This window comes from Girardinichthys multiradiatus, chromosome 12 (assembly GCF_021462225.1).
Source record: "Girardinichthys multiradiatus isolate DD_20200921_A chromosome 12, DD_fGirMul_XY1, whole genome shotgun sequence".
Lineage (NCBI taxonomy): Eukaryota > Metazoa > Chordata > Actinopteri > Cyprinodontiformes > Goodeidae > Girardinichthys > Girardinichthys multiradiatus.
The window spans coordinates 16,825,099-16,886,046 of NC_061805.1; the positions used below are offsets into that span (position 1 = coordinate 16,825,099).

The following is a 60,948-nucleotide window of genomic DNA, read 5'->3' on the forward strand; positions in this document are numbered from 1 at the left end:
AACATTGATATCCCGAACTATTCCTTTAAAGGTAGTTTTAGCAGAACAAGCACATAAAACTACTAAAAATCAATAAGATTCAAAAGAAACAAAATCAAATGTAACGGTAATCTGTCATAAAAAAGCTTCAGCTAAACACAGCGCAACATGCTCATTAGAGACGCCGGAGCCACCGAGCCTCTGATGACTCGCCGTGTAAATGGAGTCAGCTCTTAAAAGGCAGCCTCCTTGATAGGGCTCTGGGTTGCACTGAGACTGTTTGTGATGTGCAATCCATAAGAGACAGAGCAGATAGGCAAGCAGTCATTATTTTCTCCACAATTACCTGAAGTCCTTGATAACGAGCAAAATAGAAAAAAAAAGCCATATAATTAGAAAAACACCAGCAACACCATTATTGTCAGGAGAACACAACAGTATAATGAAGCAATTATAAATGAGCAGCTTTGTGCTTGTCATTAATTTCTGCTTTTAAGGATGTGGAGATGAAGTGCGGTTAAACATCAGAATGAGTAGAGAGTCTGTTTAGAATGTGAGCTCAAAGTACGTGTGTGTGTGTGTGTGTGTGTGTGGGTGTGTGTGGGTGTGTGTGTGTGTGTGTGTGTGTGTGTGTGACCACACACTGGTCAGGCCTGCAGAACTGCCAGTGATGAGTTCACAGAGTCTTAGTCTCGGGCAGAATGTCCTCTGGGGGACACTATAAACACATTATAATAACCTCCTTTATGTCTGCGGGTCTGACGCTTTAAGGTGGAAACCTGTGAGTTTACGCACAGATGAGGACGTGCAGGTTCCACTATGGCCAGACATTGCTTAATATCCCCATGTTGTGCTCATGTTGAGCTTTTTTCTGGATTAAGTGTTAATTGCTCAGCTGCTAAATGAAAAGTAATGAGGAAAAGTACATGCTGGGTCAGGAACTTGCATTTTTCAGACATCACCAAAAAGATTGAGCTATCTTTCACTTGATTCCAGTCTCACTCGAGAGATACTACATTTGAAATTCAGGTATGGTTTTACTTTGAAATGCACGTCTTGCCTTTAATGCACCCACGCAATTAGTTAACGTGTTGCATTTAATTTTAAAATGTCCCCCTCTAAAATCTGAGTGGATTAGACATGCGTCTTTTCTTAATGAATCTTTTCCTCCCTTTGATTTCTTTACATTTTGAGATGAGCAGAGACAAGCCAGAATTCTGCTTTTCCTACTGATTTCTCAGGACTGGATCAGCTCTCTGCCTCCCTCAAGTTATCAAAAAGAATAAAAAAAGAAAAACATAAACAAATGAGACAGTCACTGAGTGAGTGAGAAAAGTTATCCCACAATCTCCTCTGATAGTAGAACTCCAAAGCATTTTCCTCCTCAGTTAGAAATGCCAGCTTATTAACACATAGCAAGGCACACTTCATCATGTTGTCTTGAGGAGGCAATAGTATGGAAGGGGCAATTAGGACGGAGAAGCTGTGAGGTTGCCATTATTTTAGAATTTAATGACCACGCAATACGGCGCTAGATGTAGAAATGAGGGCTACAATACTACAATTATGCATAATCTGGCAGATCTTAGCAGCACCCCCCACACTCCTCTTCATTGTGCAGTGAATAAATTTACATGGAAAATGCACCTCTGCCTAATTTATTCAGAAAAATTAGAATATACATTACAAATATTTCCATGGACGACATGGGCAACATGCAGTTCGGAATTTAATGACTTTTATTCTATCCATGCTTATGGATTAGGTCAGGCAGAGAACCCCCTCCCCCGTCTGCCCCAGGTTTCTGAGGGAACAGGTAAGTCCTTAAGCACAGACATAGCAGGGGAAATAAGTCTTGAACACATCAATGTTTTCTTTTTCAGTAAATATATCTCTAACGAGGGTACTGTCAAGAAATTCACACCAGATGTCAACGATAACCTAGGAAATATGCACATACAAATAAATCAAAACCCATTCCTCCATAAATTAAGCTATTTAAAATTATGTTTAAATATCTCAAGAAAAAGCACTCAACACAGGAAGAAGAAAAGTTGCAAAAAATACAAAACGCCAAGAAAATACCATTTAGAAAGAAATCCTGCTCCCTATCAGCGCAATTTAATATCAGCTGTTTTAGGCCCAATTTAATGGCCAATATAAAGGTTTCTCATCACCAGGCTATCACACAAGAAGCATCTTGTGATGGGTGAAAGCAAAAAGCTTTGCGGCTTAAAGGGACAAAATCATTGAAAAAAACAGGCCATGCATTAAGAACCTTAGCCTCTATGCATGCTCACTGTGCACAACTCCACTGTAGAAGAAAAAGCATATTGAATATTTTTTAAGGTTTTCTGCAGAACATTTATACACCTCAGTGAGAGAATAAAGTCTGGTCAGATGAGAACACTTTTTGTGTAAGTCACCACAAATAAACCATTCCCTACAGTGAAGTTTGAGGGTGTGTACATCATGGTTTGGGACTGTTTATCAGTATGTGGGACTGGCAGGCTTGATATATTTAAAAAAAATATCAATGGAGAAATGTACCAAGATATTTTTAAAAAGAATCTGAAGATGAAACAAAGCTGGATTTGTTTTTAAGGAAGACAATAATGCTGAACGCAAAGCAAAAGAAACTCTGAAATGGTCTCAGAGAAGGTAAATGAATATTATAGAGGGGCCCAGACAATCATCCAACATTAATCCAATTGAAAAGCTATGAAAATAAACGAAGATTAGAGTACATAGAGAAGCCTCCAAAACCTTCAAGATTAGAGGACAGTTTGTGTGCAAAAATGGACCAAAATCAAACCTGAGCAATGTCCAACTGTAATGACAGTTCCAACAGTTATAACAAAAATAGGGTTTTCTGCTAAGTGTTGCGTACATTTTAGTAAGCATGTATTTTATGGCCTATGCTACTTTATTACACCTAATTTATAAACAGATTAGTTTGGATTTCTTTGTATATGTGGATTACTTCGGTTGTTGCCATCATGTGGTGTGAATTTGCCAACACCCCTAATTTAAACATATTTTTAGAGAAAACCAATGACGTCATCAAGACTTATTTTCACTGCTTCAAAGTGTATTTTGATATTTATATTCAACTATCTTTATTTTTCTTTCCTCTAGCGACTGTTTAATGAGGAAAAAATTGTTCTGGCCCATAACTTCAGGGACACTAAAGGGGAAATGTGAGCTCTATGTGTGTGTGTGTGTGTGTGTGTGTGTGTGTATCAGTATGCGCGCTTATAGACTGTAATAACCCAAGTGTGTGTGCCACTTAGTAGTTTCAAGATGCATGACACTGGACGCAACCCAAAAGCAGGGATTATTGACATAGATGCTCCACCATTAATAAGCCCGCCGTATCCTTTGTGTTCGGGGTCGCCAATGCTGCAGTTAACTATAACTTGTCAAGGCTGCTCCAGCCACACAATGCGCACCTCATGCATCTCCTGTCAGCAGGCATAATTCCTGCATGCCGGTGCGCCGCTGATTTCTGCATAAGTGATGCGAGCCTTCGAGTAGAGTTAGGAGCACGAGTCTTTTGCCATTGAGAGATGTTCATCATTCTTGATCTAGCTCTGTCAAGACCTGGTGTTTTAGTGCCTCTCACGATTAGGCAGAATTGACAGGCCAAGAAGGAGAGTGAATAGCAAAAATGCGAGGAACCAAGGGGGTGTGGTGTAGGCTTGAGGGTGAAGTGAAGTGTGGCCGCCATTTAATCTGCAATTTATCAGTTTAGGCTGCACCATGTAACATCAGGGAGATTACATTCCAGAGGGAAGGAGCTCTATCTCTCCATCCCCTCCTCCTTCTCGCCTATCTCCTCTCCCATGCCTCCTAATGTTGTCTGACGGCAGAATGCAGAGCACAAAGGGAGGACTGTCTTTATCCTCACCATTATTGTTTCTGAGTCCCCTAATTAATATATAGCATTGTGGGCCACTCCTTGAGTACGCAATGAGGTGCCACTGAAAGAAAGATGGCACAGAGAAGCCTTGCTGAAGTTAGACTAGCTGCATCTTTTTTTTTACGGATGTCATAAAGAAAAGTTGAACCATCTTGAACAAGCACGGGAAAAAAAACCACACATACTCTGCCAGTGAAGCACATGACCTCTGACAGCACCAATCACTTTGGGCCAATAAATGCTTAATTGCCATTTTTCCGTTGGAGTGCTTTATCGATGTAATCTCAGTAGTGATTAATATGAACGGTTAACTAGCTGTTGCATTTAGCACTGAGTAAAAGTGAGCCGGCGTGTAAGACATTGATAATTTCTTTGATTTTTCTTGCAATAAACTCTGACAGAATTTACAAACATAAACAGTTTGTTTTAGATTTCATTTTTAGTTATTTAAAACCTCTCTAAGATTCAGACATATTTTTGATGGAATTATATTCTTCTTTGTATGTATGCAAATACTAGTGTATTCCAATAAATAGAATATCATAGAGAAGACAGACAGTGTGTTTTAGTAAATCAATTGAAACGGTGAAACTAATAAACTATATAGATGTACTATATAGATTCAGTACAGGTAAAGAGATTTATTTGATGCATTATTTCTGTTAAGTTTGATTAACATAGCTGACAGCTAATGAAAACCCTGAAAATCTGAAAATTTTCAATTAACACAGAAATGTTTTACTAAAAAGTATGACCCTACACTGTACAGCATATGCACGTGAAACTTGACTATGCCTCCTTTTGTAAGAATAACTGCATTAGTGCACCATGCACCATTTCATCAAAGAAAAGGACTTTGGACCACTGAACAACAGTCCAGTGCTTTTTCTTCTTAGCTCAGATAAGATGCTTCTGATGTCTCTGTTTCAGGAGTGGCTTATCACATTCATTGTGATAAGCCACATTCCTGGATATATCTGTGTGTGGTGGCTCTTGAAGTTTTGACTCTATCCACACCTTGTAAATCTCCATCAAACTCTTAAGTGGACTTTGCCGCACGAACCAGTCAGGGCTTCAATTAGCTCTGTTGCGTGAGTACCATTTTTACCACAGCTTTTCCTTCCACTAAACCTTGCATAAATACACCACTCTGTGAACAGCCAGATTTTTAAGCAATGGCATACTGTGGCTTGACCTCATTGAGTAGTTTTTCAATGACTGTCTGCTGGACAACCATCAAATCAGCAGCCTTTCCTGTGATTGTGTAGGCATAACACCATAACATTACATTTTTGTATTACAACTCTCTTTTTACTGGTCTAGTATACAATTAGAATTTATAAACCAATAAAATGTTTAAATAGATCACACTGTGTTTTAGTTTTTGAACTTCATTACTGAAAAATATTTATTAAGATGAACACATAAATGCCCACCTCCACACACAGATACCTCTTTGTTATAGTTAAAAAAGCATTTGAACAGGATCACTATCCTTTTTATTAAACATTGTTGGGAAGACACCAGCAGGAGCACGCAGTGCACCGTCTTTTTATCTCTTGGTCTGGAAGGGCAGAAACAGAAATATGAAGACGTGGCTTACAGGAAGGAAGCCTGTGGCAGCATGATATTAAAATGGTTCAGGAGTCAAGTAGAACAAGTCAAGCAGCTCGAGGGCAAACAAAGGAGAAGATAGAAGAAAGAGGAAAAAGAACAGGTCATTCTTAAAAGCTAATGGACTGTCAATGGTCAAATTATATTACAGAAAATAATGTAAAACATGTTTGCTTCATAGTCAGATTGTGCTGTCAGTCTTAAATAATCATTATTCAAATAAAAGTACTGATGTGGAATAACAAAAAAGTCTTGACAAAACTGGAATTCCACAGATAATTACTATATTTTCTGGTATGAATGTTGCAGTAATGTCCAGAAGAGGAGCTTAACCATATATGTAGTATGTATATAGTTGATCTGCGCCTACTGACATTTGTTCTGTTTGCAGAACACACTAATATTCTTTGTTGTAAGAACAATATTCAAAGAGTGCTACAGCATATTACATAGGAAACATATAAGTCTTTATAAACTGCCATTTAACATAAGAAAGACAAAATATGGTAATTTGTTATTATAAAACTAACATTAAAACACAGCTGGATAAATACTGGGAAGGTAACTGAAAACAAATTCCTAATTGTTTGTGGTCGACCACAAACTCAACTGGAAGTCTCAATTTGGTGAGAAACTAAATGTTCTGTTTTCATAAGCCTTAAGCCATGATGATCAAAATTAACAGAATAAAATGCTTGACATATACCACACTGTGTGGACTATGATTCCTTCTATATTCTATACTGTTTGTTAATTTAAAAATATTTAGGCCTGGGGCAGTCATTTAAAAATATTTATCCGAGGTTTAATTTTAAAATGCAAAGAGTGAGGACTGTCAGGAGGTTTATTGTATTCTCATTTCTGTGTTTCAACTCAGGAAAGGTTTAAATGAGCACATTAAAACATGTCCAAGCATGCAGCAGTTTAAATCACAGTACCCAGAGGTTGTGTTCATGAAGTACAATTTGCAGAGGACATAGTGATACTCATGGGAGTTTGCACCAAACTGTGTATTTAGTTATTATGGTAAAATGTATTTCATTTATTTTCCTTGTTTATTACAATTATTGATTTTTTTTACACTGATTATGTTATATTATGTTATATTATATTAAATTATATTATGTCTTTATATATGTGTATGTAGAATGAGTTGAGAGGGGATGGGTGACTATATCCTTTTTGATCATGTAACAGACTCAACTATATCTATTAATTTTCAGTCTTTAAATGTTATTTTGCTTTCTGGAACTTGATAAATATATTTATGTTATTTAAATGTGTATGCTCAAAGTCTACTAACCTTACGTTGCTAATCTAAATATCATGCCATCTATTGCTTACACGATTGCAAATTCCTGTTCTTGGACCTGCAGAAAAATTGCACTAACATGTGCATTTTGAATCTTCTCTTTAAGTTGCTGGTTTTTGTATGTTTGTATTTTATCATGTAAGGTTAGGATATAAACAAGTTAGTGCCATAGATTAATTGATTAAAAGTCTTTGCAAACTACGTGTGCATCCAAGGGAAGATTTTCTAGACGTATCCAGAAGGACGTTTGACCGGCTATAGCCATCTGCACAGCCTCTCTGCAACGACAGAGAGTTTGATCCACTCTGAAAAGGGAATTGAACTCTCACAAGATGAAGACATGACATCTTCAGCTTATTTGATGTCAATGATAGGACAGCTCACTTGCAGATCGGGCATGTTGCCAACCAGCCAGCCCTCCCTGGGTCCTTAATGCTGTCTCTCAACAGAGGCCAGCGACACAGATGACATCTGGGGGAAGCCCTATCACCTGTTGCTTAAGGACAGAACAATCAAAATGGGTCATTGAGGGATGCTGGCCTTACAGTGTGCAGGGCTATCTAATGCATGTGCATGCATGTCTCTGTGTGTTTTCTAGAATATGCCAGGGCCACAGAGCTCAGCCCTGAAATCCACCCTATAGTGACAGAGATGATCAGCATCAGCAGCACATCTTCAGCCTAGATCATACTCACAATGTGGACCATGCCAAACAGAAACACCACAGCAATCTGAAGATGGAGAGAAAAATCTCCGGCTGTCAACACATTTCTGACACCTTTTTTGAAAATATGCAAATAAGTGTAACAGTGTAGGGATGTCTGAAAGCAATAACAACAACGGACATTATGATGTAAACAAATAACAGCTTTATTGATTTACATGAATCTAGCAAAAAGTGCATGCATTGTTGCTCTGCTGGGATATTTTTTCCTTTTTTCCCTCTCCTGATCAACACTTGACACTTCAATATAACAATATTGCCTAATTGCAACCTCGTCACAACGCGCAGGCACAATCACAGAGGCCAGTAAACGGTGGAATTTATGAAAACGTACAAAAGGGGCTCATGTTAGTCGTAGGGTACACCTGCGCTTGTCAAGGTACTCAAGAACGCCTGGTAATTGGCTGTTGATTGCTGCCATTAACATGTGATGGCTAAGTGCATCTAATTCCTGTTCCATTTCCACGGTTCAGTTTAATGTCACCACCCACTCTTTCCCCTCGGAGGTGATTAGCAGGGACTGTGAAAATTGTTCTTTTTCTAATGATATAAGCAAAATAAGAGAAAGGAAACGCAGTACTGTAATTGACACTTTTACCTAATTGATAATTATTTAGGGCGAATAGAAATGGAAAGGAGGAATATAAATGCATTCCTTTGTTTGCCTTTTTTTTTAAAAGCTGTGCTTTGGTGCAGCTAACAGTCATTGTTTGCATTTGTTTTTTTCATTTTTTTCTTTCTGTTGACTCAATACAGCAACCTTATGATAAAGCCAAGCCTTTTCGTAACAAGGCACAAATCCCCTTTTCAAAGCCTTTGTCTCTATAGTTTTAAGATGAAATTATTAGACTGAGTGAGAGTGGGGCTCTCTTTTACTATTTGCATCTCTTTCAATATCACCACCTCTGGGCACAGAGACTTGGTATCCCTTTGAGTTTTAATCTTCTCGTCTGCCTGCATCCTCGCGGCTGTTTCATTTAAGTTTTAATATGTGTATTTGACATTTTGTTCATTTAGGCACCCCCCCTCCATCCTCCCCCACTTCCTCTCGTTCCCCCACATTTAATTTAATTGACGTGCTGCTGCCTTGTGCTGTGTTGTCCTGAGCGGTCTAGCCACTGCAGCAGCTGGATGTGTACCGTCTCGCGCTCAAAACAGTGTGTGTACGTGCAGGCTTGCAGCGCGCGAGGGGTGAAGAGAGGGCGCGCGCGCGGCGTGTCTTCTGAAGGTGCTTGAGCTGACCTGTAGCAGAAAATGACACACAGACTTTTGCATAAGTATCATTAGCTTCAGGTACATTTCTATTGGGAAATAAACCCTTCCTTACTTACTATACTACTACTACTTCAAATAATAACATCAATAATAATAATAAAAATAATATTTAATAACAATAACCATAAAACAACAAGGCAGGTTTCCATGTTGTTGTTTTTACTAGACAGGTTCAAATGGTTTTAAATGTCAAGTCAAGGTCCGTGGACTTCTTTGTCTGAGCGCCCCTTTAGAGCAGGACCGCAAAGCGTCATCAGGAATGGTGCGTCTGCCATCTGCAGGCCGCCGAGGGTAAGACACATTCTGGTGCGCACAGTTGTACATACAGGCGTTTCTCAAAATCCTGTTATCATTAAAAGGTAAAGTTTATTCGATAATTCAATTAAAAAGTAAAATATATATATATGGATTCAACAATTAAAATCGAGGAGAAGAGTCTAGAGGAAGAGTGGAGCTTTGAAGTTGTTTTTGTGTGGCAACTGCTTAGTAACATTCTTTGGTACAGTTACATTAAGCCTACGTGTTTTACTATCCTGGCCACTTGTTTTAGGAGTAGTTCAATAAAGACAGGTCACAGTGTTGTAATGCACAGTCGGATATCTCTGGTTTTATTTTAATCGGTGCATTGTTGAATTGCTAAGGTTTGTTCACTTTGTTATACATTTTATGGACACTTTTTTTATCCACCTGTCGATTATACCCACTTATTCTTGCAGGGCCGTTGGATGGCAGGCGCCTATCTCCAACGGCTGTTGAGCGTCCATCACCACGCATGCACACACTTGTCTCTAAGGGCAGTTAACCCAACATTCATGTTTTTGGACTGTAGAATGAAGCCTGAGTACCGGGAGAGAACCCACGCATGCACGACGAGAACATGCAAACTACATGTAGAAAGACCCCAGGCCAGGTTTTGACACTTGTAAATATAATTTTGTAAATTGAGGCGACTTTGGTTCAGTAGGAAGAGTAGTTGTCTTGCAATCAGAAAGTTGTGGGTTTGATTCCAGCTTCTTCCTGCCATATGTTGATGTGCCCCTGGGCAAGGCACTTACCCTCAAATTGCCTACCGATCTGCGTATCGGTGTGTGAGGGTTAGTGAGTGCGAATGTGGCTCTAGTGTAAAGTGCTTTGAGTAGTCTGTATGACTGGAAAGGTGCTATATAAGTTCAGTCCAGTTACCATTTAAATTAAAAGTTACTAGGAACAAGCAATAAATGTTATGTAGATAAGAGGGAAACTTTGGGCACCCCAAATAGTATTACTCAGTCCCCAAAGGGCAAGGTTTGTCATGTTGCAAATTTATTTCATATAAATATGCTCACTTCTTTTGTCCTTCATAGTTCCCCTAGTTGTTTGTATTTAAAAACACACATTTTGCTTCAAAAATGCTGAAAAAGCATGTTCAAATATTGTCAAATCAGCTAATTGTTGACATATAGGTTCTTGACATTACCCTACAGAGTATTTTGCTGTTTAGACCCACTCTTGTTTTATCTGACTTAAATTACTAGTTCTACGTAGCAAAATTCCTTAAAGTCCCAAATTTCTGTTATAGCTTTTGATTTTGCTGTTGCAAATTTAGTGGCTCCCAACTAGTCACCCCTTACAAAAAATACTTGGATGTCCCTGAACAATTAGATGTCACTTAATCTAATTTTTTTGGAGGAAATCTAGGTGAACACATTGCCCTTCCACACAACACGGAGAGAGAAAGTAGTTTATGGATTCCATGAGATCATTGTCTGCCAGTAAGGTGGGAGGCCGCTGTTCCCCTAGTCTGGAAGCACCACACGAACATGTGAAGTCATGCATGAGCCCCGCTGGACTGATCATCTGTTATCCCAAAGCCATCTGGGTGAGACCTCCGGCCTGCCTATGTCTTCAGAGAGCAGAATGACGTCAATATAAAACAAAGATAAGACTAAAAAAAAATGATACCTAAAAAATTCCTGTGATCCATCTGTCATCACCTGTAGGAATTAACGTCCAGCTCAACCCAATGAAAGATACAGTGCTTTGTAAATATGTTCAAAGCCCTGGAACTGTTCCACATTTTATCACATTTCACCTACAAACTTCAATGTGTTTTATTGAGATTTTAGGTTAAATACAAGCAAAGAGTACTGCACAATTGTTTAGTGGAATGAAAATGACAAATGGTTTTCAACAATCTTTACAAATAAGAACCCGAGGTTTGGTGTGCATTTGTATTCTGTCCCCCTGAATAAAACCTTCATAGAATCACTTTTTGCTGCAATTACAGATGCAAGTCTTGCAAGGACTCCATCCTCCTTGCAAAATAGCTCAAGATGAGTCAGAGTGGATAAACAGTCTCCATGTTTCTTTCAACTCTGACCAGCTTCCTGCACGTGCTGAAGAAAAGCATCGTCACAGCATGATGCTGCCACGTTTATCCTTGGGGATGGTGGGATCTGTTAGTTTTTCATCCCACATTATTTCTTAGAGCCTTAAACAGTTGAACTTTGGTTGTCTTAAGACTTGCAGACACAACTAACCGTGGCTTTCTGTTGTGACTTCATTCTTTTCACTCTTCCATTAAAGCCACATTTGTGACGGGCACAGGTATTTGGATGGATTATTTAACAGTGCTCTGTGATATGTGCAAAGCTTAAGATATTGTTTTATAATTTAATCCTGTTTTAGACTTCTCCACAACTTCCTCTATGACCTGTCTGCAGTGTTTCTTGGTCTTCGTGGTGCCGTTTGTTCTCTAACAAAACTTGAGAGGCCTTCACAGAGCAGAAGAAATTATGCTGACATGTAATTACAAACAGCTAGACTCTGTTGGCTGCACTGGACTTCATTTAGCCGTATCAGCGTAAAGGGGGTTGAATATAAAGGGACCTTCAGAGATTTCAGAACTTTGTGAAAAACCTCAAAAATCAGTTTTTTCTTTTAAACAGCAGGTTCAGCAATTTAAATTTAAGACAAACCTGAGTCTCTGTGCAGCTCAGGTCTGCTAAGCATCAAGTCTAAAGATCCAATCTAGCCACCGGCTTACGCTGCTAATTAACTTTACTCACCAATATTTGAATTTAAATGAACAATTAAGATATCATCAGGGGACACAAGGCACTCCACGAACATGTTTATGATGAAGAAAAGATGGGTATTAGAGCAGGCAGTCGGTGAAGTAAAGAGCGCCTTTAGACGAGGGGATATCTCCAGTTACAATGCGCTGAAACTAGTCAGCAGTAATGAAATGTTTGCAGATACATTGCCATTTGTGGATAACGCTCCTCTGTTGCTCCCACTGACAATTATATTCTATGCACTGTTTTAATGACTTAATCCAGCCATGACTATCCAAGAAGCTCCAGAGTGATTAAACATTACTTTTCTTCTATACTGCCTGTTTCTTTTCATTGTTGTTGGAGGAAAGGAGAAAAAGGGGAGAAAATGTCTGCATCTTTTAATAGTTTTTTTTAAAAATTATATAGTGCATTAATCACAGTAAAGACAAACCGGCTTTCCACGCAGGTCAGTTGTGCAAGTTTCCAAATCATTTCAAAATTTCAAACTTTTTACTTTCTCTGTTGTACAGGGAGCAGAACAGTAAAGCTCTGACACAAACTCTAGCCTGTTTGGTCACTTACAATGAAGGCTCAAATTTCATTTTCTGAAACAATGGCATAGTTTTTTTTTTAGTACGATAATTTGTTTTCTTTGTGAGCACTGTTGCTGTGATTGGTTGTCTGAGGACACACTGACACACAGGGCCAGGTCCGAGTAATTTGATCCCATTTGTGGAGTATGCATTCCCCAATTAAAGTGACATCACATAAAGCTAAGTAGTATAGATGCAACCTGCAACTTGATTTTCCAGTGCGTGGTTTTCTCATCAGATTCATTACTCTGACTGCAAGGAAGTGCACTGCACATATACAGAAAACCTGTTAGTGTGCTGTTGCAGATGGGTATTAAGGAAAAAAAAAAAAAAAAAGCTAGGTTGTGAAGTTGTCCATTATTTGTTCATCAGCTGGAAAGAGAAACACAGTGAGCTGCATAACTTTGCAATTCATTTTAATCACATTAGTTACGTTGACAGTTAAAAGGCAAAAATGCACTGCTCCCTGTCAAATCTTCCAGGAAAACACGTTTGTTTTGTGCAAAATATACCAATTTTTGATATGCATGTATCACGGACAAGAAAAAAAAAAGCTTTGCATCCTCTTGCAGGTTCAGCTGCAGGTCTGTGGCACGCAATAATCCTATTCCACAGTTTATGATGACAGACTGCACAGACCATTCAATGACTTCATGCAAGAGGAGGCAGAGGGTCAACAGGTCGCACAAGCCTCTCACACAGCTTCATTCATTCTACACCAATCACTTTAGCATCAACTGCAAGTCAGTAACAAGTCAATAGTGTTTTTTTTTTTTTTCCTTTTTGTTGTTTTTGGACCTTTATCCTACTGTGTATTGTGCTGTCAGATCAATAATTGTGAAAAATAAAGGAACATGTGGCACAACCGTGCAGAAAAATTAAGATTTAAAGGGGTAGAAGAGAGTTCCAGTGATTTTTGGATAGTTAACGGCATGCTTGAACCAGAGCTAGAAAAATACAATGATACTGAGTCATCACACCACAGCTGAGGAGGACAGAAAAAATGAAATAAGTGCACATAAATACAAGTCCCTTTTGTTGAACTCATGAGGAGGTAGAGAGCCAATATAGTTTACACTGGGGAAACGTGGGAATCTCAGGTATAATATTACAAAACTTAGTATAATGCAATCAACAAAGGCTGCTTTGATAAAAAGGGATGACGGCATAACAAACATCACAGTAGTTCAATTAAATACTCAACTTTTTATTCTATTTTGTTTTTTAAACCAGTGTTAAGGTGATCCAGCACTCTGCTGTCAATTAATGCAGGACAACTGATCTGATTTTACGCTCATTGGGTGCAACTCTGAGGTAGGTTGGGATTGTTTTTCTTTTTTGTTCCAGCTCAGGTGCTTTCAAAAAGGACCGAGCCATGACGGTAAGAGGTGTGGCGATGCCTGTGTTCCTGCAAAGGGTCGAAAAGGGTTTTCAGTGGCCCAATGGGGTGTGCGTGTGAATGGGGGGGGGGGACAGTGACTTTTGAGATTCACAAATGAAAAACCTTTAAAGAGCACCCCACATCAAAGGCACTATTTCAATGCATCCATAAATGCCACTGTTGCTCTGTGCACGAGTTGACCCTGTACATCTTAACCACTCTGCGCTTCTCGATGCTAAGGTGCCTTCCTGACTCAAGCATTTCAAACAAGTTTATTTATAACCTCGGACAAGATATGCATCCTCTTTTTTTCTCCTTAAAGTTAGACAAAGCATTAAATAAAGCAACACATATAAATACCTTGAATTTATTACATATATGTTGGCCCTTACGTTCAAATTAGTGAAAGTCTGGGAAAAAAAATTGAAGTAAACAGTTGATGAAATAAGCTGCCCAACTGGTGGATACCTTATGAGAGTAGGGTTAGATGTGAATTGATCTCAGTGTGTAAGTCACTAAATCCTATCAGCAGCTATAACTGTGAATCCCTGCAACAAAATGCAATTAATAAACATTATGCTGTAATTATGTTTGGAGGCCCATCCCTCAACCAGGGTGAAAAACAAGAAATACAGTGATCATCACCAAGGAAGTCTGGTCCCTTTAGATAAGATTATATTTTACATTGATTTAACCTCACATTATCAATTGTGAAGACATAAAGTTCCTAACAGATCCAAAGGAAAAAGAATACAAGGAAAATTTTAAATCAGATTCAAAGTTACCGTTGCCAATGTTCCCCCCACCATGGCTAAAGTCTGGATTTGTCCACATACGTACAGTAATATATATTTTTTGTAATCTCTCAATGTCTCTGGCTATGTACAACCTATACAAATTCTGAGCAGGGCTGAGAGCCAGGTTTTCTGAAGCTGTGCAGAGGGAGCAGTTGGTTGGGAAGTCTCCCAGTCTCCCGGCTCCTTCCCCCGCAGTCTGCCCGTACAGGTGGCTGTTCTGCTTCACTTGCGATCGTCGATGGTCTTAATGAATTCCACTGCAGCGGTGAACTGCATCCACCAATAGCACTCCTCCCCACTCAGCCGGCTGGCGTAGAAATTATTGATGTACTGAACGGTGGACAGCAGGTGGGGCGGGTTTGCCTGGAGGGGAGGAGACGCGAGGATGGGCCCACATTAAGAGCGCGAAAATGGCTCGAGTAACAGCATGCAGATTATAATCAGAAATGTGTCAAAAAAAAAAAAAAAAAAAGTAATATATGCTCGCAGGTTTTTATGGTGTGCTGCAATTACAGTCAAACTGAGGAAGAGTTTTTCAGATGATCCTTCTTAGTTGTCACTGACAGGAAATCAAGTAAATTTGGACAGAAAGTTTAAGAAATAACTGCTAACTAAGCCCAATGTCAGACAGAACAGTGGAAGAATAAAAACTTACTCTTATGAGGACGAAGACGAGGACTGGGACGAAGTCATCTGCTCCCGGCACTGAGTCTTCATTGGCTAGACTCAGCAGATTCATGATGGTGGAGCACATACGCAGTATACACTGGACTTTGTCTCGTGGTGTCTTGTATGCATTGATGGTCTTGATCTCAGCCTGCGCTGAAGGCCAGGGAGCCTCTTTAAGGTAAACCTACAGCCAGAATGGATTATTGTAACCTTGAACTCTAGGTAAACATGTGCATCTCAATAAATAGAATATCATCAAAAAAAAAATATCAATGCAAAAAGTGAAACTCATTAAATCACGTAGCTGCAGCATTACACACAGTGACATTTGTCAAGACTTCATTTTAAATCATTTTGAAGCTAACGAAAAGCACAAAAATCAAGGTCAAAATGAAATATTACATGAGGCCAATATTTTTTTTAAATACAGAAATGTTGGTTTACCAAAAAGTATGTCCATGTATTGTAACCTTTTAAAACACGTTTTCCTTCCTCCCAACCTTCTAATAAGCCTGGATAAAGCACCCGGCTGTGTTCCACACCCTGAATAGGCTTCCTCTCAAGGCTGGGGTTTCCCAGTTGCTTGTGCACTTCATCTTCTACACTTTTTTCTTATACTCAACTTTCCATTTAAACACTCTGAACAGTGAACTTATTTAATGATGACCTTTTCTGCCCTGCCCTCCTTGTGCAACATGTCAGTGCTTGTATGCTGGAGAGCAGTCAGGTCGGCAGTATTCTTTATGAGTGTGTAGGTCATACTACAACATTTCTGTATTAGAAATCCTTCTTTGTTGCCGTTACGTAATATTGTGATTTTTCTGGGAAACTGAGTTTTTGCTCTTAATTAACTGGAAGCTTTTAATTTTAAAATTACTGGAATTAAACACTTGAGTTAAATCGCTATGCATGTCTTGAATCTTTATGAGTTTCACTAAAATTAATGAAATTACATTTTCAGTGATATTCTAATTTATTGAACTACAGCTGTAGTTTCTTTTTCTCGTGAATTGGCCAAAGAGAAAAAGGTTGTCAGGACTATACCTCTGGGATCTGCAGAGCTTTATGATTTGCCGTCACAACTTTTGTAAGCCGCTGGATGTGCTCATGGAACAGCCTGCGTGCAGGAAAACAACACCGTTTCAGACAGCATAGCACATTCTGAGTTCACAGATTATACACGTTAGCAGTTTACTTGGCAAGGCAGGTACAACAGCCACTCACTGGTCTCTGAGAATATCTCCATCCTGGTTGGGGTGGAAGGCCAGTTTGAAGATGCGGTTCATAACGCTGCGCTCGATAGCCATCTGGGCATCCTGCAGCTGGTCCTCGCTTGCGTATTGCCAAATGGCATCACGGGCCATGGCACCGTACAAGTAGCGCAGAAAATCCTCCACTGCTGCAGTCTTGTCATCAGATGCTGTGCACCCCTGGAAAGCTTGAGGCAAGCACAGGGGCAACTGTCAATGCGTGTGTGCCAAAACGTGTCTTGAAATGATGTCGAGTTACAGGAAATCACTCGAAAATACGACGCCAATAAATTTTGGTACAATTTGTTTTAGTGTTGTGTCTGATAAGTAATACAGAGAACGGTATTGAAAATTATGAATAACATGTCAAAAGTGTGAAAATGGCCTGGTAAGGTTAGAGTCTCTCCTCTGAAGACTGGTGAGTCAACATGCTCAGCTGGGGTTTAGATCTTTAGACGGGGAAGATGATAAAAATACCTTTAATGAACTCGAGCATCTTTGTCTCCATATGTTCAAGAAGGAGGCGGACACAGACAGTCGTGAAGTAGCGGTTTGCCACCTCCTTGTCTCTCAGCACCCGCTGTAGGAGCCTCTCCAAGTGGGCCTGAGATGTCTGCAGACCCTGGCGACACCTGGTTAGATAAGCTATGTATGGAGCCCGCTTTCTGAAGAAAACACAAACATGATCACTTAATATTTTCCTACATGATGGCTCTTCAAATGCCCAAAATAAAAATATGTGGAGTTTCTCACTAAAGTATTCATACCTATTTATCTATTCTACATTTTGTCACAATACAACCTAAAACATAAATTAATTCTATTGAGATGTCAAGTTGTAAATGAATACAAAGTAGAACTTAATTGTCAGGTGGAAGGAAAACATATGATTTTTGACTTTTTTAGTTTTTTACTTATTCATATCTGAATAATGCGCCATGCATTTGTATTCATGAGTCAGTACTCTGCTGAACTCAGTTTTCGTGACTAAAATATTTGCCCTTTTTATACAAAAAACTTAATCAGATTAGATGGAGAACACCTGAGAATATACATTTTCATGTTTTGACTGGATTTAGGTCTGGTCTTTGACTGGGCCATTATAACACATGCATGTGCTCAAACTTCTCTATTGTAGTTCTGACTAAATGTTTTGAGTCACTGCCTCGGCCGAAGGTGGACTTCTGTTTAAGTCCCAAGTCTTTTGCAGCCCCAGGTTTTCTTCCAGGATTGTTCTACATTTAGCTCTGTCCATCATCCCATCAAATATGACCAAACTCCTTGCCCCTGCTGAAGAACATCATCTCCACAGCATGATGCTGCCACCACTATGGTTTATCTGGGCAAAGCACCTTCTTCATGTGTTTCCTGTGTCCCATACATGGCTTGGGGAAACGTTAAACAAGATTTCCTTAAGTCTTCCATAAACAATGTTTTTTTTGCTACCCTTCGATAAATGCCAGATAAGTAGAGTTAAGAATCAATCGCTGTCCTGCACCTGAACTGTGCATCCCTGCAGCTCCCCTGGAGTTACTATATTCACCATGGCTGTTTAACTAAATAATTCTGTCTCTTTCTTGTCCGTCAGTTTGGGCAGATAGACATTTATTGGCACCATCTCTTGGTTTGCAGTTGTATTTTCAGATGATGGGCTGAACTGTAATCTCTGATGTGTTACATTGTTTTCTGAGCTAACCCCACTTTAAACTTCTCCACAGCTTTATCCCTGACCTGCCCCAGGGTCCTTGGTCTTCGTGACGCTTTTTTTTTTTTCACATTCTCTAACAAATCTCTGAGGCCTTCACAAAACAACTGAATATATGCTATATTTATGTTATAAATTATGCACAGCTGGACTCCAATAACTAACTGTAAGGCAACTAGTTGAAATTAACTTTATTTAAGGGTATTTGACTAAAAAGGGCTGAATACAATTGCCACAATTTTAGAGACATTTTGATAGAAATGTGAAAAGCATGCTTTATTTTCACTCCTGTTCACTCCTGTGCTGGTTTGTTACATAAAATCCTGATAAATACATTGCAGTTTGTAGCAATGTGAAAAGGTTCTCTGCAGTTGTTTGGAGAGAGCCTTGCTTTAGGGTAGTGTATCAAACCAATAAAATATTAATTAGAGTTGTGAGTTTAATGGCCTGATCCCTAAAGGGGTTCTGAGTTACCTGTAATCCTCCGCAATGGCAGCAAGCAGCTTCCTGCAGGTGCGTGTATCAAAACGGCTGACGCAGCGCGTGGTCTCCTGAATCTGGGCCATCTGGTTCTTATCCTGAAGGTTGATGGCCTCCGCCAGCTGGATCTTCAGGAAGCAGACGATCTCATTGTCTGAGAGAAACAGGACAATAGAGAAAGAACTGATTAAACAGCCTATTAGTAAAGGATCAGCACGCTTGCACCTCCACAGGGCTATTCGACAAAGGGCCAAAGGAGTTTTATTTAAGCCAAACAATGTCACTAAGCTACACCTGTAGCCTTGAATTGACAGACAGGGTGGTCATCCTGTAGCCGTAAAGTGGGTGGTTCAAGCCTCAGGCCATTCAAAGGACACTTGGCTACACATTGCACCTAATGTTGTTAAACTAACCATTTCTGGAATCTAAAACAATGCATACAAGGACTTAAGTAACCATTTACCATTTTATCTAAACTTCAATTAATGATTGCTGCTAAATAAATCATTTTGTTCTGCAAGCACTAGATACATTATGCTAAATTATATACATATGGTTTAACACTCAGCAGGCTGACTTTCTTTAAACCTTGTCCTAAGCTTTCAGGGTAAGGTCAAAATCTGTAGGTTGTGCAAACTTGCTATTTTTCTTAAGGACACTCTGAGCAATATGGGTGTTTGCCAACATTTTAGGCTTACACTCTGTTCCCTACAGAAGTTAGGGACAAAGATAGCTTTTTATATGCTTTTAGGAAGTTGTAAAACATATTGGGAGCGCATTGCTGGGATATTAATAGCAGTCCTTCATCACCAAACAGATCAATCACTGTTTTTAGTAGAGGTTATATTTCTCCATGTCTAATAATTTATTAGCATGTGTACAGAGTCATAGAAAAACAAACAGTCAGGGTATGAGAGAGTCTCTAATTGAAACAAGTGTGTTGAGTGAAGTCATTCGTTCTGTGAAAAAACAGGTTTCAAACAGGGCCTTTATTTAAGGATAAGGCCTATTAATACTGTCATAATAAGATGGCACCTATGTAAATACAAGCTATTGAGGCGAAGCTCCTGCAAAGTCACAATTGGCCGCAGAACAAATGGACTGCCCAAACACTGGAATCAAGCCACAGTACATGGTGGTTTAGGCATCATGATGGGAGGGGGGGGGGGGGGGGGGGGGGGGGGGGGGGGGGGGCATCATTTCTTTACTATGGTGTTTATCAGAAATGCCAGAAATCATGGTTGAGTTTGCAAACATCAAAATAATTGAAAAGGTCATGTTGCCTTAAGCTCAAGAGGAAGACAACGACAAACACACCAGTAAGAGGACAGCATCTTGGTTCCAGTCGTACAGGGCAAACGTTGTGTAGCTTTTAGCCTAACCCAAAAACCTAAATCAAACATGCCGTTTCTGAGGCAAAACCCCGAAATAGTTTTTCGCCTCAGAAACCGCATGTTTCTGTAGCATGTAGTACCTTCAACCTGGGCTGGAATACCTGTTAAAACATGCAGAAGCAGGTCGACTCCATGCAGCAGTTTTCACAGACATTTTTTCACACTCACTTTTATTAACGAGCGACTAAGGCTTTGAACATATCTGTGTTTTACAACAATTTCTTATTTAACAATTGCTTTTAATATCCATCTGAGACATATAATGCGCTCAGTTATAAAAAACAACAATGAAAACAGAAGGCTACTTTGTACTCGAGCACACATCTCGCACAGACTCCCGAACGGTCCTACCTTCAGGATCCGTGTGATCAGGCAGTCCATTCCGTGTGGTTGTTGGTGTCATAATGGGGAGAGCCACAGAGTCCGCAGAACACAAAGCCAGCCTCAGCTTCTTCTTTGCATCACTGCAAGAAAAGGTCCGACCCAAAATCAGCACAGGCAAAGCCTTGCTGAAAACTAGGCAGAATTAAGTAATTGTTTTGTAAAGTTTGTTTTAAAGTGCGACGAAATGTTTTACCTAAAAGAAAATTTGGAATCATGCTGTTGCGCCGTCTGGCTGGCTGAGTCTGGCAGATCATCTGTAGAAATGTTTTGCAGAGCGTCCTCCCTGGGAGGATCGTTCACATTGTCCTCAACACACAGATCTGTGGAAATATACACGATTAAAGTCAATTACTGTGTCTAAAGCCAACGTGTGTTATGCACACACGAGTCAGTTTTGTTCGCTGACCTCCTGATCCATCATAAGAGGCTCCTCCTGTGGCTCCATCACTCGGGCTGGTTCTCTTGATGTTCCTGTACTTGTCCAGGATGTCCTCGGCTGCCTGGACCTGAGTGCTCTGTCTTGACAGTGGGTCATCTGACATACCCACACAGCAACAAACAGGCAGCATTACAACAATCTCTCACTAATGTAGGAAGAGCGTCTGGCAAACAAGGATTTAGAAACCAACCCAGTACTGACCTGGTGGGATGCGCTCCTGTGCCGTATCTTCCTTCTCATGTTTGTCCTTCTTCCTGAACGCTGTGATTGGAGCTGCGGAGGAGAGAGACAACACTGTTACTTGCTCACAGGCTGATTTGAAATCATCAGTCGATGGTCACTTTGGTAAAACTTTGGTACTACTTTATGGGATGTTTGGAGCTGAAAATTCCCACTGTGTAACATACAGTTCCTCCCAGAGGTTTACATACCCCCATAACAGGAATGAGCGATATATCAATTCTGGCCTCATAATTATGCATTTTAACGGTTCTTTTTTAGGTTGGGCAAAAAAACTAAACAAACAAATGTCCACCATTATTATTTAGTTATATTTTAATTACAAATACAAATGTTCAGGTAAAAATCTGGTTGGACACCTGATCACTCTTCCAGCCAGAATTGGTTGGTTTCTTGCCACAAACATTCAGAAGGGTTGAGATCAAGAGTTGGGGGGGGGGGGGCATTCAGGAAGCTTAGGCCCTCTTTGCTTTTTGTTTGTTATCAATGTGTTGAAAGCTTTGGACCCAAACTGTCCCTGTCAGACGAAGGAAAATGGTTCAAATGATTTGTGAGCAATCCCAGAACCACACATTGGAAACTTTCTGTCGCTGATCACAGAAAGGCAAGCTTTACATCAACATGGATGACAAGGATGATTCCAAACAAGAAAAGCAGAATCCAAATGTGCAATGAGACTTAAATTGGCAGCATCCGACAAAGACTTCTGGAGGAAGGTTTTATAGTTAAAAGAGATAAAGATTCGATTTATTGGACCACAATGAGAAGAAGTAAATTTTAAAGAAGTTGTGGTAGGGCTTTCAAACTGAGGAATATTATACCAACTGCCAAGCATGGTAGTGGGAGCAACATGCAGTGGGGCTGTTCTGCAAAATGTGGTGGTAGGAAAATTGAAGCAGAAAGACAACCTAAAGGTTCTTCAGCCTCTCCTCAAATAAAGATCCTATGGAAATAAAATAGTCTCATTAGAATCAAACATATTTTAGAGATTCAATTAATAACGCTGAATTTTTATCCTGTTCAATTATGTACAGTACAGACTAAAAGTTTGGACACACCTTCTCATTCAAAGAGTTTTCTTTATTTTCATGACTATGAATAATGTAGCTTCACACTGAAGGCATCAAAACTATGAATTAAGACATGTTGAATTATATACTGAACAAAAAAGTGTGAAACAACTGAAAATATGTCTTATATTCTAGGTTCTTCAAAGTAGCCACCTTTTGCTTTGATTACTGCTCCACACACTCTTGGCATTCTGTTGATGAGCTTCAAGAGGTAGTCACCTGAAATGGTTTTCACTTCACAGGTGTGCCCTGTCAGGTTTAATAAGTGGGATTTCAAGCCTTATAAATGGGGTTGGGACCATCAGTTGTGTTGTGCAGGAGGTGGATACAGTACACAGCTGATAGTCCTACTGAATAGACTGTTAGAATTTGTATTATGGCAAGAAAAAAGCAGCTAAGTAAAGAAAAACGAGTGGCCATCATTACTTTAAGAAATGAAAGTCAGTCAGTCCGAACAATTGGGAAAACTTTGAAAGTGTCCCCAAGTGCAGTCGCAAGAACCATCAAGCGCTACAAAGAAACTGGATCACATGAGGACCGCCCCAGGAAAGGAAGACCAAGAGTCACCTCTGCTGCGGACGATAAGTTCATCTGAGTCACCAGCCTCAGAAATCGCAGGTTAACAGCAGCTCAGATTAGAGAACAGGTCAATGCCACACAGAGTTCTAGCAGCAGACACATCTCTAGAACAACTGTTAAGAGGAGACTGTGTGAATCAGTCCTTCATGGTAAAATAGCTGCTAGGAAACCACTGCTGAGGACAGGCAACAAGCAGAAGAGACTTGTTTGGGCTAAAGAACACAAGGAATGGACATTAGACCAGTGGAAATCTGTGCTTTGGTCTGATGAGTCCAAGTTTGAGATCTTTGGTTCCAACCACCGTGTCTTTGTGCGGCGCAGAAGAGGTGAACGGATGGACTCTACATGCCTGGTTCCCACCGTGAAGCATGGAGGAGGAGGTGTGATGGTGTGGGGGTGCTTTGCTGGTGACACTGTTGGGAATTTATTCAAAGGCATACTGAACCAGCATGGCTACCACAGCATCTTGCAGCGGCATGCTATTCCATCCAGTTTGCGTTTAGTTGGACCTTCATTTATTCTTCAAAAGGACAATGACCCCAAACACACCTCCAGGCTGTGTAAGGGCTATTTGACCAAGAAGGAGAGTGATGGGGTGCTGCGCCAGATGACCTGGCCTCTACAGTCACCGGACCTGAACCTAATCGAGATGGTTTGGGGTGAGCTGGACCGCAGAGTGAAGGCAAAAGGGCCAACAAGTGTTAAGCATCTCTGGGAACTCCTTCAAGACTGTTGGAAAACCATTTCAGGTGACGACCTCTTGAAGCTCATCAACAGAATGCCAAGAGTGTACGGAGCAGTAATCAAAGCAAAAGGTGGCTTCTTTGAAGAACCTAGAATATAAGACATATTTTCAGTTGTTTCACACTTTTTTGTTCAGTATATAATTCCACACGTGTTAATTCATAGTTTTGATGCCTTCAGTGTGAAGCTACAATATTCATAGTCATGAAAATAAAGACAACTCTTTGAATGAGAAGGTGTGTCCAAACCTTTGGTCTGTACTGTATATGATTATTTTCTGTACTAAACTTTTGCCAGCAAAAATTTCACCTGCAAGAATTCGCATGAAAAAATTAAAATGCAGAACTTCGCCTGCAAAGGTGTTGACCTTGTGGTGACTCATGCCAAAGCAATCAGCACTCAATCGAGTCAAGCGACTGATAATGCATCTTAACATTGGATGTCGTCTGCCATAAAAAATCCAAGAAGAAGAGCCAAGCGGCTTTTAACCAATCAAATTACGCTCACTTGATCACGCGACTCACCAGTTCGCTTCTGCCGAGGCTCTTCTTTTGACCCAGAAGGAAGCGACGCAGCTGAAGTTGGCTTCCAGTTGTAGCTTCCGATTCTAGCTTCAGGCGAATTTCTGCAGTTGAATTTTTTTCAGGCGAATATTTACAGTTGACTTTTTGCCAGAGAATTTCTGCAGGTAAAATCTTTGCTGGCAAATTTTAAGTACAAAAAAAAATCTCATACATAATTGAACAGGATAAAAATTCGCCGTTATAAATTAAATGTCTAAAAAATGTCTGATTCTAATGAGACTATTTTACTTCCATAGGATCCCAAACACACAACAAAACTGGATTTGTAACGGATGAAGCTGGTTGTCGATAAGCTCCTGGAATGGACCCGACAAAAACCCAACTGAAAATGTATTGACTAATTTTATAAAACAAGATCCGAGCCAAGAGACCAACCCATTTAAATGAACTGTACTAACTGTAACTAACAGAGAAGAGTGTGACAGGACCTTGCTGATGGCTACAAAAACGTTTTTGGTTTGTCTGCGACATGCTAAGGGACATTTATCCAAATATTAGTGGTGTGTATGTATGCTTTGGAGCATGTATGTAGAATTCTGACCCTGTGTAGTTTAGAGAAACTCTTCTTTCTATGTAAAGCAAAAACTGTCCTGGCACATGTGGGCAACCATCCTCTCTATATGCCTGAAATGCCGACAGGTAAAAAAAAAAAAAAAAAAAAGTCTTCTTTTAAAATCCATCCTGAAAATAATAAAAGCTCAAATAGATAGCAAAAAGGCCAAAATTATATTCCATTCATGCCAATAATGAGTGCATGTAAACTGACCAAAGCTGTAGCAATGTCGTTTTTAAAATAAGTGACCAAAATAAGAAATATATCTCAAAAATATATGCACCTAAATATGGACATCTAGAATTAGACCTTTGGGATGTAGCAGAATTTCACAAAGGTCCACTATGATTCACAAACTGTTTAATTAAGAGTAAAAAGTCCTGCTGATGTCCATCCAATTAAAGAGGTGCCAAATGGACAAACACAAGTTACGGAGCCTCCTCTGAGGTAACAAAAGGAAAACATGCTTTAGGCATACGATGAATGACACCAGCATAAAACAGAAAGGGGTGGGGTGGAGAAAACCGGATGCATGAAGGAGGAGCGTGACTGCGTGAACTCAGCCTACACCATGTCACATCACAGCTCTACAGCTCTAAGGCGACATCTACAAAGCAGCGTGGCGCGCACAGCTGCCGGCTTCAGCAAGTAAAGCTAGCACGGTGACGGCAGCGTGGAAGCGTTACCTGGGACATCACTCTCAGCCGTCCAATACAGCACTGTGAGGAACACAACAGACAAGGTTGGCCTTTCAAGCACACGCTGCTGCTCTGCGGGGCTACAGACTGAGCCTCACCATGCAGAGCCTTTAAAACAAACAGCCTCTGCAGTGATTTGGAGAGAGGCTTGCTTTAGGCTTCACAAGCCTCTAGTGTTATATGTGCACACTTTCTAAATATCCAATACTTTCTTTAATTAAAAAAATATGATCCTAAAGTTTATTATGCAGTCCTTTTGCAGACAGAGGTTTGAGAAATGGTTATAGATAATAACAGCACCAAGAGATGTATCATCTATCAGTGCTGACAACAGAGAGGTCCATCTAATGACCATTAGGTGTTGGCTGACAGCACTACTGGGAGGGCTACAACCATAGCATGTACACACCTAAAGCTCCTCTGGAGACTGATCAGCTTTGAAAAGTCTATATAAATCTGCACCTGAGAGACGTGCGAAGAAAAACAACCGGACACGTCTCTGCGGTAACTTCAAACAACATGAAACATTATTTTCTAAATGGAATTCTATCAGAGAACAGAGATTACACATAATCATTCTTTCTCATGGAATAAATTGGCTTTGCTTTGCTCTTTAAAGTGTGCTTTTTCCTGTCAGTAGTTATTTGGAGAACTTATTCCCCATGATAAAAAAAAAAACAAATGGGTGCTGCCATCATTGAAATACTTTTAAAAAGAAACAAAACTTAATTTCTAATTTTAGCACAAAAAGAAAAAAAAAAGTTGACCGAGACGTCCATTCGCTTACCTTTGGGAATGGCAGACACGAAACGTTTCTTCCACCAGGGTCTGTTGCGATCAGATTTCTCATCATCACTGTCTTTTCTGTCCTCCACCTTTAAAGGGAGGTTTACTCATTAAAAGAGGCATGAGGTGTTAGTGTATTAAAAGGAACAACTTTCTTTATTGATGTGATTAATAACTCCAACTACTGGAAAAAAAAAAAGCAACGGTTTTAAAATATCTTAGTGTTTTCGGTTGAAGAGGAAGAAATTATCATCTTTCTGTCTTCCCAGCTTTGAATTATGATACATTTACGGTTCCCCGCAGAAGCATTCACACCCTTTAAACCTCTAATGTCAGATTACGAGCAAAGTACCTTTGCAGCTCCACCAAGGTTACTGTTAGCTGCTCCTCACCTTGCCCGGCCTGTCCACGTATTGCTAACGTCTGGAGTTGTCCTGTACATTTATAATTTTTGGATGATAAATTGAATAGTTCTCTATGAAATGTTCCAAGCTAGGAATACTGTTTTATAGTTTAATCCTACTTTAAATCTAGCTACAGCTTTCTCCCTGACTTGTCTGCTGTGTTCCTTGATCTTCATAATGCCGTTTGTTCATGAATGTTCTCTAACAAACCTCGGAGGCCTTCACGGAACAGCTGAGATTTATACTGAGATTAAATTACAAACAGGCGGACTAAATGCTAATTAGGTGACGTCTGAATCAAATTGGTTGCACTGGATTTTATTTAAGGGCATCAGAGTAAAGGAGGTAGGAATAAAAATGGCCAACATATTTCTCAAAAATCTGGACGAACGTTTCCTTCAACGTCACTAATATCTGCTGGTCTATCACATGAACCCCCTAATAAAATAATAGCTATAAAATGTAAATATTTTGCTAAGCTTTAAAACAAAAAAGAATTGTATTATGAGTTTTAATGCTTAATACCACAAGTACATTTTATAATCTGTAAAAGGTTTTTTTATTTTTTGTCACTCATTTCAGAAAGTGGAACTAAGATATAACATAGATTCATTACACAGAGCGAAATATTTCAAGCTTTTATTTCTTGTAATTTTGATGATCATGTCTTACAGATATTGATACCCCAAAATTCAGGTGCAAAGGTTTCTTGAGCCTTGAAATAGTCTGCCAGTCTGGGTCTGGAGGCAACACAATCGTGGAAGACTGCGGACCGGACAGATGTCCAGAAAAAAGTAATTAACAACCTACACAAGAAGGGTAAACCACAAAAGGTCATTGATAAAGAAGCTGGTTGTTCTGTATCCAAGTAGATTTGTAGAAAGTTGAGTGGAAGGTACACATGGGCTATGGAGAAGAAAAACTGGACTGTTACACTCAGTGGCCCAAAGTCCTCTTTTCAGATGAAAGTTTGCATTTCATTTGGAAATCAAGGTCCGAGAGTCTGGTGGAAGAGTGGAGAGGCACAGAATCCATGCTGCTTGAGGTCCAGTGTGAAGTTTCCCCAGTCAATGATGGTTTGGGGTGTCATGTCATCTGCTGGTGACATGGTGGTCCACTGTGTTGTCCAGTCACAGTCAACAGTCATCCACCAGGAAACTTAAGTGCACTTAATCCTTCTGCTGACAGGCTTTATGGAGATGCTACTTTTATTTTCCAACAGCACTTGACACCTGCCCACACTGCCCATGGTACCAAAAGCTGGTCCAATGACCATGATGTTTCTGTGCTTGATTGGCCAGCCAACCCGCCTGATCTGAGCCCCATAGAGAATTTATTGAGTAGACCCAACAATGCAAATGACCTGAAGGCCGCTATTAAAGCAACCAGGACCCCCATTACACCTCAGAAAGAACCACAGGCTGATTGGCTTTGGTTCATGCAAAATGAGCCATTTCTGACATTTCTGTATCCTTTACTTGATGAGCAGCTGAATTTTAGGTTTTTATTATCTGTAGGCCATAATCATTAGAATTACAAGAAACAAAGGCTTGACATTTTATGTCATGTGTAAATAATTTATAAAATATATAAGTTTCACTTTCTCAACCGAGTGACAAAAATATTAAACATTTTCTCGATATTCTAAGTTCCTGAGGTGTACCTGTATGCTCTAGATTGTTACTTTTGCAGTTTCAATTATTATTTAACAGTCAGTTCCATGAGAACATAAATAAATGCTGTTTCAGCAAAAATATTGACCGGAATCAGCCTAACAACACAGTTGCAATGTCATCGCAATCAGTATATTAAATTAACCAATTTAATATTAGGTATATATATTTCTTTTATTGTGCATTTTTAACTTTTGAGAACAACAAGTGTCAATTTCTAAAAGGAATACACATCTGCTTTGTAAGCATTACAACACAGACTATGACAGTCAGTATTTGATGCCGTTTTCAGGCATCGCTACCCAGACAACAGAATCAACAGAACATTACCATAAAGGTCGTTACCTCTCCTTTCAGGGAGTCCTTGCTTGGCGATGAGGATGGTCCTGAGGCGAAAGCCCCGGGAGGGTCACGCTCTTCCACTGCTACCCGCCTGTTAAGGCCGGGGTCACTTGTGGGCCGGCGGCCCGGGCACACAATGTCAGAACTGCGACTGCGGACCAGCCTGTCAGGGAATGAATAGCGCTGCTTTGATTGCTCCAGCTCAGCCTGGGCCAAGCACTGGGCCATGCAAATGGAGTGCCGTATATCATGCCCAATGGCATGGGCTTCAGGGATGGGAGGATCAGGGGGAGGGTGAGTGGGCCTGGCGTAGTGCACCTTGGGCCTAACTATTGTCCCTGTGGAAGACCCTAAAACAATAAAGAATGAAAGGAGTGAGGAAATCCATAAAACTATAGCAATCTAGTAGCAATATGTAGAACATCTCTATTTTCCAAGTAACTAGCCAGCTTTTTGCAGCTTCCTGCAGACACACTTAAGGGTTGGGGAAATAAATACACAGAAAAGTCCAAACATATTAATAAAATAATACAGTTTTTCCCATATCAAGTCATTTCACATTTCTAAGGAGACAATCTGAAAATCTAATCAGCAGAAAAAAACTCGTCTGTGGGGGAGAACGCTAAAGAGAGATGTTGGTGGGAGATGAGCCCTAGGTGGAGGTAGGCCACCTGTTCCAAGGGTAGACTCTCTCCTGAAAAGCTTCCAATGGCAGCCTCTTGCCATAAGCACAGTGGGACAAGGGGACAGTGCCAAAGAGCCTGGGGTGAGGTCTCGCAACCTGTCATCCCCTCACCTTGGCATAGAGACACAGAAACTACCATTCCTCTCACAAATTTTCCTGCACCACAAACAACATTTAAAGGAACTATATTCAAGCTAAAACCGGATATTTTAGAACACTAAATGACCTGAAAAAAATGGGCATTTCCCTTAAACGTCTAATAGTTCATAATCAAGAATTTTAGAAAGTACAAGTGGAACTCTGAATAGTTTTGCACGACTCAAACATGACTCAAGCTGATGAATTTAGGGTGGAGATATGACAATACTCATGTCTAGCTCTGACTGCCCACAGAACACTGTGAAACTGTAAATTACCTTCACCAGAGGAGAGCGGATCAAACATGGCGAGCAAAGAATCGGCCTGTGAAGGTGGAGATGTCAGATGGTGGGCTCCTTCAGACACGTGAAAGAATGAAGCAGTTAACAGTGTTTCGGAAAATGAACCTTTATTTTAAAAAAAACTAATCAAGCACAGTGGTGATGCATAGGGTTATCCATGAGGTTGAAACTATAATGTAATGTTTAAACAGTTTTTTCCAGAGAGGTAGAAGAAAAAAGAACGTGTAAATCAGTGTCGTTCAGAGCTGTGTCTAGTTTTTGATCAATTTCTTGAAAAACTCTGACCTGCTGAAATACATTTTTGCCAATTCCGACTTCGGACTGTGAATAACAGCATTAAAGACATTTCTATCTAGCCTTCCTGGTAAGAGCAGTCATCAATGATGTTAGGCGCAGAGGCAACGTTACATTAAATTTGAAAGTAATTGCTGTCAAATAGGGTTTTACTAATATTTTAAAACAAAGACAACATAATTACAGAGCTAACCATCTTCAGCCTTTTATATTACAGGTGCGGTCAGCATTAATGACAGTAAACAACTGTGTATTTCCTAGAGAAAGACTTTCATCTTAACTAAGCTTCCCAAAAGGCTGCCAAAATTCCCTACTGAAACTTTTTCCTTAGCATAGACTGAAAAATCAAATCCATGAGAGCAGCTCTGCTGATAAATGTTGAGCCTTCCTGTTATTACCTAAAAGTCTATCTCTCTTAAAGTAGCAGCCTGAAAGAACAGCAGATTTATTTCCGTAGAAAACATAGTTGTAAAACAGCCTTTCAGTCTTCTTTGTTCAGTAACAACTTCCATACTGAAGAGTGTTGTTGTTAATGTGACCTGTAAGTGCTTAGAATCAAAACATGACTAGATTTAGGTGTTGCCATTCATCAGTAAAGGCTGGTCAAGCTGAAAATCTGTTTATTGCGGTCACCTGCCGATTTCACCATGGATCTCTATTTTATTAGACAAAAAAAAAACTTAGCAGCAGAAACCCCAACACTTGCACACATGTAAATATTTTATTTTCGGATCACCATTCACTTTCATTTGGCCACTCTGCAATTATAAAAATATCAGGGAAAATGTAATAAAATGCAGGCATTAGCTCTGAAACTAATAAATATAGTAAGAAAAGCAGTCATTTAGTTGTGTGGCAGGTATCCAAGTGGTGGCAGTAAAAAGGTCATGTTAAAGTGGATTTCACCACGTTAACAGCAGAGGAAGAAGAGAAGTGAAATTCTCTTACCATGACCCGACTCCTCGCCATCAGGACTGGTCACGGAGTCCTTGCCACCGAAATCTGAGCTACACTCTGACCGGAGGTCCTCAATCTTGTTTGGGATGTCTTCTGAGGTCGCACTGATACCTGTAGCGTTAATGCACAAAGTGAACAGTTCTTCTGAGGACAAAAGCAAACTCAATATCACCTCTACAGATATATGTTTTAACTTGGCAGCAGTCAAAAAAAACTGCATGTGCAGTGGTTTTTAAAACAAAAGAGGATATTTTTCTCTTTAGACTTTGTTGTATTGTCTCTCTCATGTGGGAACCCAGTGGGAACTTTAAATTGGTAGCGTAAGCTCCCATGGGTTAAGGGAAAGACACGGGTAAGAATGATCATCAGAAGCGCACTATCCATCGGCGGGATCCTGTGGGACATTCCTCCTGTGAGCTGAGCCAGGAATGTCCCCGCTGGCTTCCTAATCTGGAATACTACTTCATGTACTTCCAAACTGCATGTCCACCTGAGCCCACGGACGACACGACCAGCATTAACCCCCGTGCCTTTCAGAAAACTTCACAGCGATGCAACTATGCAGGTTAACTACCCTAACAGCAACATGACCGCTCTAAACACAAAGAGACTGAGAAACGGAGGTCTTTTTTTTTCTACCCAAACCTAACAATGCAGTTCTAAAAGAGGCTACAGAATTAAATACTGAAACCTGACTGAAGGTTTCTGGGAGAAGAAAAGAAGCAGTTAATGTTTTTCTTTTTTTTTAGATTTATACCTGAGACAACACTGAGGCCTGGTGTACTCGGTCTCGAACTGACTTCTCTGACCTCTGTGTCATCTGAGGTGCTGCCTACCCCAGAGCAGCTCTCCAGCTCCTGCAGACGCTCCTCCTGCTTCAGGTCTGGGGCTTCTGCCAACAAACCAGGAACAAAATTATTTCATAAAAATATTAAAAAGGTACTAAAATACTCTTTATGAAGAAAGTTTATTATGCCCCTGCCCTCAGTTGCTGAGCACTGCCAGTCAGCTGACTGGGGGAAGGCTCTTACACTTGTCCCTCGCTAGCACAAAAGACAAATTTAGCTGTTTGGAAATAATTTCAGTGACAAAAACACTTAAAAGCCACAACAAATTTTGTCTTTGTATTTTTTTTGCTTAAGTGTGTGTGTGCCAAATTAACAACTACATGCTACTAAAACTAATGGATGTGGTACATTACTTTGGCATCAGTGAAATAATGAATAATGAAACTGCATTATTTTTTACATGGGCCCCATGAAGACTCAGATCCCACTTTACTCATACATGGACATTTTCAAAATCTACTTCTTGCTCTGTTATGATTATCAGGTGAGCAAAAATGTACACATGAAAACACATATAACAAAGCCTACATCATTATTAGCATTATAAGTCCCAATCTAAACAATAAAGCTACCGCATCCAATTCTTTGCCTACCCTGCGGTGCTGTTGGGTCCAACCCAGAGGCTTTATTCTGGCAGCAGTGCTCATTTGAATGCTCGTTAGTAATAATGCGTTGCTCAAGTGCTCTTAAGAGTGTCGTTTTCTGCTGCCTAGCCATGAAACAAGCACTGTGCTTGAACAGAGCACGGTTTCACACCATTATTGAGCAGAACAGGGGCAAAAAAAGCAATCAAGATACTCATGCATGTCATTTTTGTTGCAGTGCACATATTGAAATAGTGCCCTGCTTTAATTAAGACAGGCTCAAGCTTTTCAGAGAAACACTTAAGACATCTAATAAAGCTCTCACTTGATTTTTACAAAGCATTAGCTTTCAAAATGGGGAGCCAGGCACAGCATCTCTAATTGATATAAGATTGGAATAGATGAACTATAATGTACAGTTTTATAGGGATGCAAGGAAACTGCGATGAGTGCTGATGTTGTAGAAATTCACAAACTGGTCTCAAAGCAGCAGATTGGCACGTCTGTCCCTATAAAGAACTGACAGTCTATAGGCTGACTGTAAGCTGAGGACAGCTGCTGTCCTTGTGCTTCTCTCCCCTCTGCTGTCACAGGTGCAAACACACCTGGTGGTCCCTCCAAGGAAACTCTTAGCTGCCTGAAAGACAGGCAAGTGTGCGGAATTACGATAACAGATGCGCACATACGTTTCTGGTGTGGAATGCAGTGGAAGCCACACCTGGCATTCCCCCCAATCCCCCACACTAAAGAAACACAAATATGCCTGCATAAACACGTGTGTTCAAATGCACATCTGAGGCTGTCATGTACTTGCACCACAATAAATGACACTGTTACCAATGCAAAATGTGTTAACAGAGGCAGAATCAACCTTCCTTCCCCCACCTGAGTCACTAGGAAGGACCTCCACACTCCAGGCTTCACTTGTGGTCTCCGAAATGGTGGAGCCGTAGGGGTCCAGCAGAACTGAACTGGAGCCAGGAAGGCACAGCAGGCTGCCGAGCATGTTCTCCGCTGCTGCCCCTTAGAGCACGAGACAAAGAGTTAACGTCCTGAAACAGCATGGAGCTGCTATATTGTCTGGCAAAACGCTGAGCCAGCAACTACTTGCAACAGCAGTTTGACATTACACACAAATTTAAAATAACATTTACTTTGTTCAAGGCAGATACAGATGTGGACAGATGAGTCAGCATCCAAGGTAAAGATGTGTTAAAAGCCTCAAATAAATCTCACACTGAAAATAATTTGAAAAGTAAATGTATTAAGTGGGGGGGGGGGGGGGGGGTGAAATCCATGTTGATAATTGTTTTTAACGTAATCACAGATGGCACCATTATTGGGACCCCTGCTGTCTGTAACACCAAAGAGACATAACGTTGGAGCAAACAGATATACAAATTTGACTATTCCTCTTTGCACAATCGCCTTACATCATCCACAGTCCTGGGTTCTGATCTCTTCTTTTCAACTCTCTCAACAGGTTTTACATATGATTTAGCTATAAAGACTGAGACAACTATGGACGAAGGCTGATTTTCTTCTGGTTAAATAATTCTTTCTTAATTTGGCCACATATTAATGCTCATTATTCTGCTGAGAGACCTAATGATGGAGCCTTTTCACTTTACTGGTAGAGTTGACCATTTTTTTTAATGTAAAATCTACAGGCAGTTCAAAGAATTCATAATGCAATGTACTCTAACGTGGTTTCCATGGGCTTTGGAAAAGAAATTGGCCATCAGCATCACATATCCTCCAACAGAGTTACCAGTAGGCATGAGTTGCTCTTCCACATACGCATCCTTTGTTTTAAACCAGACCCACCTGGTGCTTTTGCCAAGAAAACTCAATCTTGGCCTCATCTGGGTTCCTCCCGGTGTGCCTACCAAATAGCCAGTTGACACGTAGGTTGTGTCTAATGGTTGTCATGGAGAATTAGTGACCAAAAGATACAACTCTCCACTGCAGTTCTCCAACAGTGAGTATTGGAGATATTTGTTAACCTCCGTGCCATTCTGCTCGTTGTGTGTGGGGACTAGGGTTGTGACGATATTAAAACTTCAAACTTGATACCGATACCAAGAAAAATACTTCAGATACTGCAGCAGTATTTTTTCAAGACGCTGGCAGTTTTTTTTCTAGCTTAGAACAAAAAAAAATTATTAATTATAATATGACAATATTTCAGCTTCCTTTATTAGGGTGAAACCAATAAGTAGTTAACAGTTCAGCCCTCATTTAAAAAAATATATAATTTTAAAAAGTGTCACTTTGCTGTTTGGCCAAGAAGTAGACAAGATAACAGTAGTATCAAGTGTTAATATTCTTTATGGAAATATGTACCTTTATTTCTGTTGTACAATTATTTTATTTCATTATAATGGCTTATTTTTAGTGCCACGGTGCGTTTCCATTTGTCTGTCAATCTGCTGTTGATACAAATAACTTTCAGTACTTGGAGACATATAAAGGATTATTCTATACTAAAATGAATTATGTTTCAAAACAAACATGGATCTGGCGCATGCAACGTATCTATTCTCTACAGTGTAAAAAAGGATCTTGTCCATGGAAATGTATTTAGCAGCAGCCCTGTACAATTTCTGTCTTTCTGATTATTTTGCACAATATTTTCTTTAGTGCGATGGGTTCCTACGTTTTTCTGCTTTAATTCTCAGCTTCAGTCTGGCTACACCATAATCTGTGCTTTTATAAGCTACATTAGCCAATGTCTTTCCAACTAAAAGCAGGAGTAATGGAATGGGGTGCACTGGTTTGTTTCGTTGATTCACCAATTAGTAGCCGACTGAGCCGTCAGCTGATTTAACATTTTAATGCGTTAATTCATACAGTAGTAGAATGGAGTGTTGTGTGGTTCGGAACTTTTCACTTTAGGGAGCTCAGACCGGCAGAACACCGTCATTGGGTTGTCTGTGTCCGTGGAGCTAATATTTAACCAGATAGCATTACATTATGTCACCCGGGAGGTTTACAGCTTCACTATTGCAAATTTGGGAACTTTAAGTTGCTCTCAAACCCCAGGGTTTTAGCATTAGCAAAGATTGCATGTAGCATTGGTTCACCATTTTGTTTTTTCCCTGTCTGTCTGCCTCACACAGAAAGTACCTTCAAAAAGTGTTTTGTTTGCCTTGTCAGCTAAAGGGTGTTGCCTATGTTTTTTGTTTGTTTTTTTCCTGACTATTATCACCATGTTAGAGTTTAAAACTTCCAGCAGCAGCTCATTGTTTTGGGAGGGGCTGAGTGTCTCTGTTGTTGCAGCACTGCTGCAGGAAGAAGTTCCACAGTTTGGGGAAACAAAAATACATCAGTTTGTATTGATATTGATGCAAATGAGTATCTTTGAATAATTCATTTTTTTTAGTATCGATTATATCGAACTATCGATTGTTTTGACAACCCTAGTGGGGACATTAAATAAGGGTCCTCGTCCAGCCTGTGGCCAATGAAAATGGGCGTCTTTGTCAGGTCATATTTCTACTCCCAGGAACCAGAATGCCATGGATAAGAATACGGAAGTTAGTAGACACTCTGATTACCTTAAAACAGTAAAGTGTAAATAAAACATTTTCATATTTATTTAAAAGAGATTAATAATAGTACCAATAATGGTCCCACTAGCAATTTTGTTAAAACAATTTTTTAGCATGGGATTTTTTCTCTCCATTTAATAAACGTACTCAAATTAAAGGTTGGGGGTTTTCCAAAAATTTGTAGTGTTAGATAGTTCTGCACCAGTAAAGGGTCAACGTATTTTAAGGCTTTCTGCAACTTCTCCATGGATGCCAAAATATTTGTGTTTGTACTTAATTGCTGATTCCAGTTTAGAAGTGAGGAACACAATTTTCAGTAATCCAATTAAAAAAAATCAAAAATAAATGAAAAAAAGATATTTTATAAATATACACAGAAAAGAAGAATGCATTTTTCCCATCTTAATTAAAAGTTCTATGATCAACGCTTTAACTAACCAGCATAATGATTTGAAACAAGAAAAAACATGACCCGTCAAGGGAATAAGACTCATAGATCATGAGATATGAACACACTAAGGGGTCTATTGCATTTCATAGTGGGACACACAAGTGGAAGCACCATTGTGCCAAGGGTCAGAGGTTAATAGTAACATCTCATCCCATACTGGCCTCTGGGGCCACGACTTAAAGCTGCTGATTAAGTGCAGCATAATTCACAACTAAATCACTGCTTTGTCCATCCTCCTAGAAAGTCCCTCTATCTCCATTTGGGAAGCAGTGACTTAACAAGGCGGAAAAATGCAGAGGAGGGAGGGGGGAAGCTGGGCAAGCAGGTGTGAGTGGGAGTCGGTGTCCGCGGCTGATGACCAAAAAGTCAACCTGCGGTAGGTGCACTCCCTGGTTAGTGAAGCTTCCACATCCTGGCACATGCATACAGACTGAGCACACACACATGCCAGCACCCAGGCAACAGTGTGTGCTGCTTTTGGCAGGGGCAGGCCTCTCACTGACAGTGGGAATGCTCCATCCCCGCTGCCCATGTTTACAGTCTTCAAGGTAGGGGCGCAGAGTACTTGTCTTTCAGGTGATGATTAAATGAGTGGCACAACAAGAAGTGAAACAATTAGAATTTCTGCCTCATTATCATGGTAATCTTATCAGAGGGATAATGAGGTATTAATGGATATTTAATGTGCATCTCATAACCCAATCCCTTGGAGAAAACACATAAGGAAATCGCTGTAAATTCACTTAATGATGGAAAAGTCCCCCAACACCATATTCCGAAGAATGAAAAATGGAGGATGCAAATGAGAAGGAACCAAGGTCAATAAGACTGAGGGGACTGAGTGAATGTCAGTGAAGAGAGAGGGAAATAATAAGTTGGGATAAGGATACTTACAAAAAGACATCAGGAAATGCTCAAAGATCTTTTCTGGTTACACTGTAAATAAACCTTTTAAGCCCTTAACCTCAGGTTTTCTGTCACAATGTGGGCTTGAAAGAGTGCAGCGACCCCACACCACAACTAACAGCTTTAGCTGCACAAGTGTGACTTGTTGTGCATGTCAGTCGCTAAAATTAGTTTGCATAAAATAAGAGCTTTTTAAAAAGTCTGAAAATCAAATTTTGACTTTGCATCTATATGTCTCTTATATTTTAAATACATTCATGTTAAATCTTATTCTTCAAGCACTAACTTGTTTAAAGAGTGCTCCATCCATTAAGTGCTTGAAAATGTACTGATATTCATTATGGTAAATGACACTGACACATTTGTTTCTTTAGCAACAGCATATATATTGATTTATTACACACTCAACTATTTTTATTCATTTTAATGAGGATTATGACTTAGAGTAAAAAAGAAAAATTAGTTTTTAGGAAAATTAGAAGATTACATAAAACCAATAAAAAGGCATTTTAATACAGAAATGCCATGTTATGGTCTTTACTATGGGGATGACTGCTGACTTGACAGTTGTTGTGACACCCTCCATAAAGACGGTCAGCTGGTATCCAAGTGTGTCAATGGAAAGTTAAATGGAAGGAAAAAGTATGGTGGAAAAAGGTGATAACAGCTTGAGAAGATTGTGGGGCAATCTCTAATAGTTTGGCAAAGAGAGACAATGTCAAAAGCATCTTATCTGGGCTAAGAAAAACATAATGTACTGTTTCACAGCGGTCCAAAGTCCTCTTTTTGGATTAAAGTAAAAATAGCATTTTATTTCAAAAAACATTATGGAGAAACACTGTAGAAGCACACAAACCAAGTTGTTTGAGATCCAATGTGGAGTTTCCATAGTCAGTGATGAGTTTGGGAACCAAGTCCAAAAGCAGCTCAGCTGTCTGTCAGGAATCTTTAGACCATTTCATGCTACCCTCAGCTGACAACCTTTATTGAGATATTGGTCTCATTTTCCAGCAGGACTTGGCACCTGCCAATACTGGCAGAAGTAACAATACCTGGTGTTATGATCATAGTATCGCTGTGATTGATTGGCCAGCAAGCCCAGGTACTGTCAAGAGGAAGAGAAGTGGTACCATAACCACACACAACGCAGACGAGCTGAAGGCTGTTATCAAAGCAACCTGGGTTGCCTTACGACTACAGCAGAGCCGCAGGCTGGTTGCCACTACGCCGCTCTGCACTGATGCAGTAATTCATGAAAAAGGAGTCCTGACCAGGTACTGAGTGCATATATTATACAGTAAAGAATCTCTGTAAACCAAATGTTCTAATTTTCTTAGAATCTAATTTTCATTTGGTTTTTATCATCACAATTTACAGAAATAAATGCTGGAAATATATCGCTCTGCAATGAATTTCAATAATATCCAGGATTTACGTTTTGAAATAAAATGAATGCAACTGTTTGTGTTCTACATTTCTTTGCAGGGGCTAAAACTATAAACAAATGTGCTTTTGGATGCTGTTTCACCCAAATACCACAAGGTGATGACATTTCTCTCAATATCCTTAAATACAGATGGTCTCTCTGTTAATTGACTTGTGTATGTTTATTAATTAAATTTTGATGCACAGATCGTCTACATATGAAGAATGCACAAAGGTTCTGCACCTGCTATTTCCTGCAATCGATCTTCATCCATATTTGGGTCAAAGTCGCTTCCAAGGACGTCGGTGCTCCAGGTTTCGCTGACCGTCTCAGAAATGTCACGGTCATCCGTCAGACCCATCATATCTCTGATCTCGAACTTGCGTAGTTTGTCATCCAGGTTGTCCTGTGTGGTGGCTGGAGGAGACAAACCATCACAAATTCAGAACGAGTCGGCCCGTTTTGTTGATAATTGTGTTTATCTTATTTGTTTGGTGAACTGCTGTATCAGGAATACAAACATGCATGTATTATACTAAATATTTCAGCACTATTCAGAGATGCAAAATTGTACCCTGTTCATGCTCCAAGAGCTGCAGCGCTTCAACCCCGTTGCTCCCCGACGGTCCAGCTCCCAACTCAGAGACAGACTCTCCCTCCAGGTCCAAGGAGGACACAGAGTTGGAACGATTGGATGGTCCTTAAGTTTTTTTAAATAAATAAATAAACAAACATCAGTGAGTCAGCAGGACCATAATATAGTGACTGTATTTACCAAACTACAACACAGGGTTTATTATTTGTGTATATTCATCTTTTCATGAAAAACAGGAAGCATTTTATTTTACTTCTGAAAAAATGTGTCAACAAATAGTTTTTTTGGCATGTTTTAACTGTTTGTCACCAGGCTGCAGACTGACCCTCTGAGATTCCCTCCAAGTTGTCGCTGCACAGTGAGAAGCGTAGCGTTTTGTCTGGTTTACCATGCAGCTTGGTATCGTCAGCAGGGCCATCCCCCTGGGGCCCATCAGCCATCTGCAAGTTCAATACCTGCAGAGCAGAGAAGAGATAAACAGACAGTTTACAGAAATGAGCTCTGTGAGGTTGCTTTGACACAAGTCATTCTGGTTTACCCAATTCAACAACAGCGCTTCAAATTTCATTTGGAGCAGAGAATTTGTTTTCCACAAGATACGTCTGTTCTTTTCTCCTTTTTCCCTGCTTTGTTTTTGTAGCGTATACCATTGCCAGGCACATTCAGAGAAAAGTAAAATGCCTAGCAGAGACTGTAAGAGGTCTCACTCCCCTTCAGTGACAGGAAATAATATTGGGCTGAATTTATCACATCATCATCTCCCCTGCAAATGAGTACATTAATTCAAGTCCCATTACCTCATTCTCTGACATCATCCCAGGGACAGTTTGAGGACCAGTTCCGAGTGAAATTACTAGCACATCCTCTGGCATCAGCTCTTGCAGGGACTCTTGGGAGCTGGCCTCTGCCTCCCCCTCCTGGGCTATGTTGGTACGGCTACGGCTGCGAGCAGCTGCTGGGTTGCAGGTGACAAAAAAAGGGAACCGTGATTTCTTCATTTTGGAAATATTTTAGGTTCCAAAAACTTTTAAAAGGTTTTTTTAAACCAACAAACTAGAGAAAGCTAACTTTATGCTATGATAATAGATTGCAAATCTTAAGAAAAACACACAAAACTGTAATCTAATGATATAAATAACAAAATAAAAAACAGAACTATTAATACAAGCTATCAAACTAATACGGCTTTAGTTTATATGAAGGAAGTTAGTAATAAATAAAGGGCTGCACGGTGGCGCAGTTGGTAGCACTGTTGCCTTGCAGCAAGAAGGTCCTGGGTTCGATTCCCGACTGGGGGTCTTTCTGCATGGAGTTTGCATGTTCTCCCCATGCATGTGTGGGTTCTCACCAGGTACTCCGGCTTCCTCCCACAGTCCAAAGACATGCCTGTTAGGTTAATTGGTAACTCTAAAAATTGTCCTTAGGTGTATGAATGGTTGTATGTGTGTTGCCCTGCGATGGACTGGCGACCTTTCCAGGGTGTACCCTGCCTCTCGCCCATAGACTGCTGGAGATAGGCACCAGCTCCCCTGTGACCCACTATGGAATAAGCGGTAGAAAATGACTGACTGAAGTTAGTAATAAAAAGAAAAGTGAATACTGAACTTTATTAGGCATGGGCCGGTTACCGGTATCAAGGTAAACCAAGATTTTAAAAGGTAACATTGTCAAAACCTCTTATAAAGATCAACACACATCTGCTTTACTTTAACGGCTTTGTTGTCTTTCTCATTTTGAAGAGCGGCTAAAAGAAATAGGGTCCTGTATCGAGTCATATTTACACCCAGGCAAACGGAAAATCATGGATCACTGAAACCTCAAAGAAGTAATGCGTTTTGTTTTTTTGAAACGCTTCACTGACGTTTATTTCATAGGGATTGTTAAATGACAATTATTTATCATGATTTTCTTTTTCACCTCTAATTTAAAACCTTCTATTTTTCCAAAATATTAATTGTTAGATTATACTATAGTAGATTTGTTAATATTAAGACTTTTGATGCATTATTACCAATGGTGCCAATTATAAAGGTTGCTGCATAATTATTTTCAACATGAGAAACAGAGCAATAGAATTGGGTTGTGATCTTTATACTTTATACCAATCTAAATAAATCTTCATTCAAAAATATCAGGTAACTTTCTCAGCTAAATTGGGTCCTGAAAATGATTTTTTTTATATTGAACAATTAGAGATGCACCGATCAGACTTTGCCTGTCCAATACAGATTTCATGTTCCCTTTGAGATCCAACCTGCTGGTTGTATTTTTTTTTTTTTGAGGAATATAACATAAAGGAGAAAACAATGCTGCAGATTATTTTAAAGCAGTAGTTGTTTTGAATCAAACAGAAAATACTGTTTGTGAAGACAAATCTATTAATACCCTACCTGTATCTGATTTTTATTCAACTAAAAAGCATCTGAGCTCATGTACTGCACCTTGACCCCATGGAAACCTTTGTAAGCTCTTAGTTTTGGCCTAGTTTTTTTCTTTTCTTCTGGTTGAATACAAACAAATGTTGCAGATACACAGATGATATTAAATTTTTCTAAAGTAACCCTGTATACTAGTAACGGTTCAAATATGAATGTTTACTAATCCTACAGACCAGAAGCAGCAAAGGTAGATTGTTTTGTTTCCACTCTACCTGGTGATGAATAGCCAAAATCTGATGAATGACGAAGCAAAATAAACACAAAAAAAGCAAAACAAAATCAGTGAAGAAAAAAAACTTTTCTCTTTGTCATGATCAATAAAAAGTCCTGTGGAAGGCAAAGCAAGGCACTACGTGAGCACACAGACAACAGCAGTGCTACGCAACAGAAATCACGGCGGTGGCTGTGCAGCTTGGAGAATGGGCCGATGCTTAATGAGTGTTAACTAACACCCAGGCTGGCTGAGACAACATATAGAGTGGGTTAGGTGCTCTGCAGCTCTGAGTTAACCAACAGGCTACCCACCAAAAGGGGTTACTAATGGAATGTGAGCAGACAGAGTGGTGGTGGAGGGGTCCCAGCACGTTATAGCGGCTAAATGTTGTCCTGGTCATTCATTGGCAGCACGAGAGGAGAAGAAAAGGACAGAGTAGAGAGTTGGAGAAAGAAGAAACACAACATCTCAGAATTCAGCGCTGTTCAAATATCAAGTCATGTCCAGCATATCAATATTAGAATTAGAAAAAAAGCTAACACAAGTGGTTTATTTCTATGTAAGAGTGTTGCTAAACCATCATTTGAGAATGCTAATGAAGGTAATCTATGCTTCTTTTTCTATCCATTCTAATTAAAACTGTTCATTTATATTTGGTCATTTAATTGGTTGTCATTTCTGTAATTGAACTTCAATCCAGGGCATGCTAATTATCCCTGTAACAAGCTGAGAAGTAGCTCATTAGCTTCCACAGGTTTTCACCAAGTAGCTGTGCATCATCGTCATGCTTTTTAATAGGCGTCAAGATGTGTATACTCAGTTCTCAGCATGCCCAAATATATTTTAATACACAATATCAGAAAATTACAAGACGTCACAACATATGAAGTAGGTCAGTAAATGAAACCTAAAAAACCTGAACAGCAAGCAGACACAGACGGAGAATGCGGTGCAGGAGGGTACCTATGGGTAATCTGTTCTTCTTGTTGGCAGGAGTTGTGGCTGGAGAAAGCTGAGGGGTGTTGGAGGGAGTCAGCTCCAAACTGTTGCTCTTCATGGTTTGAGACTGGGGCACATTAGCCAGCAGGGTCTCCAGGGCCATGTGCTCCTCCTCTCGAAGGTGATCTCCGGCCATTACATTCCGCACAAAGTCCACCTATGATGCAAGTGGAAGACATTTCTCAGAATAAAGTATAGAAATATTTCATGAAAGGTTTGAACTGTTTTGAACAAGGTTGTTGGTGGCTTTGGACAAGTTTGCTCTTGACATTTTAAAGTCTACAAATGTAAAAAAAAAAAAAAAGAGATTAAATACGATGTAAAAATATCTATGGGGCGACTGCGACTGCAATGGTGGTTGGGGTTCGTCCTGTAATCAATGGGTTGCCGGTTCTAACCCCTGCTCTGTCTGTCTCAGTCGTGTCCTTGGGCAAGACACTTCACCCGCCATGTCTGCTGATGGTGGCCAGAGGGTTCGGTGGCGTCGATTGTATGGCAGCCTCACTTCTGTCAGTGTGCCCCAGGGCAGCTGTGTGTTTGAATGGGTGAATGACTGATTGTAGTTTAAAGAGCTTTGGAGTCATGATAAAGCGCTATACAAGTATAAGCCATTTACCATTTATCATCTATGCCCCTCAACCTTTTTTCATTTTAAATGTGATAGACTAGCACAAAGTAGAAAACAATCATAAGGTAAAGGGAAAATGATACGGGGTTTTATTTTTACCAGTGAAAATCTAGTGGAAATAGTGTGTGTTTGAAGGTAGCCACCCTGGGTCAGCACTTTGTAGAACCACCTTTCACTGAACTACCAGCTACAACAGGTTTAAGGCTATGTCTCTATCAGCTTAGCACATCTAGAAAATGAAATTCTTGTACATTCGTCTTTGCTCAACAGCTCAAGCTCATTGTATGAAGACTAACTGGGAGCAGCAGTTTTACGTCTTGTTTATTTTGGGTTATATTTTATGTTTCATATGTATATTTTGTTTGTTTTGAAGAGTTGCAGCTGAGAAGATCCCTATGGACATGTTTATGGAAAACAGTTGTGTATAGTTTTCTTATGATTTAGTTCTACCTTAATATGTTTATATGTGCAACCTAAAGTCATATTCAATAAATTAGAATATATGTGATGAGGCTGGTTTGTCAGATTAAAAGTACCTTTTAAAAATAACCTTTAAGCAGCCATTAAACAAACTTCTCATCAAGCCCATGTTTCTGTATTAAAATGTTTTTTTATTTGGTCTGATGCAAAATTTTAATCTTAAATATCATGTTTTCATTGTTGTATGCTGAAATTCATCATTATTAACAGAAATAAACTCTTGAAAATATCAGTCTGTGTGTAATTAATAAGGGATTCATTTACTGAAATGAATTACTGACATAAATTAAAGTTTTTAATAGTATTCTGATTCATTTAATATGACCGTTTACTTTTTAAGCTACAAAACATTTAGTTTATATTGTTTGTGGCTTTTAATGAACAAGTTGTATTTTTTTACAATATGGATTTCATGACTAAAGAGGACATTAACTTTCTTCTTGCTACCTGTAACTACAGTAAAACTTTATTCTCAATTTCTGTAGATATCTGTAACCTAAAGCAAATGATAAATGTTAAATAATTGTAATTAGTGAATGAAAAGTGGATCACGTTTCCTTCAGAGTCCCCAAACGTTTTCAACACAAAATTCCAAACTTTTCCAGAGTAAAATTTCAAAACAATTCCCGATATTTAAAAACAAAAATAGAAAATTACCAATTAGTTTCTATTATCTGCATGGTCTATAAAATACACAATGTTGAGGTTGCAGTCTGATCCAGTAGCGATGTGAAGGGCACTGCTTTATTCTGAAAAACTTACATCAGGTCTATACATTTTTCAAGCTTCTATTATTTATGTAAAAGTTCAAAAATGTGAGGTTTTATTGCTTTGTGTGACGTCTAAACCCGACCCATTTTTAAAACCACACACAGGACCGTCTAAAATGGATCTAAAAAGACCTAGATACCAAAATAGTAAAATGGCTTTTTTTTTTAAGTTTATCTACTTTTTGATTAATGTTTATCTCAGATTCCTCACAATCAGTAACTTTAAAACTGTGGCCCTATAAAGTTTTTTTTTCCCCAAACTCTTTTTTTTTTTTTTTTTCCAAATATGATTGAATTCTAGGCTGAAGCCTGGAATTAATAATGTAGTGGAAGAAATAAGGATACCTAACTTAAGATGTGAAAATTGAAAGATGAAGGATATAAATGAAATACAAATATATGTAAAAAGCAGCTAAATCTTAAAAAATTCTGATTCAATTTCTGTTCATCTTCTAGAGAACAGAATGAGAAATTAAGTCTGGAAACTCAAACATCTTTCGATATTCCATTTTCTTTTTGACAAACTTTTCCAAACCTGGAAAATGATAAGAGATAATTCCAAGCCGTCTTGGGCCACATTATTCTAGCTGTAATAATCAACATGTGATAGATTGGGGATTTGTCCAGGGTATATCCTGCCTCTTGCCCAGTGACTGCTGGAGATAGGCATCGCATAAAATCCCAGTAAAATACATAGATGGTTTCCTTACATTGCATTTGTAAGGAAATAGCAGCAAATAAACCTCATATTTTTTTGACAAAACCTACCAGTGCAAACAGCTGACTATGAGTAATATAGACAGCTGTTCTACTGAGGCCTTCGAGAAGGTTCATGGAGGACATGGGTGGGGTCTCAACTGCTTGTCCTCCAATCACCACATCCAGAAAAGCGGCGACACAACTCTGGAAACAGAGACAGAAAATAAGAGAAGTTTTTTTTTCTCCAGAAGCAGATCAAGTAGAGACTGGACAAAGCACCTAAATGTCAGAGTTTACATAGTGCCTGAGTTAAATATTTCTCAACGCAGCATTAGAAGGACAAAAGACCCTTAAAACTGGCATAAAATATATAGGGCTTTTTTTTTTCCTAATCTGACAATATTTTCCATCAAATACTAAAAATAAGAAACAGAATCACAATGATTCTCTGAAATTATCTTAACCACAGCATAGGAGACAGAAAGTTGTTTTCACTGATTAGTGGAAATTAGGTCTAGTCCACATAAAGACAAAAACCCTATCATTTTAAAAAACCTTTTCTGTAGATGGCACATTAGAAAAAAAGCGTCCACATGGGGGCACGCAGCAGCACAGGAAACGCTGCAGTGTGGATGCCGTGGCGGTGCTGTGACACTGCCACTGCAACGCCGGGCATGCGCCGACAACTCATGCAACGTAAACACAGCAACACGGTGGCAAATATGAACAATGGAGCTTCGTAGGAGAGCTTTATTTGGACTGATGATGAAGTCATGGTTGGAAAAGAAGCGTTTCCCATGTACACGGGCAGCACAAAAACGGCATTTTTGAGACATTTTAAAAAAGGATTGTTTTTGGTCTCTCAGAACGCCGGATTCGTGTGGACTCCTTGCCTAAACAACAAAGTACCTTTGCGAATACACCTAAGATGGTCTCTGTGTGGATGGGGCCTTAATGGACACACCTGACAGAAAAGCAACTGATTAAACTGTATCATACTGCAAGTTTGGTTTTTAGAATGTCTTATTGGTAACTAGAGGCTTTAAATGGTCAATCAGTGTGGAGTTAGTTTGGAATCATCAAAAAAAAGTTATTAGTCTTTTTTTTTGTTGCAGATTTCTGCACTTCATGATTGTAATGATGACAATTAAAGCAGTCCAAATATCCCCACAACAAAACAAAAATCACAGTTCGACCCAAAGTATCACACTTGTAGACAAGGGCTTTGTGCAACTCGCAACAGTCAAAATAAAGAAAACACTTTGATCAGACCCACCTTATCAAACTTAGACAAACTGCTTTTCCGCCTTGGATCAGAATCACCATCAGCCATGGCCAGCTGCTGCAAAAGTTGCCCCACCTGTATAAGAAAAGCCGTACAGCATCAGATCGTTCAACATGCTGAACGTGTAAATATATGGAGACGGAATCCTTCAGCTCATTTACCTGCATTAGATTAAAACGAGCCACTTCATTGATGGGTGCATCTGAGATGATGCCATACTGTTCTGGGTTGACTATAGCCGGGCAAATGAAACAGGTCAGCAGGAGGTCGGTGCACATGGTGCGCACCTCACCCACTTCAAGACGCTCGACACATGACAGAGTCTTGTACATCTGGGACACGATCCAGCGCAGGCTGTGAGGAAAGCAATAGGTGTTCTGCTTCAGGTAACCGATGAACTTGTTCACCAGAGCAACCAGCTTGGCTTCGTTGATCTCTACAGCTGCCTGCACTCTTTGCTTGTAGTCCTCGGAGCCTTTCTCCCCAAAGCGTTCCTGCTGGGCTGGAGTGAGGCGCTCTGTCACCTTGGCAGGGTCGGTCTCCAGGTGATCCTCATCCTCCACCAGCAGCTGCATTATGGGTTCATGAAGGGTGGCAGTGAGGAAGAGCTTGGCTGAGTACAGGCCCTCGGAGAAGAGTTTGAAAAGGATGCTGAAGGCACAGGTTCCACGTCGGAGGAGACGGCGAGGGTTGTCGCTCTCCTTCAGCTCAAATTCTATCAGGTATCTCAACACCTGCCAGAAAAACAAAAAACAAAGCTTTAATTAGAACCGACTGTTTTTTCTAGTGCCTATGAGACTGTTTTTCTGCTCTTCTGACCTGCAGCAGGTAGCTCTCATCCTCCTGCATGATACAGTTGCCATAGAGTGAGGTGAAGACGGTATGGATGACACCCTGGGTGTGCTCCTGGTTAAGTCTTTCTCCTGCCACAAGGCAGGATGCAACAAGTCTGGGATTTTCCCACAGCCTGGCCAAGAACTCGCCATAGATTGTTTCCTGGAAACCCAGAGTCTTGTAGCCGTCGGTGAACTGCGTATCTTCCAGCATTTTGGCATGTTGGCAGCACTCAGCCGGGGAGGCCTCCACACTATAGGACAGAGATTTTTTTATAATCAATATGCATCTTAAAAACAGTCTCATTTCAATGGCATTTTTATTTTTGTCTTCCTTCCAACAGATAAACATGTATTTGTGTTCTCTAGTCAGTAGACCTATAGTTTTCACATACACTCATCACCATGAATGTGATTAAATTTGGGCTTTTGTTAGTTTATTAATAAAGAACTTCAATGGTTTTTAAAAACAAGAACTGAGTTTGAATTTATTGTAGATTTTCACTTATCAGCACAGAGTTGGACATACACATATAAGTGCTCTGACATTCGGGTAAAGGTTGGGTACCTGTCAAAGACCCAGCTTTTAAGCATAGTCCATGAATGTCAAATAGGGGTGAGGATAGGCCCCGTCCAGAAGCTTAAAGTCAGTCTGCTAAATCCATTCTAAAACCAGTTTGATTAGCTGTTAATTTAAGGTGATGTTAAAGAACTGGGAGGTTATACTCCTTCATTATTCCACCCACTTTGAGCAATGCATCTGGACCATAGACAACGAAACAGACCCAAGGTATGATGCTACCGCCATCATGCCGGACAGCTAGCTCAGTGTTCTTAGAATCGAAGGTCTCACTTTACTACCGCAAACATGATTTTTGTCATCATGTCCAAGTAGCTCTATCTTTGTCTTATCTGACCATAAAACATTTGACTTGTCCCAGTAAACAGCTCCAACTTCAAGAAAAACATTACACTCACATCAAACTTCCTGATTGGCCTATCCAAGGCCCTGACCTTAAATGACCTAATCATGGGCTATGCTTAAGATTCAGGTCCATGGCAGGAAACCAGTGATTTTAAATAAACTCTCAACTCTTCCAAGAAGGCTGGATCGTGTAAAATTGTGGTTTACAAAACATTCTCAGTTACAAGATGATGGCCTGACCTGGTGAGAATGAGCCGATCAAGGTTGATCCTCTGCTGCTTGGCGATCCAGGCGGCCCGGTACAGCCTCTCGGCCGTCTTCAGCACATCACTGTTGAGCCTCTGGATAAGCTGCTTCTCCGATGCCACATACAGCCGCTCCTGCTTTAGGTGGTGGGCCAGAGTGTGGATGTCTGGCTTCACCATTTTCATGGGCTCACGCAGACGGAGAACTAAGCGGCTGCAGAACGAAGAACAAAATCATAACATGAACACCTCATTTTGGGAAATAAAAAGATGCGAGACAAACTCAAAGCAAAACCTCAAATAATCTTTCAATCAAACGTCTCATTGAGGAGGAAGGGAAGTAGAAGCTTGTTAACCAGGTGGCACAGATGGTTGCATAGCGCCTGATGTGGAAGAGGTTTTGTGAAGTCTGGGAAAACAGACCACAATGATATCATCAGGGTTATCTTTGCTTGGGTTTCAGTTCCATTATTCTAAAGGAAGCCAGCATTTAGTGTTGAAGGGATCGCACCATAAACTCCATCAAAGGTATTTACTTATTAGGAAACTCTAATGAGTCATGGGGTTCAATTATTTAATGGAAACAGAAGAATCACACTTTGTCTCATCTAACGAGGGAGTTTAAAGAATAATACAATAAATGTTAAGGTTTATGAGTGTTTTAAATAAAATAAGATAAATGGAACAGTTTGAACCTACCAATGTGCTCAGTTTTTTTTATGTAATGTTCACTGTTCAATGATCACTTGTACTCAGCTGGACTTTTAAATGAAAAGCAGGACATGATTTGCATTTTCTCCTAAATACTGAGTGAACATTAGTTTGGTGGACCGTCATGTAAGGGAAGTCATCATTTGCATTCTGGATTCTTTCCACGACGTTCCAATGACAACAAAACAAAGCAGCTTGCTCTAAAGCCCCAGCAGACGTCGCACAGCCAAAAAAAAAAGAAAACATAAATAAATGCAAATTACGCTTTCTATTCAAGATACACACAGCCACAATATGCAATCCAAGTTGAGTGCATGAAATCTGGATGATTTCTCATTGAATCCTTCCCTCAAAAGGCTCTTTGTGGTCGGACGCTTACAGTGAAAACACAGATTAAAGTGTGGAAATGGGGCTCTGGGCAGAGGATAAGATCGGGGCCAGAGAGAGCCGCCTGCAAGTGGGAATGAGTGAGGCAGTGTCAACCCACACAAGCTAAAAGACAACCACTGTGTTTGCGTTGATGTCCCTGACAAATTAAATTGGTTATGTGTCATTAAACGGAAGATAGGCAGTGAATGATTCAATAACTGTATCAAATCAAAAAGAAAAGGTCATTTAAATACAAGTCAATATGCAAGAAAGAAAAGCTACAGGCAAATAATGCTCATAAAAACACACTACCAAAATAATTATCGCCCCATATGTCGTCAGGCTGATTTAAATAACTTTTCTGCAGCCTTTCAGGGTAGTTTAAACAGAAAGTACACAAATTACCCAGGATTCCTTTTACCTGGGTAAAAGAAATCCCAGGTATTAAAATATTGGGACTTTCACTGGAAAAAGGGCTACTCTGTCTTTGTTTTGAAATACACTGTGTGCACAATTATTGGACATGTCTTATTTTTGAGGATTCATTTTAGTTCATCCAAAGTGTTAGCAAACCTCCAAGCTGAATGCTCTAGAAAGTTAAAGCGATGTTTTGGCTTTGTAGGAGAATATCTGTCTGCATACAAACAAGCAGCTAAATAAATTGAAATATCCCCTTCTCGTTTGTTTATTTTTTATATGTTAAAGGGTCAATAATAAACAACTCAAATGTTAAAAATGAACCTTTCTGACATAAAAAAGATCTTCAGAAACATATGTGACCAGTATAACCACCATGCTTTCTAGAACAGTCAAAATGTCCCATTTAAGAAGGACTCACAAGTTCTCAATAGGGTTTAGGTCAGGTGATGACCTTTAAAACGTTTACTGGTTATCGAGTACTTCACTGCATGTGAAGAGGTACTGTCCAGCATAAAAATCATGATCTTTTTGAAAGATGCAGACTTTTTCCTGTACCACTGCTTGAAGAAAGTATCTTCTAAAAACTGATGGTAGCTTTGAGAATTGGCTCCATCTTCAACCTGAAAAGGTCAAACTAGAGCATCTTTAATAATACCAACCCAAACTAGTACCCCACCTCCACCTCACTGCCTTCTGTGTGGACATGGAGCTCTGTGCCCATATGTTTTCAGATACTTCTTGGTCAAGTCTTAACGTTTCAAATTCATTGTCTTGGCTTCCTTATCTTAGCCATGTCTCAGATGAACTGAACACCTTTGTATTTCTGAGCCCTCTGGGTAGGTTGCAGTTCTAGAAAATGAGAGCACTGGAGGTGAATGGGTTCTTTGTAGATTCACATTTTATACCTAAATCTTTGGCAGGTAATTTGGGTCTATCTCCTCGCGACTCTGTTGACTGTGTGTGATCAATTTTTGACTTCTGAGAGTCCTTAAAACCTCTTTAAACAGGCCTTTTTGCCTGATAATGACCCAGACTATGATATCGGGTAGTGATCGCCTTAATAAACATCGCCCGATATGCTTAAATCCTAGAAGCACTGAAGTTTCTACAAGTTAGTTGGAAAATACAGCATAAAAAAAAGATATGATCAAAATGCTCAATACACAGTGTAACCATGAGAGCCTGTCAAACTGTACAACAACATAGGCTCTCTGCCACACACCAACTAACTGTGTGATATCACCCCCGGTCCCATATATTTATCATTTGCAGGTACAATAAATAAATAAAGGCTTATCCAATCTAACACAATAAATCAGAGCTTTCTCTCTCAAATATTCTTGATTCTTGAAGAATAAATGTAATGCCATGTAATATGGTGCAATATAAAAAAGGGGAGCTATAGTCTCAGCTACAGTTTTGTAACAAAGTGAATCACATATACTGCAATCTTTTCAGCAGGTTGTATTTGTACAGACACCTCTGTCTCATAACCCAGAGGATTTTAGTGTAGCTGCTGAAATTTAGTGATGGAGACAGAGAAAGCACTGTAACTTTGGGTTGTTTTGGGGAAAATCATAATTTTATTTTACCACAACCATTAACTTGTAAAGACAGGTTATATAAACATAATGACTCCCAGTTTTTCCTTACACTGCCATGCAAAGAGTGAACTCACGACAGAGTAACCAACAATGACTGCATTCCAAACAGTTCTTTGCAACATCGATAGCAAAACTGTGCAAACTGATACTACAGTGATAATAGATCTGCAATATATTGTGCAGGTCTAACATTTTCATGAACTGTTCAATCAATCTAAATACAAATGCAACAATGGCAGCACAACATTGATTACCTTCCCATTCTTCATTGGTTAAGAATGTAGTTATTCTAATGTAAAAAAAAAAGGTTATTTTTTTTCTATGTTTATTCTCAAACTTCCCTTACTTAAACACAGACATGTGGGGTATCCTCTGCAACATCAGACTCTTGGCTAAAAGCTGATATAAACCATTTATTTGAACACCAAACACAGTTAAACTACAAGCAGTTGAATCAGAAAAATGCAGGAAGTAAACGCACTCTACAAAACGGATTCACCGGAAGTCTCGGCCTCTTCTTCCTGATTGGTGGGATTGACGTGAAAGACGTGGAGATAACTTTATTCTAGTGGCTCTAAGGATGAAAAGGATGGATGAAAAGTCATTTGTGCAATTCGGCCAATCCAAACTTGAGTTATTGCGTAAGGCAGGTTGTTAGTAAAAACACTAAGCACACTGTATTGCAAGGCGCAGTCGCTACAGCTGTTACGCACCAGACCTTCCTACATGTGGCTGTATATGGTCTGTGGTTATCATTTCGCATGTTCGAGTGTTTTTTTGAAACACAATGGCTTCCCGCACAAAGTTCTACACCGTCGCTGAAGCTTTGGACCTAATTACAATGGACTGCGGTACAGAAGTCTGTGCAGAGGATTCCTCATCTGAAGACGAAGAACTTATTTATCCCGACAAGATCAATGATGAGTTGGATTATGCAGTTCTGCCGCTCGAAATGTATGTAATTTTAGTTTTATTACGATATACTTTTAAAGATTGATTTTCTTTTTACACTAGTGCGTTGTGATGTCTCATAATAAATGGATTTGTAAGCCACACAGTGGAAGATAGTATTGAAATGTTTGCATCTGTAATTAGCCCCGACACACCTACCCCCACCGGCCCGGTAAACAAAGGTGTTGTACATATATTCATTCCTAGTTGTCAATAAATTATGTTATTTTACTTTTAGCAATGCTATTACGTATTTTATTGCAAAGATTGATGTTTTGGGGATTTTTTACACTGGTGCTTCCTGTTCAATAAATGTGCTCCAGTATGATTCAACATAGCATTTTCTTGTACTATTGAAAATTATTTAAAAAAAATAGATGTGGGTAATAAAAACAAAACAAAACAAAATCAAAAACAGGCTGTTCTAGACATGTAAAAGTAGTTCGTTACATTTTTCAAGTAAAAACACAAGAAATCTCCACTTTTTCAGATGGTGCCGAATTGTGTCCAAATGTCCTATATGGTGCCAAAAGGAAAAACGCCTACTTATGTCTTTACTAAAACCTCTCTAACTTTGCTTTAGTTTACCTCAGCTGCATGAAAGGTACAGGCACAGGTAATTTCCACAAGTGGATTTAGTGTTTTCTAAAGTTTGTAGCCGTCTTCATGATATTTCTAAAAGGTTTATATAAGAGCTGAAACAACTAATCGATTTGATCGATTAAAATCGATTATTAAAATAGTTGTCAACTAATTTAGTCATCGATTAGTTGCTTTGTAAACAGGTTTTGCCGTATGCAGTCTATTTTTTAACACAATCTGTTACATTTGTGGCCCATGTGTGGCAGTAATGAGCCACTGAACGCTGTGATCTACTGTTAGAGCAGTAAAGGAAGGAATCAGCTAAAAGTTGACCTTGTTTTGCATGACGTTCCACGCGCATGGATCTATATGCGGCACAAACACATTTGCACTGAGCAAGATGGCGGAGCACAAAAAGTTATGGAAGAAAAGGGGGACAAACGAGAAAAGAGAAGAAAAATGAACATGAACAAAGGCATCAAAAGTATGAGAGCACTTCACCCTAGATGCAGCAAAAAGACGAGTGACCTGCAAGATATGCAAAAATGGTCTGGCATGGCATGGCAGCATGACATATCTACATGAACATCTGAGACAAAAGCATGTCGGAGTTAAAGCAGGAGAGGAAGAGCTAGCGCGGTACAAAAACATATACCTAATAAGAAACTAAACGCGCTAAATACTGTTAATTAATTCAGTGTTGAGATGTGGGCGCTGCTTTGTTAATGACAGTAACAGTAAATATAAAAAACGATTAATTGTAAAAATAATCGACAGATTGGTCGATTATTAAAATAATCGTTACTTGCAGCCCTAGTTTATATACTGTACAATGCAGGAATAATTCTGGCATTTTTTTCTGTGTGCCATCCTCATTATCTCTGAAACAGTAGCTACTACTGTGATATTAACACTTCTGATGGAATCTCCAGAGTGTTACCCTTAATTTGACACCAAGCTTATTTAAATAGAGTTTGTAATTGCTGAGAAAAACTCAATTACATTTGGCCATATAATTTTGAGCACAAACTTCACAAAAATGCCTTGAGAGCAGGAAAACAACTGTCCCATTAATCACCCTCCTTATTGTTGTCATTACAGTATCTTAGGGCAAAATGAGGACACGATTACGTTCGCCCCCTTTTTAATCTAGAGCTGCCACAAACAGCTGGCAGTAATATCTGGGGTTGCTGTTCAACTACCACTCCAGGCCTTGCTCGTTTTAGCGTCCCATCATCTATTGTGCAGACGCTCGGACATTCCTCTCACGGAAAGGAGGGAGACACATTTTATTTTGCTGCCAACTGCTTTAAATCGTAAAGCTCAAAGTGTGATTATTAAAAGATGTACAAGAACCCCCGGTTGAGCAAGGCATCTACCAAATCCCGATAGCTTTTATTAACGTCAAGTAAGGTTTTGTATCGTCTGCTAAGGTGCCTTGTTCCAGGGTTCTTTCCCATGTAAAGTGCCACTGAACGAATAGATTGACGTGTAAAAACTATGAAGAAAATTAAAGCAGTCCAAGAAACCCGAGTGCAAAGGACGAGTAAATGACAAAGTGTCTCTGCACTGATTTAGGAGGGACGCATAAAAACAACCTGGTGAGCGGGCTAACACCAATGTTAGCAATTCTAGCAACACAAGCTAACTATAAGCTAGCTGCCTTGCTTAGCTTTCCGCTATAAGGTCCTTGGAGACCAAACGGGGTTTAAAATATTTGGTGTGACGTAAGTCGTTACAAGAGGTTAAAGAAAGCTTTATTTGAATGCTCGTGAATTGAATTCCTGTTTAGAAAGCAGCCACCTATTTCTTTCCATAATGATATCAATAAAATATTTCTAATCAATTTAGAAAAAGACTATTTTTAATCCCGTAACCAGATTAATGTAACTCGCAAACATATGACCAACAACTGGTGAACTCTTTCCCTCAAAAAGCTATCAGGCTCATGCTTATGACTCACTTTCACATGCACAATCATGTTCTTAACTCAGAACATTCTTCACACAGAAGTGAAAAAGCAGCCAGGATACTAAGTGGCTAGCAGGAAGGAGGACCGCTCTTTGTCACCGAGCTGTGTACCTGTTAGCTCCGATAAAATCCACAGCTAAGAGTTAACTGGTGAGTCAGTCAGGGAGAGCGTTGGGGAACTCTGAAGCAGAAGAGAAACCCAGTAAAGCACTATATGAGGGAAAGATAATCTGCAACTCTAAGTGTCCTGAATGAGAATGTTCATCCAAGTACAAGAGGGACAGCCAATGAATAGTCTTAAGACGACTGACAACAAGACCAGTTGTTCCGCAGGATCATATGTGGGAGCAGGGTGATTCTAACAAGGTAGAGAGAAATAAAAGGCGAGGAAAATTCAAGGCAAGGATACAGGTGATTTAGAAAAAAAAGTTATGCCGGAATGAACAGGTTTGGAACACTGCCCAGTCCTCCCAGTACATGATCCCACACACACATTCAGGCAGCCCGACCAAAAGTACAAAGCTTCTCTCACAGCTATTAAAAGGATTTCACTTTCTACTAAAGGCACACGTGACTCTGAGCCAACATCCTCTCCACACTTCCTTTTCTGAAACTTTCTTACACTACTCAGCAAGCAAATAGTACAACTGGTCACTTAAACTTCAATGAATAATGAGCATCAGTTCTACTTTTATGTAAAGAATCATACATTAACAGGAATGTTGCACATCAATGATGTAAAAGCAATGTACTGGCTGCACGAGAGTACATAAAGACTATATTCTGCCAAGATAATCATTGATCGTTTATAACTCTGACCACATTGAACAAAATGTTACTTATAGTCATTTCAATCAAAATCATGCTACTTTCCTTTTGGAAATATCCTGCAATCCCCAACTTTTCTTCCTTTACATAAATCAGACTTGTATTACACCCTCTAGTTCAGAGCTCATTTAATTTAAAAGTGAAACAAAATTAATCACATTAAGGAACGTAAAAATGCTATCGAGACGATCAGATCCAGGACCCACCTGCACACATGGGATCATACGTTTTTCCAATAAGTGATTAGAACAGCAGCAAGACGCATTCCAAAATTAAAACAGGCTTTTAGGCATCGGAATACTTTGCAATGTTTCTAGTCAGTGAAGCCACAAAAATACCGGCGTATTCATACAAACCCAGCTGTAGGATCGGTAACTTTATTCATCCTGAAGAATAAAGGGGGTTGATGTTTTTAAAGCTGACCTGCAGCCGAGAGAGTCAAGCGCTACAAGCCACACAGCACCGGTTCTGATCAACTGAGCTTTAACAATGAGTTTGAAACATGCTGATTTCTAATTGTAATATACGTTTATAATGATCACAGTTACCAATGTGTTTAACACAGCAGTAAATATAAGCAGGTTAGTTTTCATCAATAAAATAACACACTTCATCCCAATTTTAGGAGCTGATTAGGGCTGCAGCTCTCAAATATCTCGCCCTGTTGTTGATGCAGCACACTGTGCAACAGGTAAATGTCTTGGCCATTATGTTTGCACTGTATATTTTGCAAATGACACAGCAAATTCAAATAAAACTGGGTGATGCAGAAGCACCTTAATTCGCAAAAAAGGTCAAACAGTGAGCAATTAAAGATATGACGTCTTTGATCATACAATAAGAAAGTAACTAATAGGGCTGAAACAATTAATCGATCACTGAAATAATGGTCAACTAATTTAGTAATCGCATAATCAATAACTGGAGTATGCAGACACTGAAACTTGCCATTTGCTGAAAGAACAACTCACTCAGAGCAGGAATTAAACCAAAACTGTACAAAAATATATACATTTTGCATTTAAGATGAAAAACCGTCATTTTCTTCAAATATGCTCTATCCAGTACTCCTCAAATGGTGTAGTTTTAGCTTCACCTGGTTCAAATTCTGTAAAAAATCTCATTTTAAGCACCTTTTGCTTTCCAATCATTAATTGGCTAATCAAAAAATATAGTCAACAGATCAGTCGATTAGCAAAATAATCATTAGCTGCATCCCTAAATTATAATTGAACCAGCATGTTTTAAAGTTAAAGGAGGAGAAGTTGAACCCAGTTTGCCAACAGTGCCACAAAGTCATGCTCTGCCTGGCCTTACAGCCATGAACAGCCATTCCTTATGTGGATCCGAAGCAAGCCGATCTCACACTGTGTGTAAGAGTGCACGGTTGCATTAAAACTGGATTAAACTAATATTTCTAAAATAAAAACAAAAAAGATTTGGAGGTGCCATTTTTACCTCTCTTTAACATCTATATAGGCAGTTGTTACAACTAGGGTGGCTGAGATTAGTAAATGTAAACATCAGTGACTCTTTATGTCCCCAAGACCTACACTCCAATTTCCAGAAGGCTGCCAACCTTCTCAGTTCCAGCATATCTCATAACAGATTTCTAAAGCTTCAATAATAAAACAAACTGCTGTTCAACTTTCAGCCTTCTTGGTCTCTATGAACGTTAGCTCTGGGTCAATTCACTCCTTTACCAGTTTGACTAAACGTCCAAAGTGGCAAAAAAAAAAAATCAGGTAAGAAAAAACAGAAATAAAATACTTTTGAAGGAGCAAAATTACCACCACTTGCAAAGAACTGCCATCTGTTGTAGCAGCCTAAATAAACAGCCAACAGAACATCCAATTTCTTCTTTAATGGCTTTTTACACCTTAAGTGCTTTTTCTGACTATATAAAAACACCTTGGTACTGAATTTAGATACCAAAGTCTGCTCCCTATAATGACCATTTCCACACTGAGATGTGACATTGGAACATTCTCGCATTGTGCGTTCAATGATCAGAGAAAAACAAACTATTTTTCAGGTCCACACTAGCTGATCACTAATTGGCTCGGGTCCAGCAGAAAATTGGCCAATTTTGGTCACCAGCTGATTGCATCTAGCAAAGAACAGAAGTTACCTGTGTTACCAATTAATAGACAGCACAGCAGAGAACACACTACTTTATACGTGTCAGTTAATGAGTCCTAATTCATCAGAGGAGCAGAGACAATTCAGCACAGAGTCATAACCTTAAACAGCATCAGATAGGTTCCATTAAAGCTACCGACTGTTTAGAGATATATTCATTCTGGATCAGCCATTAATGCATGTTGGACAACACAATCCAAAAACAACCTCTGGAAAACGTGTTTCAGAAAGCTTAAAACAGATGTCCTAGGAATTTTACATTAGGCAATACTACAGACATCTGGAATCAGATTACCGTACCATTATAATTAGGTCAATGGAAATGATGGTACAGCAGAAGACGAGGAGTATTAAGGTATGAGTCAGTATAAATCTAAGCAAGAAAAAAAAGAAAAATCACTAGTCAGCAAGGATATCTTTCATAACTCACATCCTGACAAGCTATGAATAAAATCCCAAACGTCTGTAATCACATGGACCTTATTCAATCTAAAAGTCATATTCGTCACAAACCATGAAGACTGACTCAATGTCCAAGTAAAGTGATTCAATCTGCACTACAGTGGAAGTTAAGCTTGTTGACTAAGCATAAAACGGAGCTGACCTGAATTTAAACAAGAGATAAACGCTAAAGTTTAATATAAACACGTGATTGAAGTACAGAGAATTTAGGAGATGCAGACTACCAAGTTAAGTTCCTATTACAGCGTTAATCATTAAGCTTACTATAGCTTCTATATCATTTCATTTCTTTGGCAAGTAATGAAAGGCAAATAATCTCGCCTGATGACAAACAGCGAGAAAACAACTGTCCCATTAATCACCCTCCTTATTGTTGTCATTACAGTATCTTAGGGCAAAATGAGGACACGATTACGTTCGCCCCCTTTTTTAATCTAGAGCTGCCACAAACAGCTGGCAGTAATATCTGGGGTTGCTGTTCAACTACCACTCCAGGCCTTGCTCGTTTTAGCGTCCCATCATCTATTGTGCAGACGCTCGGACATTCCTCTCACGGAAAGGAGGGAGACACATTTTATTTTGCTGCCAACTGCTTTAAATCGTAAAGCTCAAAGTGTGATTATTAAAAGATGTACAAGAACCCCCGGTTGAGCAAGGCATCTACCAAATCCCGATAGTTTTTATTAACGTCAAGTAAGGTTTTGTATCGTCTGCTAAGGTGCCTTGTTCCAGGGTTCTTTCCCATGTAAAGTGCCACTGAACGAATAGATTGACGTGTAAAAACTATGAAGAAAATTAAAGCAGTCCAAGAAACCCGAGTGCAAAGGACGAGTAAATGACAAAGTGTCTCTGCACTGATTTAGGAGGGACGCATAAAAACAACCTGGTGAGCGGGCTAACACCAATGTTAGCAATTCTAGCAACACAAGCTAACTATAAGCTAGCTGCCTTGCTTAGCTTTCCGCTATAAGGTCCTTGGAGACCAAACGGGGTTTAAAATATTTGGTGTGACGTAAGTTGTGTTACTTACCAAATGTAACTGGCCTCTGCAAGTTATTCCCAGAGTCTCTAAACACGGCTAGTCATTAGATTTGTCAGGTCAGAAGAACAGTTTGTTGGCGCTTAGCGGTCTAACCCTGGCTGCAGCTAAACTGGACTGTCATCAACGTGGGACATGCGCAAACGGGGGAGATGTTAAAGGGAGCTTCCACTTTAAAATGAACAGCTATGTTCTGTACATCCCAACTTAACATGTGAGAAAATATGCACACTATTTCCCAATGTTTTGGGAATTTTCCTGCACATTCAAAGTTCGGAGATCCAAACGTTTCTGAGACAACTTCACCGACTCCAAAGGTGCTTGGAGAAGGTCAAAGAGGTGTAGAGTCTTCACCTCACCAATTTTAAAACTCACCATGCCAAATTACATTTATTTATAATTTTCTTAGATTTTTCACAACTTGATTTTTAGCTGCATAACAGTTTCTTTGGCACCATTCTCAAATAGTTTTCTGTGTTTTCCCTCCAAAATAGCACTGTAGTGTGGATTTATCTTAATTTAGTTTGTAATGTCACTTCTGTAATTTCACGCTACTTTAGGCCACATAATATTTGTTATCATTAAAACGTTAAAACTAAACTCAGTTGTGTCATCCACATAGTAGCAACATAACAACTGGGTTTCAAATAATCTGTATTTGTGACCAATGTGTTTTTTTCCTATTTTTTTTTTTTGTATTATTATAACTACACAGCTCTAGGTTATCTTCAAATTGTTGAAAGCCATGCCTCTTAAACTGTAGTGGTACTGCACTGCCTTCTTGTGGTATTCAGATGAATCTTTGACATTAAATCACTGCACTATTTTCAACATAAATACCAAGCTTTTCAAATCTCAACTGTAACGTAAAGCTAATAAACCACATCCAAAAAGATAGATTGTTCAAGCAGAAATGTGTACTTTAATTAGGTTTTACTCTAAAGAGAAGTGAAGTTTAGAATTGAGAACTCCAAGTTTAAATTG

General features: G+C 39.5%; 1 protein-coding gene across 7 annotated transcripts; it reads right to left on the reverse strand.

Annotated features, from left to right (window-relative positions):
- Window positions 1-12,856: 12,856 nt before the first annotated feature.
- On the reverse strand, window positions 12,857-60,112 carry gapvd1 (GTPase activating protein and VPS9 domains 1). 7 transcript variants are annotated; one of them, XM_047381149.1, is made up of 30 exons: window positions 59,956-60,111; window positions 49,181-49,294; window positions 48,881-49,099; window positions 47,702-47,969; window positions 47,044-47,616; window positions 46,874-46,957; window positions 45,667-45,801; window positions 42,985-43,177; window positions 42,333-42,413; window positions 40,167-40,324; window positions 39,695-39,824; window positions 39,349-39,474; window positions 39,018-39,191; window positions 33,323-33,460; window positions 31,763-31,897; window positions 30,997-31,116; window positions 29,731-29,808; window positions 28,633-28,979; window positions 26,212-26,299; window positions 25,413-25,445; window positions 21,158-21,229; window positions 20,924-21,052; window positions 20,711-20,837; window positions 20,485-20,597; window positions 18,734-18,893; window positions 17,032-17,219; window positions 16,529-16,742; window positions 16,349-16,421; window positions 15,291-15,488; window positions 12,857-14,998 (listed from the first exon to the last, which is right to left on the reverse strand). In XM_047381149.1, the coding sequence occupies exons 3-30, from the start codon at window positions 49,069-49,071 to the stop codon at window positions 14,858-14,860; spliced, it is 4,467 nt and encodes a 1,488-aa protein (XP_047237105.1). In that variant the 5' UTR covers window positions 49,072-49,099; window positions 49,181-49,294; window positions 59,956-60,111; the 3' UTR covers window positions 12,857-14,857. The 7 variants fall into 7 exon arrangements, with proteins under 7 accessions (XP_047237105.1, XP_047237106.1, XP_047237104.1 ...); XM_047381150.1 differs by lacking the exon at window positions 49,181-49,294 and having other exon boundaries at window positions 40,167-40,321; window positions 59,956-60,112; XM_047381148.1 differs by lacking the exon at window positions 49,181-49,294 and having other exon boundaries at window positions 59,956-60,112.
- Between the last annotated feature and the right edge of the window lie 836 nt (window positions 60,113-60,948).

Bases quoted from the DNA above. Each gene is read 5' to 3' on its own strand.
- gapvd1 (XM_047381148.1), bottom strand. From the start codon at position 49,071: ATGAAAATGGTGAAGCCAGACATCCACACTCTGGCCCACCACCTAAAG. The intron at 42,414-42,984 runs GTACCCTCCTGC...ATGAATGACCAG, and splicing joins GAAGAACAGATTACCCATAG to GACAACATTTAGCCGCTATA. The intron at 20,598-20,710 runs GTAAAACATTTC...CTTTTCTTGCAG, and splicing joins GATTCCAAATTTTCTTTTAG to TGATGCAAAGAAGAAGCTGA.